At 39.8% G+C, this 60,948-nt stretch overlaps 6 protein-coding genes and 1 pseudogene across 6 annotated transcripts; 2 read left to right on the forward strand and 5 right to left on the reverse strand.

The window, feature by feature from the left end:
* The first annotated feature begins 11,421 nt into the window (after positions 1–11,421).
* Positions 11,422–14,572, forward strand: cdkn2a/b (cyclin-dependent kinase inhibitor 2A/B (p15, inhibits CDK4)). Its single transcript, XM_034087336.1, has 2 exons — positions 11,422–11,812; positions 13,777–14,572. The coding sequence occupies exons 1-2, from the start codon at positions 11,468–11,470 to the stop codon at positions 14,038–14,040; spliced, it is 609 nt and encodes a 202-aa protein (XP_033943227.1). The 5' UTR covers positions 11,422–11,467; the 3' UTR covers positions 14,041–14,572.
* A 1,016-nt stretch (positions 14,573–15,588) lies between these two features.
* Positions 15,589–28,414, reverse strand: mtap (methylthioadenosine phosphorylase). The gene is made up of 8 exons (XM_034087330.2): positions 28,289–28,414; positions 27,118–27,204; positions 26,732–26,790; positions 26,412–26,579; positions 21,269–21,371; positions 19,711–19,950; positions 17,317–17,439; positions 15,589–16,462 (listed from the first exon to the last, which is right to left on the reverse strand). Exons 1-8 carry the CDS (start codon positions 28,310–28,312, stop codon positions 16,424–16,426), a joined length of 843 nt encoding a protein of 280 aa, XP_033943221.1. The 5' UTR covers positions 28,313–28,414; the 3' UTR covers positions 15,589–16,423.
* Positions 28,415–29,536: 1,122 nt separating this feature from the next.
* On the reverse strand, positions 29,537–33,750 carry toporsa (topoisomerase I binding, arginine/serine-rich a). Its single transcript, XM_034087346.2, has 2 exons — positions 33,613–33,750; positions 29,537–32,504 (listed from the first exon to the last, which is right to left on the reverse strand). Exon 2 carries the CDS (start codon positions 32,499–32,501, stop codon positions 30,150–30,152), a length of 2,352 nt encoding a protein of 783 aa, XP_033943237.1. The 5' UTR covers positions 32,502–32,504; positions 33,613–33,750; the 3' UTR covers positions 29,537–30,149.
* A 267-nt stretch (positions 33,751–34,017) lies between these two features.
* xrcc3 (X-ray repair complementing defective repair in Chinese hamster cells 3) lies at positions 34,018–36,431 on the forward strand. Its single transcript, XM_034094136.2, has one exon. It carries the CDS (start codon positions 34,513–34,515, stop codon positions 35,533–35,535), a length of 1,023 nt encoding a protein of 340 aa, XP_033950027.1. The 5' UTR covers positions 34,018–34,512; the 3' UTR covers positions 35,536–36,431.
* A 93-nt stretch (positions 36,432–36,524) lies between these two features.
* On the reverse strand, positions 36,525–38,837 carry ndufb6 (NADH:ubiquinone oxidoreductase subunit B). The gene is made up of 4 exons (XM_034092982.2): positions 38,552–38,837; positions 37,303–37,395; positions 36,868–36,912; positions 36,525–36,656 (listed from the first exon to the last, which is right to left on the reverse strand). Exons 1-4 carry the CDS (start codon positions 38,729–38,731, stop codon positions 36,591–36,593), a joined length of 384 nt encoding a protein of 127 aa, XP_033948873.1. The 5' UTR covers positions 38,732–38,837; the 3' UTR covers positions 36,525–36,590.
* A 1,536-nt stretch (positions 38,838–40,373) lies between these two features.
* Positions 40,374–44,175, reverse strand: LOC117452897 (perforin-1-like; annotated as a pseudogene).
* Positions 44,176–48,330: 4,155 nt separating this feature from the next.
* Positions 48,331–60,396, reverse strand: LOC117454905 (perforin-1-like). The gene is made up of 10 exons (XM_034094174.1): positions 60,311–60,396; positions 57,551–57,833; positions 57,397–57,476; positions 57,190–57,235; positions 55,320–55,462; positions 55,096–55,234; positions 54,686–54,766; positions 53,168–53,664; positions 52,327–52,420; positions 48,331–48,810 (listed from the first exon to the last, which is right to left on the reverse strand). Exons 2-10 carry the CDS (start codon positions 57,812–57,814, stop codon positions 48,598–48,600), a joined length of 1,557 nt encoding a protein of 518 aa, XP_033950065.1. The 5' UTR covers positions 57,815–57,833; positions 60,311–60,396; the 3' UTR covers positions 48,331–48,597.
* Between the last annotated feature and the right edge of the window lie 552 nt (positions 60,397–60,948).

The raw sequence follows: 60,948 nt of genomic DNA on the forward strand, positions 1-60,948 counted from the left end.
AAACCATTTAAATTATATCAGACACTGGTTGATTTTCAAGAAGCCAATTCAAGGTCTCATATGTCTGCTATAGGTCCTGTTTGTGCAGAGTGTGTGTGTGTGTGTGTGTGTGTGTGTGTGTGTGTGTGTGTGTGTGTGCGCGTGCGTGCGTGCGTGCGTGCGTGCGTGCGTGTGTGTGTACACATTACATGTCACTTGTTAGACGCCTTTATCCAAAGCGACTCCAAAGCAATCCCCACAGGAGCAATTTGGGGTGAAGTGTCCCACAGACACAACGACATGCTGACTGCAGTGGGGTTTGAACCTGTGACCCCCTGATCCGAACACCAACGCACAACCCACTGCACCACACGCCTTCCTGTGTATTTTGAGGTGTGTAATTATAAAATAATAGCATAGTGAATAACTGAATTTCCCTCTTGGATTAATAAATGGGATTTTATGAGGCCACTCTATTAGATACATGTATTTCCATTTATTTCAAATGTGTAAAACAATAATAAAACATTTAACATGAGAATTATTATACAATAAAAAATTAATCAGTGTCAAATTGATATACAAAAATATTACTGATATCAGAGTTCCCGTTAGCCGGTAATTACCGGACTATGACCGGTAAAATATGCTGAAGACCGGCAAATGTAAATCTCTCCGGTAAAAATGTCCGGTCAAAATAATTGCTAGTTTACACAAATTGCCCCGCATAAGCGTATAATAGTGCACCGCACTTGCGCTTCAGATGAGGAGGTGAGGCCTCCTCATAACGGCATGAACCCGTATGGCACAATCCAACTCAGACTGGCTTACCTGTACTTCAATCAAGAGGCAAATGCCATAGTAAGGATGGAAGATAGACTAACTGTAAAAAAGAAAAAAAAATTAAATGTTTTTTTTTTTCTTCTTTTTTTTCCAATGCCATGCGATCTACTCCACACTACCCTTGCGATCGGCGTATTGGGCACCCCTGCTGTACACTTTTGAATAGTTCGTCTACTATAATTAGTTTGTTTAGTATTGAATCAATTTGTTTTAAAGCTCAATAAATAACAAAGACGACCTTTGACCGGCACTTTTCTAATTTTGTGCGAAAGATTTAAACTTTAACGGACATTTTGACTATTCTAACGGGGACTCTGACTGATATACTGTGATCCTAATACAGCTATTTGATGATTGAGGATTGAAACACAGCTTTGCAAATATAAATTAGTAAGGAAAATGTTCAATAGTCAACTCAGCAGAGTGTTATCGGCTCTACTGCATGTTGGGAACGATGAGTAAAGAGGGAGGAATTTGAGACTAACTGCACATTGAGACGGGATGAATGGATCAGTTATGTCGGTATTAATCAAAGTAACCTGAAGTATCAAACCACACCCTCTCTCCGGCTGGCTGTTATCCCTCAGGGAAAAAGTGTTCCGACAGGACTTCAAAGCCAGAAATACCAACTTAACCAAGTCTTTATCAGTAATACAGTTCCTGAATTAACCTGAGTCGTGGTTTGAGATGAGCCTTTGATGTTATTTGCAGTCTGTAAATAGCGGAGGAAGGGCTATGAAGGTTTTATCTGGAAGTCAAATTGAAAAGAGCACGTCATTGAAATGTTGTGCAATTTAACCTAAGCATGAAAATCACTGATACAGCAAAAAAACAATTTGTACTTAACTAAAAAGGAGGGAGTCTCTCTGTTTGTCTGTCCTTGATTTCAACTAGTAGACTTAATAAAATGAACAGAGACTTGATGACGTCACCCATAGGTTTCTGAAGTGCCGTTGTAAAGCCACCTAACATCCGGCTAATCCAAAAAGACGCCTGTTACGACAACAAGCTGTCACTCAAAGCAGCCATTAATTATGCACAATTTTAAGCCTTACTGCAATTCAAGTGGTTGTTTTTTTTAAATGCCCCCATGGTAAAGATGTCAAGGTGTAATTAGGGGGGGGGAAATCATTTTTACCAGGTGTTAATATTGTTTAATGGATGTAAATGTGGTTTCTGCTCTGAAGTTTGGCATTGTAACATGGGGGGGGGGGGGGTTAGCTTTGACTTGTTTTGGAGCCAGCCTGAAGTGGAGGAACTGTAGGTTTTGGATCTCCAGCATGAGCATCATTTTCCATCCCCAGGATTATGCCGCTTACATTGACAACAAGTGCCATTTGTAAAATATAGGAGCTTCACTAATAACATTAGTGTTTTTGTTGACGTAACTTATGTCCTAGAACAAACCATGAACATATCTTAAGCTTGTAGTAACCACAGACCTCATTTGAGGCATTAAACTGAAACACTCACTCATGAAAGGGTTCATTTGCAAAAGTGCTAAAATGCGAACTCATTTCTGCACTCACGGAGCGTCCACACTACAGCTCCAAAAACAGCTTGGAGCTGGGCGTGTCTGTAGCTTGGGGATTTTATTCAAGCAACACGACCAACAACCAATCACATGAATCTCCCGCCCCCGACATACAGAGCAAAAACCCCCGGGGATTTTATGCGAGCAATATATATATAAACTCCCCAAACAGGCGAAAACCTACCAGTTTCCCCCACTGTCTCTGCCACCTCCCTCCATGCCTGGTTCCTCCGGTTTGTATCCCGGTAGGTGAAGAGGGTCTGGTCATAAAGAACCGGGTGATTCGCTACGGCGATAGTTAGTTTCTCCTCCGACTTTTTTTGAAATATAGAAATGAACGGCGGGATATCTCTCCCAGCTTAGACGCGGTTTGATTGGCTACGGCTTCAGCTGTCAGATTTTGGGAAACGGGATTTGATTGGCTGGCGCTGGCTACTCCGGCGTCTCAGGCGACAGAAGTTGAACATTGTTCAACTTCTGTCGCCTGAGACGCCTGAGACGCCTCGCTCTGCTACCCACAATTCAGTTCGGCGAAAAAGCGCGGCTACGTGACGTCACCCCATGTGAATGGGCAGATTGGAGCAGATTGGAGCTTTCGACACTGTCGACGCTGTAGTGTAGACGGGCCGTAAGTGCTAAAATGCGAACTCATTTCGGGACTCATTTCTGCACTAACCTATTAACTGCTGTTGTTGCTACAGTATGTTGCTCGCTCTAGCACAATCAAGAACAGAGCAAAAAGACAGGCCGGGGCACTACTAGAAATACTTTTTATTAATTTAATCAACAACTTTGGACACTTCTTTTTCACAAGGAGGCCTAGCGTGTTGCCTTTGAAGTTATTTAGATACACCGTTCTTGGGAAAGCTACTAGCAGCCATATCAGTCCTTTCTTCCATCGGGCACTGCACTTGTTTATCGTTTTAACTCTCTAGAAAGTGTCACAAGTGGACACAAGTGACATCAGGCAATAAAATCTAGAACAATGTCAAAGGCTAGTGCGTAAGAAGGACCAACCCTCTACTCATCACAGCATTGTGAAATACCACATGTCAGCATAGCAATGAGAGGCTATCAATAGAAGAGCAATGGCTTAAAGAGAGCAAGCCCTGTGTGCTGATAACACTGACAGGGGGACAACCAACGTATCAAGTATAGTTTATATGTGTTAACATAAGGAAGATCTGAAGAGTTAGACATATAACATTTTAACTACTATACTATTTGATATAATGACCTAGTTTGCTTCTTTTTCTAAAGGGACAGGCCAACTCTTTGATGTGGAAAAGACAGAGGGAGTAAACAGAATTGGAAAATATGTGCATGTCACAGAGCTGAAAGTGCCTTATTGGTGCACATCTTGCATTTTGAACTCGATTTAGTGGCAACGCATGGGATAAAATTAATGATTACATCTGTGTGAATCTGCAGAGTGCCAAGTGTGAAATTCATTAGAGCAGTCAGTGCCCATTTAGCAATCAAAAGGGCAGACAATAAAACCATTTAAAACGAGCAATAAAAGGGGAATTCAAATGAACAATGAAGCAAGAGGTGATTTCACTCGCCTTGAATCCGAGGTATTCCCCTTCTCAGCAGTGGGCGAAGTGTCAATGGTAATACAAACAAACAACTGAGCCACGAATCAGAGTAAAATGTCCCTTCATTCATTCCAATAAGCCACGTGTTGTAATGCCAAGCAACAGACGCCGAGGTATGCAGCTCAGAGGAGGTTCGGTGAGAAACACCATAAAGATCTGACAGATTAAAACGATGACCACTTTTCCTCAAACCAGGCTGCTACATTTGGTGATGAAGAGGAGGACTTTCTTCCTGGAGCATTTCATCTGACCAAAAGAACGCTCCATATGCACTGATGTCATGAAGTCGAGCCCTGCAAAGAGAAACCGCCCTGTAGGACCCGTTTGAAGATGGCCTTGGTTGTTATTTAAAGCAAGCTTTGATTATCCCCTCCAAAGTGTTTTCACTGAATAAAACTGCGATCTGTTTATTCTTCAAACTCTTTAAACAGGACATAAAAGACAAAACGTCTGTAATCATTCACAGTGGACTTTTCTCACCAAACACACACCAGCATGTGCAGACACATGCGCACACCAAGGGGACTTCCAGACCGACACACACCTCCGCCCACTATCCATCGCTACAGGCTGTGAACCCCGAGACAAACACACATTCCACACAGGTCCGCTCACATTTACACACACACTCTCAGAATGAAGCCACTGTCACACTCCATTACTACCGGCTATAATATACTTTATGATCAAATGCTCCTAAAGCTGCAGCTGCATCATAAAACGATTGTTACATCGAGTCAACGCGCTGCTGATGTGCTAGGTAGTCATGTGATCATTCATCATGTGTGGTTTATCTTTGCCCTTTCACACACTCGCAGAAGTGCGTTCCCTTTATGCTTCTTTATACTGCCACTTCACTTTTTACCCAACCTCATTTATTTGACAGCTACAAATACTTAGCAGAATATAATTGTAACATTGGTTCAACAAATACAAAATTAAAACGACTCTAGTATCAAAACTATCCAGCATACAAACATCGAGAGTAGAAAATCGCAACCAGGCACAACTGTAATGTTTAGATAATGAGTAAGTCATTATAATCCAAAAAGAAAACAGAGCGATTCTGCTGCATAAAGAAAAACATATAATCAAAAACAATTAAATCAGAACTTTCATAGAGTATTTCCACATTATGACGACTACCTTTTACTGCGTCCACTAGTGCTAAAGCCTAACTAGGTTCATTCCTATTGTATTGACCTGATCACATTGAGTTAACGGTGTTCTGATTGCCCCTGAAGCTGGCATCACTAGACACCAGTCATACAGAGATTATAATCAGGAACTCGTGTTTCCACTATGAAGAATAATCAAGCAATCAAAACACCATAAAGTAACCATATGGCTAACCACAAGACTTGCTGTGTGTGTCATGCTAAAAAACAGGACTCAGATTTGCAGAGCTTGTTGGATGTGCACTTGACAGCAGACTGATATTTTCATCCCTGTGTTTCAAGACTAAACATCCTCAACCAAAGCACCACTGATTCAAGTCGGTGACAAACACTATTTTACTAGGATAACGGATTAGCAAGAAAACCCTATGACAAAATCAGAAGTCAGTCCTGTCGCACTGCTGTGAAACTGAGGGGCACACATGCTTAACAAGTGTATGGGACATGTTTGTCTCAAATCTTTTCATCCCCGACTAAACGTCCTCAACCGAAGCACCACACCAGCAAATTCCTTACACAGGCTCGTGTGTGTGTGTGTGTGTGTGTGTGTGTGTGTGTGTGTGTGTGTGTGTGTGTGTGTGTGTGTGTGTGTGTGTGTGTGTGTGTGTGTGTGTGTGTGTGTGTGTGTGTGTGTGTGTGTGTGTGTGTGTGTGTGTGTGTGTGTGTGTGTGTGTGTGTGTGTGTGGTGAAAAGGGAGCCACACTCATTACAGTCCGCATAACTCTCCATGGTATCCGGTTCATAAGGGGTCAGTTCAGTCTCGAAAATAAAGGTCCTGTTTGTGCAGTGTGTGTGTGTGTGTGTGTGTGTGTGTGTGTGTGTGTGTGTGTGTGTGTGTGTGTGTGTGTGTGTGTGTGTGTGTGTGTGTGTGTGTGTGTGTGTGTGTGTGTGTGTGTGTGTGTGTGTGTGTGTGTGTGTGTGTGTGTGTGTGTGTGTGTGTGTGTGTGTGTGTGTGTGTGTGTGTGTGTGTGTGTGTGTCCTCCATCGTGGCCACATGTAATTATTAGAAGTCACACTCAAATGAAGATTGCTTACACACAGCAGTGGTTAAGCAGGTTAACCAGAGAAGAAGCATGACATAGTTTCACTATGAGTTGTTAGAGGTTTCAATTATCCAGAATTACTCAAATATAGCAGCTAATGTTTATAGACACACAATAGCTGCTGACTCCATTAGAGGCAGACAGGGATTCTTCAATGGGTCTGTGACGGGCCTCCATCAACACATGTTGACACAAACCAACTGATAACAGCAACCTGTTAAAAAACTATTGTCATCTGCTCAGCAAAAAGTGACCCAATTTATTTTTGTTAAAGTTTCAGTTTGTAACAAATGACAGAACAGCTGCTGTTTCTTATTTCCTGTTCACCGAGTCTGGATTACTAAATTAGCAAAACATCCAGCTGACGTCCCAGAACTATGTTATGTGTATGAACTGTTTTTAAATCATTCAAATTAAGCTCCATTTGTGAATATGCACCAAATCACAGCCAACATGACTGCTTTATTACCTGAGGTGCAACCATCAACAGAAGTAAAGGAGGGCAAAGGTAAACAAAAAATCCAAATAAATATCATACTGTGCATAAATACTCAATTTGAATGACCCCAAAATTGTGTAAATGCCACACGATTTAAGACAATGGGGGGAACATTTGCAAACGGTTAACATTTCTAGGGACTATCCAAAGTCATCCATTTGGCCTCTGACCAAATATGACTGAATTGGCTTTGTTTAAAGTCTAAATTGTCACTGATAGTCCTACTATCTAATTTACAAAGGTGATACCAAAACAATAACAAAGGCAACTTGAATACTTCCCTTATGGGTCGATATTACTAACAAGTCATGAGCACAGGCTTGACAGCAGACTCAGTAAACAGTATGACGAATGATAACAGTATGATGAATGATAGCAGAAACGTAAATAAACTCCATTAAGATGGCCAACATATTCAATCAAGATATAGGCAATGTCATGCCTCAATAATGATATGGTGAAACAGGATGTTTTCTCGTAATACAATGGATAAATAGTCTATAGAAAACCAAATGATGAAGCCTATGCCCTTTAAACTCATGTATGATTATGACTGAGCATTTTCTAATTTTGAGGACCTCAGTGTAAAACATAAAAGCTTTAGGTTAAGAAACAATAATTTTTCTCTTGTCCCCGCTTCTTGGTGACCAACTCGCATGTCAAATATAACATTTAGAATAGGGATTTTATTTACTTTTTTTGGTATTATTCTATTGATATATGTCTCTTGTAATGGTAAAACCAATTTGTTAAATCATAAACATATTTTAGATAACAGTAATTTTGCACAGAAGGTGTGTCCCTCAACATGCATTCAACCCTGTTACCCAAACCTTTTTAGATTGGCACAGGAAGTGAAAAAACTGTAAATCAGAAGACACAGTGGAAGTGACATCAGCAAGCCATGTGCTAGTCCCATGGGTAGACCAAAACTAAATCCTCTTTTATTACTTCCCTTATGGGTCGATATTACTAACAAGTCATGAGCACAGGTTTGACAGTAGACTCAGTAAACAGTATGACGAATGATAGCAGAAACGTAAATAAACTCCATTAAGATGGCCAACATATTCAATCAAGATATAGGCAATGTCATGCCTCAATAATGATATGGTGAAACAGGATGTTTTCTCGTAACACAATGGATAAATAGTCTATAGAAAACCAAATGATGAAGCCTATGCCCTTTAAACTCATGTATGATTATGACTGAGCATTTTCTAATTTTGAGGACCTCAGTGTAAAACATAAAAGCTTTAGGTTAAGAAACAATAAATGAACATAGGCCTTCCCTATATATCACGATAGATACGCGGCCGCGGCGGGTCATTCCAGAATTAGAGGACATGTCATGTCCCCCATATAAAAAAATCTAATAATCCATGCCCAAAATGCTAAAACATGCACTTGCTGTGTTGAACATACTTGTAGAGACAAAATGTATATAAAGTTGTAGAAAAAGTAGTTTCAAAATATTATTTAAATTATCAAAAAGCTCTCGAACATCCCCTAAAATGGCATTTTTCTCTTGTCCCCGCTTCTTGGTGACCAACTCGCATGTCAAATATAACATTTAGAATAGGGATTTTATTTACTTTTTTTGGTATTATTCTATTGATAAATGTCTCTTGTAATGGTAAAATCAATTTGTTAAATCATAAACATATTTTAGATAACAGTAATTTTGCACAGAAGGTGTGTCCCTCAACATGCATTCAACCCCGTTACCCAAACCTTTTTAGATTGGCACAGGAAGTGAAAAAACTGTAAATCAGAAGACACAGTGGAAGTGACATCAGCAAGCCATGTGCTAGTCCCATGGGTAGACCAAAACTAAATCCTCTCTTTTATTTTTACAATCTTTTCAGTCTTAAAAGAGTGTGGCACTCTGACCCACTCAACCCTGTTACTGATATTATCAGAATAAAGCATATTCATTTAAAAGTTATCTTTCTTGCATTAGATATCCAAGTTTGTCCTTGCCTTGAAAGTAGCATTACATGCTACATCTAGCAATACTTCCTGAGGTTAAAAACTCAAATTAGCATTGATTTTCAACCCTGTTACTATAACTAGAGTAACAGGGGTAATTCTTCATTGGAAAATATTAATGTGATGCCTAGCTGGGCAAATCACTTTTTTGATGGTTTATTATCTGTTTTTCCTAAATACATAAAAAAAATCACCTTTCACCATCTCATGTCCACATCACATGCAAGCAGATACATTTAACGGTTGTCCTGACTAACAAATAAATGACACATCAATCTCAAGAGTTGTGATATGAACAGGGTAAGAATAAGACTATTTTACCTTGGGTGACGTTGCCAGGTTGAATATGGAGATGATTTCATCGTAATCCAGCCGATAAAACGAGCGTTTATCCATGATGGCGGGTGACGCGTTATAATCCAGTGTGTTGTAAACAGTCTCTCAACACAGCAATAAATCATTGGAAGATTGGTAATGACCCTCAGGAGGGAAACATTTCTTGTGCAACCTTCCAGTACATCCATAATGGAAGAACAGGTGGAATTCCTTGATTTTAAACTGAGCATTTTGTATAGGTCACTCATTTCATTTGTTGGAAGAAAAGCAGAGTTGTTGCGGGCTTCATGGTGGCAGTTCCTTCCTACTCCAGCTGTTAGCTTTATTGAGGCTTGTTTCGAGCACTTTTTTCCCTCCAGTAACCGTCGTTTCTTTAGACAACTTGCAGTTGTTATTTGCTCTGAAGTGTTTGAAATATAGCTTAGTAGCTGACATTTTTATTTTGTGCCCCAAACTCTGAATAAACTCCGAATTTTGAAACGGCGCACCGCACATGGCCACACCGTGTAGCGCAATCAAACTTTCCAGACGCATTGGTCAAAGGTTACCCCCGCCCACAATGAATTTCCAGACATTTGATTGGCCATAATAGAGTCGACGTCACTAGAACACTTTTTTACCCCAACTTTATTGAACAATTATTCCAATGCATCAGAAAAAGATGCATAAACATCAGTGTTCATTATAATAATAAAAAAATGTGTAAATTATGAAAACAGAGAAGAATAAAAACAAAACACAAGCGGTCATTCAGATGTGTGATATTAACAGTTTGTAGATTGTTTTATTAGAGAGGCACAAAAGTACTTTTGTTCCTATATTGACATTAACAAATATAATTAACGACTGCATGATGTGACAACCCTGTGGTTGTCCACCAGTTGGTGCTGCTGTAACCTGTGTTTCTTGTAATCAGCAGTGATGGGACCCACCTGTGGCACTTGCTTCCAGTAGATAAGAGGGCTGCAGAACAGGCTCTCGCTCTCTCTCAGCTGCCCTCGGTGCAGCAGGACACCGCTCCTCTGGTCTGTTTTATTGTTGGTTGTAACCACTGTGTTGGATAAAATAAATTATTGTTTTGGGCAACTCCGGTGTGGGACTGTTGTCCTTATGTTGCAAACAGAGCCAGCTTGTAACAATGAAAATATGTTGTGGTAACTCTAGTGTAAATCCAAAAACATTTCCCAATTTTTAACAGAGAATTCTGCATCTGACATGCTGACGAGAAAACCTAATTTATTCCACTGATATTCAAGACTTTTCAGATTATAGGCTATCAATTACAACAAACTACAGTTGTACACAAAAACAAACTGAGATAAAAAAAACAAATACCTTCAGGAAGGCCCTGGTAGTGCATGTGATGCTAAAGTCATTGAAGGACAATTGCAAGAACAGGTAAAACAACACGCCTCTATCATCATTTTTTGTTTGATTAGCTATCCTGTTAAGCCTTTGATCCCATTGGCTAACCGTCACTTTATTGACTTTACAAACACATCAGTTACAGATGATAAAACCATCACATCCCAAGGTTCACTTCTCTTCTGGAGGTGTCCATCATATTACTGTAGATCATCTGCTAATGCCTATATGCAATAGAGCTGGAGATAATTATTTCCAGGACTTCTTATTGATGTTGCATTCAAGAAAGTGAGGGGAAATTTAAATATACAGATCCAAGAAAACTCATGAGAACTGATTGTTTATTAAAATTATGTTTCCAGGGTTAAGCTGGGCAAAATCATAAAACCAAATCACTTAAATCTTATACTTAATTAGCTATACCATATTGTAGAAAAAATGTGTATACAAATATTAGCATTGAAATATGTATTTGAATACAACAATTTAGACTCATAATGGACTTATGAAGTATTCATCACTTTCGTATAGCTGGTAAAGGCAGAGCTCATTTGAATGTGTGGCTCAATATAATAATACATTGTAGAAGTTACGAGAAAGTTAAGACAAACATCATCTAGTCTTTAACCGCACAGACAATTATGTCCTTAGAGTTCCCTACAATTTCATCTTTATTTAATATTTTGTATTTGCAGAGTAACTAAAACTATCTTCTAAATGAAGTGTAAAGTAAACTATTATCCTTTTACATGCAGTGGAGTAAGTATAAAGTAGCATACAATGGAAGAGCCCTATACCTATAAATTCAAGTTATTCAAAATGTTACTTAATTACAGAATGCTTTACAGATTTACAGAGTAAATGTTTACCTTTTTAGTTAATACCCACCACTGAAGACGATTTGGTTTTGCAGAATGCGTCACACTTGTGTCTGGACCTCTGGACGATTGGATTTCCAGATAATAGCTCCGAGATGTTTGAATGTTTTTAAATAGCTTACAGCGCCCCCTACAGGCAGTTTTTGCACCAGAAAGTGACGTCACCCATTCAGCTGCAGCAGGCAAGTCGAGGCAAACACCGGCTGGATCTCTGGACAGGCGATGCACGACACACACACACACACACACACCCACACACACGCACACACACCGACATACACCGAGACAACCTGCGGGGTGGACACACACATAATCCGGGGGACCTCCACACATCAAGTCCTATTCACCCGTCCAGTGCATTATACCGGTGTGTTTTGGAACCGGTATTTGTCAGAACCAGCAAGTGACAGATCCACGGACGGTGTCGCTGCAGGTTTCAGGACAATGACTCTGGAGGATGAGCTGACGAAAGCCGCAGCGAACGGGAATACCGCAACTGTGGAGAATCTGCTGCGGGCAGGAGCGCAGGTTAACGGGGTGAACAGCTTGGGATACACCGCTCTGCAGGTCAGTGCACCGGAGCCGCGGCATCCCCCGATACAAGACAATATTCGCACTTAGAAATATTCATGAATTGAGTTGACCTCGGTGACGTATTTATAGCACCAACTTCTTTAACAAGGCTATTTGACGTTGTTTGTTAATGGCATATTTGACAAAGCAACGCACCTAAAAGTGACGCGCAGTTGCGAGTTTTAATGATGAAACTGTTTATTTATTGAGGAAATACACATAGGCTATTAATTATCAAGCTTGTATTTTTAATCAAGCTATATAAAACGAAACTAGAAGTTAGTGTGGAGCCTTTTAATGGTTGCACGATTTACAATTTTGAATTTCGTAACTGTTGTTTTTATTGCAGTGCGTAGTTTACGATTAGCTTGGTCTGGATCTTTACGGCTCAGTTTAAAGAATAAGAAATTCCCTTCTTCAAAGTGCCTTTACACTCTAAAAACAGCTGGGTTTAAATCTACCAGAATTGGGTATAATATATATATATATATTATATATACATAATATATATACATATATAATATAGTAAATACACTAGTTCTTCATAACTCCCTCCCAAACTCCTAAAACAGTAAACCTCATGTGGGATTTAGGGCCCAGTTTTTAATCTCTGAAGCATGTTACCACAACACATGAGCAGTATTAACATCATAACACCTGACATTGAAAACCAGCATAATAGTAGCATTGTTTTTCTAGCCTTAAGTCTAAAGCTCTTAACATTCAGACTAAGTGCATTCGTGTTGTAACTTGAGATCAGGATATCATTCATTGTAAACATTACAGAAAAAGGAAATTGTTTTTAGGATATAACTAAAAGGCAGCGTCTCAAATCAGCAGCAACAGATTTTATTTTGCATTTTGTTGTATTGGGCTGTTAAACTATCTGTTTATACATTCATTTCGGGCTCTTAAGGCGAGGTCGTTTTAATTGGGTGAAGAATGGTTGCTCTGCATAAAAGCGTGGCAATGAAAATCCTAACCTGGGTTCCTCCAAAACGGAAGCATAAAAGACACAAGTGGAAGTAAAATGCAGGAATAAAAAGCATAACATAGTAAAAATATTTATTTATTTTATCTGTAAAATGTATAGCCTTAATATGTGGGAAACAAAATATATTGAATGCTCTAATGATATAAATAGTTGGTTAAAAAAAAGAAGAAGTGTTCCTGTCGTGTTCGTTTCTTCCCCTTACCCTGTCAGATTTGACCGGTGTGTTTTAACTTCTCTTATGAACACAACAAACATGAATTATCATCAAAAATGTTGTAACACCACAATGTCTCAGACTGGTTCACATCTACGGTGAATATACAAAGTATAGACACTGGAAATGTATTCCAAAATGTGTGTCTCTCTTTGACGGGAACACCAGGTTTTACAAATGTGACTAAACCACTCAAAACCCAATGAAAGGGATGATCAGTCATTATTCAAATACTGTGGAGGATATCATAAGGCCTTGAGGCAATCAAATGTAAAACACAATAATTGATAGCCAAACACGACAGGACGGTTACTGAGCATACATTACAATACACGTACTGCAGGAAGCCTGTACTGTATGCCGAAACAGGCCAGTTTCATCCCACAGGCCATAAGACTGTTTAACTCCTGAACTTCTGAAAGAACATCCACAACATTCATCTGTTTGCAACATAGCCTATATATATCTCAATATTCCAATTACTTGTATAGACTATTCTGCACTATTTCTATTATATTTTATTTACACTATTATCTGTTTTATTGTGTTGCATTGTTTGAGGAGCCTGTGACCTAAGCATTTAATTGTCATTTAATACACTGTAGCTATGTACACATGACAATCAAAGCCTTGCATCTTGAAATGTGGAATAAGAAGATTGTTTATATCAGAGAAATGTATTTAAAAAATAAATAAAATGGCTGTAATCAATCCAAACTAGAATCTAACTCGGGGTATATTCTTCTGAAGGTGATGATGATGGGCAGCTCCTCGGTGGCTCAGCTGCTGCTGCGGCACGGAGCGGATCCGGCGGTGAGGGACCGGAGCACCGGGAGCTCCCCGCTGCACGACGCGGCCCGGACCGGGTTTGTGGACACGGTGCGGCTGCTGGTGAAGAACCGGGCTGATCCGCAGGCCCGGGACAATAAAGACAACCGACCCGTCGACCTGGCCCGGCAGCACGGACACACGGAGGTGGAGGATTATCTGCAGTCTCTACCGGACACCGAGTGACGCTGGACGTTAATGAAGGGATACTGGGGCATAGAGGGCCTTCTGTCTGAAACATAGGATGTTTTGCTGTAAAACGTTTTTTTGTATTTATTTATCGGATGTTTTGTAGGTATTGCATTTTTAACGAAATCTTTGTCAATATGAGGCTGTCATGACAAATCAGTAAAATATGGTTATTGGCCATAATGTCTAATAATAGCTACACAAATTGGTTCAGATTTATTCTGCTTTGTATAATAGAAATATTCCTAATATATAACTGTATAAGGTGAACAGTCTTCCTATAATATGTTCATGACATTGTATTTTTAAATTAAGATTAGTGTTAATTTTTCGTCTAAAACGATGAGATCATTTGAATATGTCAACTATTTAACCAAAGCCATTCAAAATGTATTTGCACACCCAACATTAGTGTAACTAAAGCACTATTATGTTTGTTCTGCAGACTCGGAGTGCCACTTCCTGTTTTTACAAATGATATGCAGACCTCGCATTGTATGCACTTTAATAAAATGTCATTTTAAGTGTGTTCATGGTGCAGATTAGAAGCAGCACTAATATGGTAATGTCTCTTGTCTAAAGGATGGATTACAACAACAACAAAAGGTACTAACGAATGAATAACCACAAAAAACGATTATTATATTTTTAATATTCAGTTTCAAATTGGCTAGCTGACTTTCCTTAGATTGTATTCTTCTTAACATAGTTTTAGGAATATTGTCAGAGGGATCATCGCGAAGGCTTTTCCTGACACTGCTTGGTAAATATTAGGCGCATGATTGTTTGTCCTCAGGTGACCTCACAGTTTAACTTGCTAAAAACATCACTGATGAGAGTTCATTAATGTACCTTTAATGGAAAGTTTAAGACGTGATGATTACCAGAAGATAGTCAACTTAAAGCAGCTTGGACTTCTGTAATAACGTCTACAATGATTTCCTAATAAAATAAAATATAGTTGCACACCCAATGGATTGCCATTACGGTCTAATGCATTTATACTTGCAGAAAGAACAAGGAACAGGAGGGTAAACATTACAAATGCACAAACAGGAATAATGTCAGGCAGTAAATAAAGTTCAAAGCATCATTCAACCTATAGATATTAACTTTAACATCCAGGGCAATCAGCTTGTATCTTTACAATACATGTTGTTCATTACGTCAAACAGGAGGCTGGAAGGGACCGGAAATTCCAATCTGAACTCTCTCTTCAGGAGGATATTAATGCACAATTACATCGTATTTTAAATGTATTTTTCCCATTCATATTGACCTTTGTTAGCCAAGACTAAAAGTATTTCACCCTGTATTCCAATTCATGTAGTTTGAACATGTGATTTAAAAAACTGTAAAACGTCAATGCAAATGGTAAGATGCTCCAAGTGAATAGTTCACTTCTCTGTAGTTTTTATTGACCGGTTTTGTGCTGAATAACAAAGAGTAAAAACAAAAGTTAGTAGCCGTCTTTAGATACTGTGCCGCGTGATGACATTTAGGAGCAGCCAATGCAGATTAGAGAAGAAAAAAATAGGACACGGAAACATTTGTAAACTTTTAAAAATTGCCAATTTCATTACATGCTTATTCCTATAGGTCAAAGTCACTCAGTGTAAAAAATGAAGAGTTTTAAAACCCAGTTTATTTATGATAACTGGAAAACAGTTTGCATGTACAGTGCAGATCTTAGCTATACATGTTTTGTCTATATTTATATTGGATGCTGCAGGTCTTTCATTCACAAGCTTCATGAAGAGCAAACACAAATCAAAGTATACTCAACAAAATATTAACAAATTAAAATGTGCCCCTAAAAAAATATATATTCCTAGTATTAGTAACAAGACAAAGTTTTGCTCAAAGTGTATTCAGGGATTTAAATATAGGACTGGACTACAATAGGTTCAAAGTAGACTTTAAAATGAGTGGTAACCAAGGCAACAAAGTGCTAAAGTTGCAACGCATTAAAGCAATAGCAATAAAGACACCAACGGTTTACATGCAAATATATAATTGTGTTAATATTTGTGTACCTTCACCACCAAAAATATAAATCCACAAAGATTGTATATCTAGAATAATCTTTAGAAGACTTTAAATGTTTCCCGTACCTTAACATGATGTAGGACTGACCACAGAGTGACGACACTGATGCTTGTTCCGGAGAAAAAGGGTGGCCTGTGATTGAGCATGAGGTGGGGGGGTTTTACTGGAGAGTGTATTTGAACTCAAGGAAAAACAATAAAACTCTAGCTGAAGACAGAGCACATGCAATAGTTATGTGAGGCACTTTCTTGTGATTCACTGATGACAAACGGCAGGCCGAGTTGAGTCGGTGGAGGGGTGGGTGGGGTCCGGGATCCTGTTTTCTGCACGTTCAGTGTTTGGGTAACATCACTGAAGACTGAGCCATTGTCTGTAAGAGAAAGAGAGAAACAGCCTCGTTTCCACACACATCTCACGATGAACAGAAACTATCATTACATTTCAATCCGGTGTGCTTCAGGTTCGTCTGAGGTAACAGCAAAAAGGAAAAACAGCAGACAATTCGATTTGTTTAAAGCTTCAATAAAAACAGATGTTTCTATTATCTTTACCGCCAATTAAAAATCAAATCTTTTATCATTAGGGAGCTTTTTAGAAGTGTCGAGTGTGAATAATGCAAAAAACAAAAGATCACTAACAATGTGTTGGAACGCTAGTCAATAAAAGCGAGAGTTACGTGGGAAGGAACTTTGGGATTGTAGTCTTTGCAGACCATGTACATGCACACAAACCTATGCAACACTACAGGAAAGGGAAAACCCCTAAAGCAGAATAGGGTCTCTTTAAATGATCCGTTTTAAAAATGTGCACCGGTAACCACACATTTATTATTTTGATTACCGCATAGTTTGAGTTAAGACTAATATAGTCGGGTGTATGTACCTTTTATGCTCAATGTTTTAAACACAGATTTCAATATGAAGTCAAACCAGATGGACTTCATTGTGTTAAACCCTATGAAAAGCTGCAACACAGCACCATGGCAGTGTCTGAGTCATCGCACTCGTGTGGCCCTACGACTTCTTGACAATGACCACCTTCATGACGGTCTACTGTTTTCAGAGATTCTGCTCTTTCGAAACACAGTGAAAAACGTGGCTCTGTGATAGGCAGTATAAATGTGATGTCCTTTGGAGATAGTCTGGTCAAATGTCAACAGACCCTATTTCACAACCGCTCGAAAGACATACAAAACGGGAATGAATCATAAAGTTGACAACTTACTTTCAAAGTCTTAATTGTGTGCGCCCAGTCCATCTGACTGATCTGGGGTATGGCAGTGAGCAGGATGCTGCTGGCCTTGTTGGCGTTCTCCTTCATCGTCTTCAGGACGTTGTCGACACAGACCTGTGACGAGGGAGGAAAAACATCCGGCGATAAGAATCACTGACAGACATGCAAAGTCACTTCTTTTAAATGTCAATCACTTTATACTTCCAGGTTAAAATGTACTTTGACATTAGCAATGACGGTAAAATGGAACCATCGCATTGTAAATAACCTGTATGGCAGCCATGCAGGATGGAAGAAAGACACTGATAAAATTACATGTTGTTACCATTTGAAAATATCCAATTTTAATTTTTTTAAATCTGCAAATAATTACATTTTAGATGTAAACCCGATTACAATCAACCTTATGTAAATATCTTTATGGCACTGTCGTAATGCTTTAAATTAAGGCAAGGCAATGGAGAAGATCCGTATATTGTTTGTCTGGCAGCCAGCTGTGCCCTTTACTCCAATGAAGTGTTACATGGGTTTCATTTTGTAATTTAGTGTTGAGCCATTTTACCTGACATTCTAAGACACTGGCAATCATCACATTGTTCACCTGACTAACATTGAGACAAGAAGAGGGAAATGCATTTGAAAATGTTGCAATAAGTCTGCTATTTTGTATCTTCTGTAATGACGTAAGGAAACTGAGGCCTCAGTGAAATGTTCACGCTGAAATACAGAAAGGTCCGCATGAAAAGAAGCCATACGATCAGCATTGCTCATCAATACAGTGTACAGTACATTAGGTCACAACATCACTTCTGTTTCCTGCTGGTGTTTTCTCCTGCGACCTCGATTAACCCCCTCTTTAGTGCTTTGTGTTCATATCACAGTCAATGACAAGGCTCATGACTTTGTGGAGGAAGACAGTGCAGCTGATGACTCAGAGTGACTCAACCTCCTCTGGCAGGGCTTCCACCGGAGGCTGGAAGGCAAGCAGACTGAGGCAGGAGGTGGTAGGAGGCTAGGAAGGAGCGGAGAGGGAGGGATGGGGGGGGCGGAAGGATGTGTGGCGAGCGTTCGGCAACCGGAGGGGGAAGAGGTCAGCTGCAGGAACTCGGAAGTGGAGTTGTGAGTTTGGTTTGGATCTGTGTCAAATAAGCCCGAAATCGCCCACACGCCGTATATCAGCCGCACTATCAGAGTCTGACAGAGGGGGGGGGGGGCAACCAGGAGCCAAAAGAAGCCGCACATACTGCAGTCGGCCTACAGAGCACAGATGGTGTCGAGATTCCATCAAACCCATACAATTACCCACCATCTGGTCTGAGAGTCAAATGTTTTTCTTTATGATGCAACATGTTAGCGATTTACTAACTTTAGTCTTCCTCCCTACGATTGAACCGTCTTCAAACAGCACCCAATGTTTGCATTTTCCGTTTCCTTTTCAAATATCACGGGGAGGTAATGTTGACTTTCAATGACATTTTCCATTCTGTTGGACAATGATTGTACCCGAACAATATTTGACTATTCATATACTTTAACCTCAATGCTCTGCAGCAAAAGCTGAAGAGAGGCTAAAGCACCCGAACGCTGCGTTTCCTGCTCCAAGAAGACATGGATCACTGCGCTTTACAGTAAATAAGGACCTTTTTGTCACATGGCAGCACAACTGAGAACATCTTCCAGTCGCAGGAAGTAAGGGAAAAAACAAGCGAGTGATTGTATTTCATTAAAGCGCCAGTGATTCATATTCAGTAACACATCACCAAGGCTTAACAGATGGAATAATCAGGCCTGCGAGAGCAACCACCGCGGCTCATAGTAAGAAGACTGAAAAGGGTTTTGGTTTGGGATCATCTTTCTTTATAGATGTGAATGTCCCTTTGTCGTCTTTTCCACATGTCTCTGTGAGAGAAAGGACTCTACAGTAACAATCACTTTTCTAGCTCACGGTTAACACGGGAGCATTGGATAAAGTTCACCAAAGATTATTTTAATTAACCGTTTGGCATCTGTTTGACTAGAATACACATAGATACCTTTACTATAATAGAAGTATACGATTAAATCCTCTTTTTATCGACACACGTATACACAGTACAGCACACCGTCAAATGGAGACTCATTTAAACCCATCCTAGTATAAGGAGCAGTTTTTTGCAAATGCATATACAACTCTTTGTTCTTTTATTATTATTATACATTTTCATGTGTTTCTGTCGTGGTTGTAATTGTCTAGGAGTTGCAACGAACACAAAGGAGTTTCCAAAAAGCATAAACTAACTAAGCTCGAGTCCCACTCTGCTAATGCTGACTCAAACAAGGCGTAAACAAGAACAAACACACATAGTAAAACAGGTCTGCGCTCCTAGCATCCAGCACGCCACTCACCGCCTCCTCGTGCTCCTTCCAACAGTCGTAGTCCGTTGCCATGGCGATGCTGGCATAGCACAAGCCCGCCTCCTTGGCCAGGACGACCTCGGGCACCGTGGTCATGTTGATGACGTCGGCGCCCCACTGGCGAAACATGAGGCTCTCGGCCCGCGAGGAGAAGCGCGGCCCCTCGATGCTCAGCATGGTCCCTCCGACGTGGCATTTGACCCCCAGGCTCCGGGCCACCTCCACCAGAACCTGCAGCAAACAGAGAGGTAGTTGTGATGGACGCTTCTGAAGCAATGGAGACTCAGAGAGACACAGGGAGAGCTGGAACTTTGATGGCAAACACTGATGGCTTATTTGGAGCTTCGGCCGGAGAATTCACAAGACATGTGCTGAAGATCTCTGCACTTTGGAGCCGTGAAGAACACCAGATGTATCTAATGTGGGAACTGCTGACGTGGTGTGAATAGCTGTTCATCTCATTCTACAACCTGAAGTGTTAGAAGAATACAAACAATACAACTATGCTGTGTTGCATCTGTTTCTCCAGGTGATGTTTTAGTCTACCAAGATAAGCAGATAAATATTAGGAAATGTGTGACTACGTTTCAACAACATTTCACGTCTTTGTTGTTTTAAAAATGATTTTGCAAAAAACCTTCAGAAACCGCAGGCTGGAAGAATAAAAAGTGACGGAACAGAGTTTGCTATGCCTTAAAAAGTCAAAGAAAACATTCGAAACAATGAATGAGTCAGAGTCAGAATGACCGGAATCTTGACCTCTAATCAAAGTTAAAATGGTGCATCCTGAAATTAGGATATGAGCAGGGGTTAAATTGTGCGGGGGCTGTCCGGAGCTCAGCCCCCGCACATAGGACGATGCTCTGACGTCATCACCCTCACACATTTGTCATACATTTACAAAAAACGATACACATGTTAAAACGTTTCTTGTTCTTAATATAGACTTTATTTAGGGTCGATATGTGTTGACTTTACTTTAGAATAGCAGATCTCTGTGACCGGATATAGTGTTTCGGCTTAGTGAACGTGTCTCTGCTCAGGAGCTGCAGCACCGCCGCGGCTCCTCCCTGTAAAGAGTCTGCAGCGGTGCCAAACCACCCGGCCCGTCTTGTAACACGGAGCTCGTTTCCTAAACCACGCTGAAAAAAAGCTGAGTTATGATCGGTCATAATTAAATAGTTTACGGTGAGATTTACCCGCATACTTTTGGCCATACTCGCGCAGCCCTAAATGAACTGAGTTTGCCACACAAATGGTCTTTAGCAAGTGTGCAGAGCGATGTTGATTTAAAATAGCAATTTGAAGGTTGGGTATTTCTAAAAAAGAATGTGTGAATATATTAATAATTTAAGATGTAAATTACTTTACTGTTTTCAAATTGTTATGTAAGGAGAAAAAATTGTAAATATTAAATTTGAAGTTAAAAATGTATTAGAAAGTTAAATATCAGATTTTATGTTAAAATAATAATGGAGAATAATCATACAATAGTTGAGGAAGTAACATGTGTGAAACGGGATAAATGTGCAGGTATTGACGAGCTCACCTCTCTGGTTCGGTTGCAGAAAGGCTCGGCCATGGGGATGTGACTAACTCCTGGAGGGCTGCTCGGCTGCCCGTCATACAGAGTCTGAGCTCTCTTGGTTGTCCTGGAAACAAGAGCAGGAAGTACTGACAGTTAGTATCCTGGCAACACACGGAAGTTCCAGATGCCTTAGTTAGGTTTTGTTAAAAAAATAACCAAATCTATGTAAATATTTGATTTGTTTTGTAATTATGAAAATGGATTCTAATGTAAAAGTAAATAATAGAATATGACACTTTTTCAGATTCTAACTGTTTGCGATCAGGTTAGCAATTCACTTTTTAAATGAAAAAATTTAAAGTAGAAAGTTTAACAACAACAACAACAAAAACAGACAATAGAAAACATTAAAATCAAAAAGCAAATCTGTTATGTTTAATTAACAGGGTCTATGCAGAAATCCTGAAGAAATAAAATGTAATACCTTTTTTAAGACCCTTTCCATACATTTTAAGACCTCATCGCCACTTCCAGTTCTAACCGGTTACATTGGCGACACACTTCACCTCACATTGACTATATACAGTATTGATTGTCCTTCCTCCTTATCTTCCAACCGTTTGGACGCAAACTTGCATTTCCCCATAAGGATGTTGCTTAGCAACCGGCGCAAACGGACCTTCGCGCGCCATCAAGCAGTGAGCGTGCGATGTCCTATTCAGATGACGTCAAACCCAACTGGATGCCATAAATAAACTACACAGAATCACACCTACGCCATGATTACATTCAGGCACACTGTAGAACACAACCTCTTTGGACCATTTATATACTTATTGAAAACAAGCTACATAATGTAATACCTTGGAAAATGCCGTTTAATACTTTTTTTCACCTTAATTTTCGCTAAATTGATTTATCAACTTCTAACTTTTTAAGACCTCGCGGACACCCTGATTAAGGAAACAGTGTCAACATGAACACTAATAACATCAAGCAGCCAAGTTATTTGTTTGTGTCAATCATTATCTAAACAGCATTGTATTGCTTCTCACACATAACACATGTTATTGTGTCTTTGTTCTATTAATGTGTGTCTATGGCGATCCTCCAAGGCAAGGCAAGTTTGTTTATATAGCACCTTTCAACACAAGGCAATTCAAAGTGCTTTACAAAAAACGAAAGACATTAAGAAAATGGCATTTAAAATCAGTCATTAAAAAGAAAAGATAATAAAAGAAACATTAAAAGAAAAAATACATGGATAAAAGTTACAGTGCAGTTTAAGATGTGAATAGTTCAATTAAAAGCAGGGGCAAAAAGAAAAGTCTTTAGTCTGGATTTAAAAGTAGTCAGAGTTGCAGCGGAGTTTGTTCCAGATATGTGGAGCTCCTAAGGAAAGCTTGCCACAGGACTTGTATAACCGGAATAACGATAAACATCCTGAATGTGTGTGTTTGAAAAAGCAGAGCGTTCTGGCTAGTTAGGATGAATTATGTCCCGCATTAAACTATTCAATATTTGATGAACAGTCCCTTCACAGCTATTCAGGAGTATCAACACATCAGCAGCCGGCGCCGGCCTCTTTTACAACGCCAACAACGGCCACCGCTGATTCAGCGAGTTTCCTCCTGGCAGAGTGCCAGCCTGCAGCTCTTTCTAGAGCCTGAGTCACTCTGCTCAGCGACATGAGAACATCTGTGTCCCTGTATACGCTCAGCTTTGTTTTGTTCTGAAATGGGATGCACGATGTAGAACAATATAATGATAAAGCAATTCTGATACGACAAAAAATAAAATGGAAAGGCAAAGATCATTTTTGAGAGATTATTTACAGTATCATGATTTTTTTATAAAAGTATTTGCACCAAACAAGGATATTTTTTATTAAATATGTAGATGGCAATACTTCATTCGGGATGATAGTAACATTATAATAATAGCGTGCGGTGACAATCCCCAGCCTGTAACGTTATACAGCGTTTCTACAATAGCCACAATACTAAAAACCGAGTAGTGTCCTCATTAGTTAAAGGCTTTAATAAAAAGGTGAGTTTTAAGGAGTGAGTTTTGCGTTCCTGATAAACGATCGAGTCATTGTGCAGCCATAGTTCTGAATACTATTTAAATGTTAACTTAAATACATGTAGAGATCATTATGTGAGTGGGTAATAACAACACAAACAATCTCTAGGTGGTGCCGAGTCATAGTATAACTGGATATTCCTCTATTTCCACAGGGACTGCCAAGTCACACCACAATTATTTCAGACATCTAAAATATGAACGTGCCCATCGATGGAAATCTTTTAAGTTGATGCCCAACCCAATCTGTTGCTCATGACTCTGGCATTGGAAGTCAATAGTTAAATAGCCAGCTGCACCCTGGTGATCACCAGTAGCAGCAGTGTGTGGGACACGCTCAGCCGAACACACTCAGCCGAACACGCTCAGCCGAACACAATGCCTGTTGATGCTACAGAAATTAAGTTATCCTGGCATTTCCTTAGCAATGTCATTTCAGGATCATTGTTGCACTGAATGGCTCCCACAGCCTTTAATTATGAAATATTTAAAATATTCTTAAAATGCAAAAAGGATATACAATGGATTACTAAGCATCACATATACACACTGCAACACAGTAACATTAGTAGAGAGTATCCTTGCACCCATGTTGAATTAAATGTGTTTGTGTTGACGAGCTACTTCTAAGTTATGTGTTTTAGTTTATCGTTATAACTCGCATACATTCGCTAAATTCTACAAATGAGATGGTGACATGAAAATGTGTTTGATGTCAAATCAAAACAAGATAAGTGAAGTCAAGGGTCCAACTTGTGAGACAGTGATGTTTGAGCGAGCAGCACTACAAGAGGGCATGGCTAGCAGTGGACACAGAAAACAAGTTGATACAAGAAAGGCCTTTTCAAACTTGCCGTCACATGCTGCCTGCAGGACAAGTCTGAACAAGTCCCAACAAACACAACTTCCTCATTTCTGATACATGGTCTGTGCCTAATGTTGGCAGAGGAGCTATTCACTAATGGAAAGCAAAGCCACAGGCGGTCGTACGCGAGGGAACACACTGACACCACTGTGGGTGACTCCATTCAGCCAGCTGTGTGGCGACTCATTGTAACTGAAGTCTTCCCACTGACACAGCACCTCTCACCGCACACATAGCGTTATTTCATGGGAGTCATTTAAGTCTGCTAACAGAGAGACTCTCACACTCCCACAGGGTAATGCTACACATTAAGTATAGATGTAAATGCCTGGAGGTCAGACACTGTGGAGATAGTATGCTTTCCCGTGTCAATGAAAAAGAAAGACATTCGCAGGAAGAATGAGCGAGGGGTTTTAGTGACCGAAAAACTGAAATATTAAAGCGTGTTAATTTTGTTGCAACTCAAGTCTTCGAAAATATGAATAGCGGGAGTTAACACAGTTTTAATTAAAGAGGCATTAGTCAACCTGTTTAACAATAGCAGCACTGTCAAAGCAAACTATAATCATTTCCAAAGGTCAACTTGAAGAAAGTGTGTAATCACGTGAAGAAGATCTCACACAGTCGTATCCACTATAACGTGGCAGTGGCTACAGGCTCAGTGAATTGAATGACAGAGCTGAAGGGTGAAGTTCTCAGAGAAAGTGATACACAAAATGAAACATGACAGACAGGAAGTAGCCGTGATCTCTGCCATATCTCTGTAACATGTATCGGTGTCAAATGTTTCCAGAGAACAAAACAGAGACAGCATTTTGTTTATTCTCACTGAAGCCCTGAGCAAATTAAGACACTTAGAAATCCAACAAAACATCAGGCAAAAGTAATAATCCTTCCCACTGAGCATAAAAGTGAACAAATATTGGTTTGAAAGATGCAAACCTAAGTCAAGTCCTTCCCTGTTTGTTACTCAGCGATCTGGACAATCCTGTCACAAGATGTGTGGGAGTCATTACAGAATGACATTTAAGTGTATTCATATGTATTTAAGTATTGTACTTGCGACTGTGGCTGCGAGGGAGTGCGGTCGTCTTTCAACCAGAAGGTTGTGGGTTCGATCCCAGCCCGTGTGCAGTCAACATGTCGGTGAATCCTTGGGCAAGATACTTAACCCTAAGTTTCTCCCGATGGCATGGCCAACGGTGTGTGAATGTGTGTGCATGTTAGTTCCTAGAGTAACATACACTGCTCTGCATGAATGGGTGTGAATGGGTGAACGACATGTAGTATGTAAAGCGCTTTGAGGGGTCTTAAAGACTGGATAAAGCGCTATATAAGTACAGACCATTTACTTGCAGGCCGCACTATGAGGAGCCCTGAGTTTAAGTAAGGACAAGGGAAAAAGATCAACCTTTGAGAGAAGGCTAAAGAAGAGCTATGTGATTTTGAACGCAGCCCTGGTATTCTTCACTCACCAGGAAAAATATGCTACTTTTTTTTGGTCAGCCTTCAAATAGAGGTCTTGCAACGACTTCATGTTCTCACTGGGGCTGCACGATTTGGGGGAAATAACGAGATGCGATTGTTTTGACTGATATTGCAATTACAATACAATTCCCATGGGAGGGATTGATATTTTTTTACATCATTATTCTAATTATCATTGACCAATATATTAAAAACGATCATGGTGTAAGGATCAGTTAAAAATGATAAAACTATTTCTTTTATTGCAATAGTCAATTTGGCTGTTTTGGTCAAATGTAGATGAATTGTGCAACAGTCTGTAGGGACTTGGGTCACATGTTCACGTCCCAATCGGTGCTGCCCACTGCTCCGAGTACTAGGATGGGTTAAATGCAGACGTCCAATTTCGCTGTGTGCTGTACTACGTGCATGTACATGTGTGGCAAAATTCTTCTTCCTCTCCAACCCTAGTTATCACTTTGTACTGCTTCATATAAGGATTTCACGACTGACAAATGGCTTTTCAACGATTCTAATCGGGACCATATTTCATGTTCTGTCTGATTAACATCAGTGGAAAAAAGAATAACATAGCTAAACATATCTTTAACATTACTAACACAAAATACGAAAAATACAATTTAAATGCTCTGACATAATACTGTTTTTAATTCCTCCTGAGAGTATGTGGAAAGAATAAATAAATATCTGAACCCTAACATGTTGTTGTGTTCAGACCCCACTCACCTGTCGATGAACTGATCGATGAGGACAATGTCTCCGGGATGGATCTCTTCCCGGAGCGATCCGCAGGCCGTGGTGACGAGCAGATGAGTGCAGCCCTCCTCTCTCAGAGCCCAGATGTTGGCCTGGTAGTTCACATTGGACGGCATTATGGTGTGTTGTCTCCCATGCCTACAAAATGAGGGAAAAGTAGCATTTAAGATATTCATTGTTTATCCAATTTGGGTGAATATATGCAGTAAAAATTGATATCCACTAGATGGAGCTTATAGAGAGCATTTCATAATTCACTTTTTAAAGTAGAGTAAAACATCCTTTCTCACCTTGCAAGGAGCACACACTCCACATTCTTTATCCTCCCCAGTATTAAAGCATCAGAGGGCTGTTCAAGGAAAGAAGAACAATCCAATTAATCAAATTGATTTTAAGGTGATATTTGTCATTTATACTACGTTTTTTTATACTGGCTTAACTAATTATATTGTTGTCAAATTGAATCCAACTGCTTCCTGTTTAATTTTTCTTTATATGTTTATTATTTTTTGTTCTTTGACGTGACTTTTATTGTATATTTAATTAAATGTATTGTGTTGAATCAGCTATGAAAACACTACTGTAATAAATAATTTACAAACATATGCAAGTAGAGCGTATTGGTGACACTGCTCTCCATGATGGAAAAAGCGTTGGACCACAAAACACAACTCACCTTCCCGTAAGGTGTGTCAACGTATCGCTCAGTCCTTCCCTCCAGGATATCAGGATCATCAAGGCCGGAACCACCAATTATCCCAATCTTAACAGAAATAACAAAGTCGTCAATAAACATTGTAATTATTAGCCAAACACTTCCTTTTGTGTGCCAATATAAAACACAATAGGTATAACTTTTGTGTGTTTGATGTACAGTGTAGAGAATTGCAGCAAGAGCTAAACACAACAAATATATATAAAAATAAGGTTTTGAAAACAAAGTAAGCACATATTCAAATAAGTCTCAATACAAAGTGAAAACCTGAAATCCAGGATGATAAGATGTGGTTTAGTTCCCCTAAGGGAGTAGGATCTCTGTTTGTATACACAAAGCATGAACAATTACTCAAGTGTCTCTTATTTGCATTAAAGTAAAGTACTTGAGTAAAACATTAAGATACACCTTTACTGATCCCCAGTGGGGAAAGTGTAAAAGTTCCTGCAGCACCAAAAGGACAGACATGAATACAGATAGGTAGAAAGAAAAAATGAAATACCAATGTGACCATTGTGTGATTTATACAAGCAGTCAACTGGAAACCGTCTCAGTCTCAATGTAGCTAATAAAAACACAACAATTGTTATGCATACTACCTATTTCACATATTCTGCCATTAACCCCCTACACATAGGTCCTTTCGTATAACAAAATACAGTGCAAGAGGCCATGCAACATTAACAATAGGCTATAGTATTATGTGGTACACACTTTTGTATGCACGTGTTTCTATCACTTTTTTGTGAAATGTGTGAAAGCCTTGTTGTCTCTTGCATATATGTATTTGTTTAATGCAGCTGTCTGGGTGCACTCCTCCTGACCACGTGCCACACAAATACACCTGAGATGGTTCAACGTTAGCATGTATGTTAGCTTGTGTCATTTAGCCATTTCCGTTTAGTTTATGGATTGCATATTATAACTACAATTGGCTAATAGAGTACGATGCTAACAGCTCGGTAACGTTATAACATTGTTCCGCATTCCCACATTTGTAGCGGCAGCACATCATGAAGCCACGTTTAGCTGACGTTAGCTACATGTATTCATTGATTTCCCTCTGCCAGTGTGTTTATAACATACACAGTTATGTACACCTAAGACCCGACCTTAAATATACGGTTTTTACCTTTATGGACACTGTGGAAGCCATGACGACAATGTTCTTGCCTGCTAAAGTCAATATGAAGAAATTGGGAGGATGAAGACTGTTACAGAATTCAAACCGCTACATCCGTCAGAGACCAACCGACAGTTCGCGTCCTGTTGACCTTCAAAATAAGAGAATGGCGATTTCAGATGAGATGAATTTTGCTTGGGGCTATTTTTTTAGAAATATTTCAATTCTGACTTGCTTGCCATTTATTCAGATGTACACTTAGCATTAAGCAAGCTGTATGTTTCCTTTCATTTGACTATAAAACTCAAAACCAGTGAATATGTAAACATTCCCCATTAGCTTATATTTTCACTTTACCTTTCATCAATTTTTTATTTATCTTTCAAAACAGTTTTCCTCTCAGTTTACATATATATTTATCCTTAGGCTTAAACATGAACTACATTCCTATTACCATTCAGTTTGATTTGTAATAGCCAGATAGACATGCACACACTAAGTGCTTTTATGCGAAGAAAAAATGTAAAAAAGGTAAACAAAACTCACCATCTCATTTAACTTATTAGAGGTTTAGACACAAATTGAATGTATTGTACAAATATAGCCTTGTTTCCCAGTCTGAATTAAATATAAAATGTGTTTTTGCTGTGGTCCTGAGTCCTGGATGTCGAGTCGTGGCTGAACCTGTCACTGCGGTCCTGCATGACTCTCCTCATACTACTTCCCGATGGCTCCCACAGGATTGTTGATATCCTCGTGGATTCATCTTCTTATAACAGACACATGCATTTCCTAACATTCGGTCTATATGCTGTCAAATGTATTATCTCTTCGATTTACACACGGCATCTATTGCACGTCTGTCCGTCCTGCGAGAGGGATCCCTCCTCTGCTGCTCTCCCTGAGGTTTCTCCCATGTTCCCTTTAAACTGTGGGTTTTCTCTGGAAGTTTCTCCTTGTACGATGTGAGGGTCTAAGGACAGAGGGTGTCGTATTGTCATACTGATATTCTGTACAAACTGTGAAGACCACTGAGATAAATGTAACATTTGTGATATTGGGCTATATAAATAAACATTAATTGATTGATTGTATTAAATTAGCATCATTTGAAAATGTTATTAGACCAACAAATCAAAAGTTTTGCATCTCACCACTTTACATTGAAGAGGACAACCACTTTGGATGCTTATGCTGTGGTAGGTAAATAACATTAAAATCAGAAAAACAGAAAACCAACAGCAAACACATTTGCTCATTACAATTTATTTTAAATAAACGTTCAATGCGAAAAAGCCTACAATTCGAACACCATATGCAGATAATAAGAACTGCTCTATTTTCAGCAGGTTGAAATAGTTTTCTCTCATGAATATAGCTGACTTGTAAAGAAAAAAAAATCACTGTAACCGATGATTTTCCCTGAGAGCACCGTAGAAATTTAAATACACCTGTTAAAGAAAATTAAGTTCCCAATAAGGATTGACAACTCCAAATAAAACTCCATTCTGCCTTGTACATAGTGGCACTTTGCACGTGAAAATAACATTGTTTTAGTCTTTCATGAAAGCCGGTGTCCAACGAAGAAGAAAACACTTGCAATGTCATTTAAAGGGGTACATGTTTTCACCGCCCGTTTCTCAATGTCGAGTAAACCTGCTGCAGAGCAACTATTTCAAGTATACTACGTCATCCAGTGGCGCCGAAGGACTGTTTAAATGCATGTTAAATGCCCAGCATTCTGCGCCACTTTACTTGAACTAGTGGCTCTGCAGCATGTGTACTCGACATTGAGAAACCGCCACCGTATCCAAAGGTTTCGTGACCTTTGAAATATTTAGTTTTGATGTATAATACTCTTTCCATATAACTACTCAATAGAGTCCGGAGGGGCGGGGTCAACTGGATCGTCCATGGGGTTGTCCTTAGTGCTGCTGTCCTGGGGGATATTATCATTGGCCACCGTATCGCTGTCACTGTCACTGTCAATGGTGATGACAGCGGGCGAGTGCTTCCCTGTGCGTTCACTGCTCCTGTGCCTTTTACTTTTCTTCTTGTGTTTCTTCTTTTTCTTATGGTGACGCTTGCTTCGCTCCTGAGAGTTATCCTCGTTGACGAGCTCCACACTGAGGCTCCTGCTTGTCTTTCCTGTCGACCCGTCTTTGGATTTTGTACGACTCTTCTCTTTGTCCCTTTTCTTTTCTTTCCTTGGCAACGAGGGGGAGTCACCTTCTCCAATCGAGTTGGAAAGTTCGGTTTTGCTTGCTGCTGCGTCTTCCAAATGTCTCGTTTTGTATTTCCTCTTTCCACCTGGCTTGTTGTTGTGTGATCTCTTTTTCGTCGAAGGGGAGCTACTGCTGGAATAAGTCCTGGAAGGAGAATGCCTCCTTTCACGTCTCCGCGAGTCCCTGCTAGGGCTCCTGGAGCAAGAGTGCCGATTTGAGTAAGACCGCTTCTCTGTGTGATGCAGATTATGAGATGATTTATAGCGGTGATCAATGTCTGTCTTTTTATAATTTCTCTCAGATTTTGAGTCGCCTCTGCCACTGGGAGAATATCCCTTTTCTCTAGATCTGCTCCTGGTAAAGTGTGTGCGCTCTGCACTTCTTGAGCGCCTCTTTCTCCTGTGCTCGATGTCCTTTGACACGCGACTCTCCCTGGATCTGCTGTCATATCTTCCATCAGTGTCTTTTCTGTCTGACTTGCTGGATGTCTTGTATTTGCTAGATGCCGAAGAGCCACATCTTTCTTTTGAAACCAACTGATGATAGTGGTCTGTTTCAACATTTTCTAACTGTCCAGCCGTGCTTGGATCACTGCTCGGTGAAGGTATAGGACTGAGGCTGGAGAAGCGGATGTGTTGAGGTAGAAGAGGCACTGCTTTAACATCTTCGTCAGCAGACTCATCAGAGTCAGAGGAGAGCTGGACCAGCTCAGGAGTCCTTTCTGCTGTTGGCTTGACAACATTAACAATGATACAGTCACCACTGATATCAAATATACACTCCTCATTGGTAACCTCACCATGAGTCGCCGCTGTTTGGCTGTGAGGACTCATTTGCAGTGGGGACGCCCCTAACCCACGTGTGTCCTCCTCTAAACTGCTGTCTGAGTCTGAGTCGAGGACCAAGAGACACTCCGCCCTGCTCCGCTCTGCTGTCGTAGAATAAGACGGCCCCGGCGTCTCATCATCCCATATGGAGTGCCTCAGAGTAGACGTGGAGTCTCCTGGGGGGTCAAACTCCGTCAAGTCTTCCTCATCCTCTGAGATAGCTATTACAGATGAATTGGAGCTGCCGTCTTCATTTGAGGAAGAGGCTGGGCAGTCGTAGGCAGCATGCTGGTCATAGGCCTCCATATTAAAGGGGGACTTTGCAAAGCTCATGAACTCATGGATAAAGTGCTCTGTGCGCGCCTGGAGGAACGGCCTGAGCTCTTCCAGAATAGCTCCATCCTCCATGTCATAACGTGTAATGCGCGACATGATGATGTGTTGCACTATGTTGACCAAAGAGCCGTGGCCCCCATACAGCACAACAAGTTCTCTTTTCAGCCAGGGGATCAGTCTATGCAGGCACGCAGGATTTGTTCGGAAGAATTCAGCCGAGGTTTCTCTGGAGCGACCACCATCGTGAACATTACGAACCCTCACTCCCTGTCGGTACAATTCCCTCCTGAAGTTTACCATTTCCAGCTCTCGGACAGTGTTCACTGCCCTGCCTTCAGTTGCGGCTCTCCTCTTCGCTGCCAACCTCTTCATCATCCGCCGGATGTAGCGCTCCTGCTCCTGTTGGGGAGGGTTAGCTGAAGCTTCAAACATTACACCGTTGTCTGGAGGTGGAGAGGTTCTTCCCCGCATCTGCCGATGGACTCCTGTAAGAGTGGTGCGGTATCTAAACCGCACTCCCCCAAAAGACCCAAATGAGCCACTCTCTACCGGTTGAAGGTCATACTTCTTAAAATCTTGCTCTGATTTTATACTGTGGTAAATTGAATTAAAAGACTGTTTGCATAAAGGGCACTCGGCTTTGTTTTTGGACCACTCATGGATGCAGCGGAAACAGAATTTGTGAAGGCAGATATCCAGGTAAGAAATGTTGTTAAATATGTCCAAACAGATGGGACACTTGGAGTCCGGAGACACATCTGCAGACATTGCTTCAGAGATTTTCCTTCTTCTCTTCTTCTGGCTCTGCTGCAGGGCAATCTTGATTGCCGACATGATCTGACATGATAAAAAAAAGGTACATTATTATAAAATGCAGAATTTGCACAGTTACTGAACAATAATGGTAAGATAGCCATAGGGCACCTTACTGTTCTAATAAGGTGCTGCAGTTAAGTCTTAAATAAGACACATTACCCAGTAAATCCTATTTAACGTTCCTTATTAAGTTAACATGATATACCCTAAAAAGAACACAAGAGTTGAGCTAGTTAGCTCAGATATACACTATACATCCGATTCAACCATATTATGATCAGCTGATGTATACATATAACATATATTTCAGTCTTCATATAATGACCAACACATCATCAACAAATACTTCTTTTTTTTAAGACTATATTATAAGATTCACAATGTAGTTTTTCGTTATTCTGACAAATTATCTAAGCTTGTTATAACAAAACACATGACTTTCCCTCTCCATAATGCATATAGACATATTAAACCTTACATCCATTTAAGAACACCACACTTCCCAACACATATACTAATCTATAAATACATGTTGATTTAAAAAATGCTTTAATAATATTAGAACTGTCCTGTAATGAGACGATAAAGCAGAAATGAATGACGCACATGGGTGCTTCACTCAATGGATAGTGTAACATGCTTACTGTGTGACAGTCCGTGATATGTAACTAATGTAAAAGTCCTATTTTTATATCGGATCTATTCGTGGTTTACACATTACAAGAATACTCGTCCGAGCCTCATCTTAATTGACTTTTCACTAAGAAGAACATGTCGTAATAAACCCAAAATTAAATAAGCACTCGTTGCTGTACTTCTTTTGGTTTTCACTTAGCCTAGCAGGTTAGGCTAGCACCGTGCCCGCTCACACAAGTGAGTAATGTTACAGTTAGAAACACGTCAGATTTAAGTGTCGGTATTGTCTCCACAACCCTGATCTTTAAATAAACTATTCTGTCAGGGATATATTGGTGCTGCTACTCAACGAGACTGCGAGATATAGCCTAAGAACTGATGATTAGCAAGCTAGCTGAGTTAGCTAGGACTTTATAGCTAAGTAGCATTAGCTTGATAGGCTAAGATCTGAACGGCTAGTTATGAGCTTCGAAAAAAGTTGTTCAATATTTACTATTGGCTTCCTCGGACACGTATGTGGTTGACGACTGATTATCCTTCACAGTCTCGTAGAAATGTAAGACTAATTTCTTCATAGCAGTCATAAGGGAGCAACTCTTAACCAGACCAGCAGCCAGGCTTCATAACACCATAGCTTACAGTACTTTTTAAAATTCAATAAAACAAGCCACTTCCGCCCTTCAAAATAAAAGTGACACAAATAATTATGCAACTTTGTTCTACTACAGAACTACTTAAAATGATTATGACAATGATCGAAATAACTCTTTATATATATTTTCTCACATTTCACCAGAAATTACATTAATTTGGAGAATATAAGAGAAAAATAAATTCCTGTTGGTTGATAACTTGAAATGTACATATCGTTTTTGAACGATATAATTCACTGAACTAATAATAAAAGTGCCATATTTGCATTTCGAGAACTAAAAACATCAACCACATAAAGCCCACATCCGGCCAACAGTTAACAAAATAAGAGCCAAAGGCCCCGGATGAGACGGGTACAAATACAAATACAGTCAAGAAAGAGAACACGTTAAAGACAGAAATCAGGAAGCAACCGAATCTCCAAGATACATTAGACATTTGATCAGAGAGACTATTATATTATGAAAGACATACTGAGTTAATTAAGATAATTTATTGTATTTGATGGGATGCTGGTTCCCCTCCAAAACAGTAGGTGGCGGTAATGCACCGTTAACGCTGGTTTCCACCCGCCATTACATCGTAAAAGAAGAAGAAGAAGAAGGAGAAGAAGACCCGGGGTTTTTGAATCAGGTTTGTGTAAAATTGTCCCGGACCGAAGCAAAACACACAAACAAACGAACCAACATACAAACACACAGGTATTTATTTGAGAGTGGAGTCCCGGGATGTCCTCATCATGGACTGGGACCAGCTGGAGCTCCACCCGAGGATCATCTCTGCGGTGCGGAGATGTGCTCTCTCTGTCCGGGCGGTGCTGTGTCTTTCTGCCCCGGACCTGCAGCGGCTCTCCGGTCTGTCCCGCTCCGACACCCAGCAGCTGCTCACCGCCGCCGCCACAGCCTGTCGCCGCCACGCGCCCCTCCCTGCGCTCCTGAGCCGCGGGTTACAGTCCAGCCTCAGACTCAGCGTGGGCTGCCCCATCCTGGACGAGCTGCTGAGGGGGGGGCTACTCGCAGAGGGGGTCACCGAGCTGTCCGGAGAGAGCGGAGCGGGGAAGACTCAGCTGGCTCTGCAGGTCTGTCTGTCTGTGCAGTACCCCACACAGTACGGAGGTCTGAACGCAGGAGCCGTGTTTATCAGCACCGAGGACTCTTTCCCGGTCCGGCGGCTGCAGCAGCTGATCCGGGGTCAGTCCTGTCTGCGCAGCGACGTCCCTCCCTCGCTCATCAGCAGCCTGAACTTCAGTGACCGGGTCTACATCGAGCACGCCGCAGACCTGGCCTCTCTGCAGGAGTGTGTGTCCCGCCGCGTGCCCCTGCTGCTGGCTCGCGGACTGGTGCGTCTCGTGGTCGTGGACTCGGTCGCTGCGCTGTTCAGGTCGGACTTCCTGGCTTCTGATTGGCTGGAGAGGAACAGACAGCTGCTCACCTTCTCCGCCGCTCTGCACCACCTGAGCCGGGAGTACAGCACCCCTGTGCTCTGCATCAACCAGGTAACGGATGTTTTCAGCAGTTCGGACAGTTTGGTCCCATCGTCCAGCACGGGGACCCCCACCGTGGCCCCCGCCCTCGGATTGGCCTGGGCTAATCAGGTGATGGTCCGGCTGATGATGTGGCGTCTCCAGGGAACGGTCTCCCGTGGCAACCAGAGCAGCGCCCCGCGCAGGCTGCAGGTGGTGTTCGCTCCTCACCTGGCCCGCGGGGGCCGGGGGGCCGGCGTGTGGAGGGAGGGGGTCCGGGGCCTCACAGAAACCGCATGAAATTATTCATAAAAATATAAATACAAGATTCCCCCGATACACCTGTACACACACACAGTCACACACACACACACACACAGTCACACACACACACACACACACACACACACACACACACACACACACACACACACACACACACACACACACACACACACACACACCTGTACAGACAAACACAAAAGTGTAACAGCCATTGCTGCCTTGTTTTTATGTTACATATTACTCACCTCTTTGCTGCACGCTTGTGGTCGAACTACAGAAAAACAGGTTTACAGAGACCTTGAGTAGCCATGCTATGAGAATATTACTAAAGAGACCCAGATGGTGTAGTGAAAGTTAAATGTTTGAGGCTATGGGAGTCTATAAATTACATAATGTTCAAAGAAATCTCCAAGAGATTAAGAAAGAGCAACTATTACTCAGTAATCCAATACCATCTGTGCAGACATTGGTTAGGTTTTCTCTTTGAATGACAACAATTTTTTTGAACCATGTTTTTCATTTTGCATATAATTTATTCCATATGATATATTCTTTTATGTAATTAAACGTTTCTAAAGTTTTGAATATTTGATTTCTACATGATACCACATACTATACATACAGTATAATCTTCTTTATATGTATACATATTATTTCTGATGGTTCTTCTCAGTTTAGCTAATGGCAGTATAAAACACTATTGGAGTCATTTCAGACCAGAAGAAACATTTCCCTACATTTTAATGTCAAATACATTTGACAGTTAGCATTGTACATAACACGCTTGTAATCTGGAATTCCAGTGTATCTACAATGGATACTGTACCAGAGTTGGTGTCATTTTATCCTACGTTATCAGAACATTACGGATTACACTAAGGTTGAGTTAACATTTGACATTAAGCAATTGTATTTTCTTTAAACAAATGTGATCTGGCAGCAAACTATTTTTTAAAGTAGTACTACATTCTCTCACTTGTGGAAGCATTAAAAACGTTCAGGACTGAATTTATTATTTTATTGGCATATACACAGTTTTTACAACAGGACATTAAAGAAATATTTCAACTTCAGTGATGACCATCGAACTCGGGGAGTTCTGGAACAACTTCACCCGTCTCCAGGATGGTGTCACCCTTAACACAAAAACAGGGACAGAAAACAATTAGCATCATAGCACTGTTTGCATGTAAACAATCAGATCTAACTCTCTCTGGTAAATCAGGCGTGTATGCATGCAGATGTACATCCTAATCACATACACTATAATTATATTAATTATACAATTTCGGTGATTAGAGGAACACAAAAGATACAATTGTATGATTTTAAATGAGTCATACTTACAGGGAACAGCCTGGGTTTCAACTCCACAATACCATATGGCCTTTCCTGCGGGGGACAGAGACATTGTTTTAGTACTCTTCCGACACCTGCATGTATAAGTATGTGTTGTATAGTGGCCATGTTTGTCAATAAAAAAAGACATGGAATAAAGCAAATGTAAAAGTAGTACTGTTTTATGCAAGTTACCATGTATGCTACCTTAAGAGTAGTGAAACAGTCTACCATCAGTAATAGAATGGGAAGTTACTTTTTAAATGCAATAGGTTACAGGACACATTTTACAAGCTATTTTAAATAGTTTTTAAGTAATGTTGATTACCTGTAAATCAAATGTTTTAACCTGGACAACAAAAGTCTTAAAAACATAAAATCAACCCAGGCAGCTTTTACTACTTATTTGTTTACTAATATCACAGATAAAGCGTATCGACTCACAGCAATGTGGTATTTCACACAGTAGTGAACAACCCAAACAGGAATCAACAGTCGTGTGATGGCGAAAACTCCACCTGTGTATGCTTTGTAGGTCTGTAAGGAGATAGAGATGAGAGAAAAGTTATTACGCATAGACGAGACATACAGCAGTGTTGATTTCGTCTGCTCTAAACAGGTCACGCCTAAATAGTAATATCAAAACATACTGTGTTACAATTAAAAGTCCTGGATTTAAAATGTAACTACTTCATGGGCTTACGGAGAAAAGAAAATTAAAAAAGAAATATATTTTATTGTTGTGAATTATGTATTGATGCATTCACGTGGTAAGAAGGAGCTTATTAATTGTTTTACTAAATATATACTGTGAAGCGTGTCAATGTCCTTGAGGGAACAATATTTGTTTAATGCCCCATGTGTAGATAAATGTAGTACAAAGAGCACAAGGTATTATTTTCAAAATGATAACAAACCTGCCTGACTTTTATTTTATTCCTTCCTTACTATTTATATAGTATGAATATAAACAAATATATATTCATCTTTCTTAAAGAAATAATTAGTTTTGGTGAGCTATTTCACCACGTTAAAAAAGGTGCTACACTAACTAAATCTATTATTATTATGAAGTAAGTTGGGCAGAGGTTGAAGAAGTACTCAGATCTTATACTTAAGTAAAAGTAGAAGTACCAGAGTGTAGAAATACTATGTTACAAAGAAAAGTGCTGCATTCAAAATGTTATTCAAGTAATAGTACAAAAGTATTGGCATCAAAATACTAAAAGTACCAGAAGAAACTCGTTATTCAGATTGGCCCATTTTGAAATAATTTACATTGTTTTGATTATAATTATTCATGCATTAATATGTTTATCATAGCTGATGAAGGTGAAACTACTTTTGTATTATTCACTTACTTTTAAGTGTTGTTGATCATATTTTTTGTTATCATTCATTTATATCTGCAAAGTAACTTAAGGTACTACATGCATCTAGTACAAGTACACTATTTACCTCTGAATTAGTAGTGGAGTAGAAGTATAAGGAAACATAAAATACAAATACTCCAGTCTCTAAAAATTGTACTGACAGTAAACTTCGTTACCTTACCAATGCATTTAGCTTAGCACACAACCCGTTAGCAGGTTTAAATATAACTGATAACCTTAACATAAGGAGCCGTTGTTAGGCTGTATTTAAGGTTGTTTATCAGCTGTTTTTAACATTATGGCTGTGCATCAGGACTCACGTAAAGCCTCCACAGGCTCTTGGGCTCCAGGAATCCAGCCCAGAACTTAGCGACGGCTCCCGGAGGTTTGGCCTGAATCACGGGCTCTCTCGGGCTGAGCTCCTGGTCCTTCAACCACAGTTTCCGGAGCTTCCTCAGCTGATCCACCCGCAGCTTCTCGTCCGGTGTGTACCCAGACATTTTTGATTTGTTGGATATTCAACCTCAAGAGAACAGCAATGACACCATGGAGGACACTTCCCCTTCGAAGGCAAACACACCAACGAAGAAGAAGATGGAGCGGAAACGTGTCACGGATTGAAGAATGAGATTAATTTTAGTGCGACACCTGCTGACCCGGAGAGGAAAGGATACTATTATACATTGTCAACGCCAGCTAGCAATCTGGGGCCTTTATATTGAGCAACAACATTCCTCTTATAACATAATATATACAATTCAGCCTCTGCTTTTAAATGAGTGTTTTTAAATGCCATTTTATAATATGTTTCGCTCTTAATGTCTTTCATTTTTGTAAAGCATTTTGAATTGCCTTGTGTTGAAAGGTGCTATATAAATAAACTTCCCTTGCTTTGCCTCAATTTGAAAACAAAAGAGCTGAATTCGCAATTAATTTGATTATTTTAGCAAAATGTGTCTTACACAAATATCGCTTTTTCAAAAAAATCTCAAGTATTAGTATAGTAGCTTTTCTTAATGAAATGAAATGATACTAAAAAAGTATGAAATAGTGCAAAAGTAAAAGGCGCAACAATTGTACACATTTCTAAAGATCTTTGTTCCTGAATGACTTAATAATGAATAATTGTTCAATAAAGTAAAACAACTTTAAGGCGATAAATAATGAACAAAAATTAATGTGAACTCCAAACAGAATGATGTTATGAAGGCGCCCTGTAGAGTGCACCATAGTTAACCTATAATGCACTTTTGGAATGTATTTTTCACATGGGGATATTATTGCAGTAGTATGGTCCTTTTGGAGTTTGACTCATATAAAGGGGTTTATTGTAAATTATGTTTTGTGTTTTTTCAAGAACCTAAAGGCAGCGCTGTTGATATAAACAACTAAACAGATGTAACCCACCAACTCATGTCTCGTTTTCATAAATAAAGTGGAAATACACTTCACATGGGAGGTCAATTGGTGAGGGGTTTACTTTAAATTGATGACGTCCCTACAAAGATAACAAAGCATTCATCTTTGGTTAGAAACTGACGTTGTTAGTTTATATAATAGCTAAAAGTAGACATTTTAAGGGAGTTGCTCAGAGACAATAAGTTGCCATGTAAAATGGAGTAAACTGTTTGGCACAAAGCACAAGCTGCAGAAGTCAGACAGGATGAGTCAATCCTTTTTGAACAATCTTTATTGATACGAGGAGGACAGCACAAACAATGATCACTAACTATATATATCTTTATTTAAATGTGGCCCCACCACCAACATTCAAAATGGTATTAACAGGATAAAACAAAACGACTTTATCTCCCAAGTTGATTGAAAAGTATCTTCACACTAAACCAAAACAACATTTAAATTGAGAAACATATACAATAATGAACATTCATTTAAAAATCAAACCCTTACCTAAACATAGCCATACCTCTAATTAATATAGACAACAAATATGTAAGTATTTAAACTAGGGAACTGAATAGTATGTAACCCAAGTATATTTCATTGCATTTAAGGAAAGTAATCAACAGATTTAAAAAACAAACTTGATTTAAGACAAGCAAGCTAATTTGTCTATAGTGGAAACCTGTAATAACACTGATTCTGATTTAATGAAGCGTGCCATCCAGATTGCTTTCCTCATTATGGAGAGGGTTTGTAGCGGTCACACCTGTCTCCAGTCAGGTGACGGTCGCAGGTCAGACTGTAGACCACCTCAACGCCGCCTTTCTTGGCGTGGCAGGTGAATGTGTGAGTGCCTTGGCTCAGGGTCTTCACACATGACCCCAGACGGTCGTCCCTGCCCCTGTCTTCATCCCAGACCTCAATCTTCAGACCCAAATGTGTGTCCACCTTTGATGAGGAAAACATTTCAAAAAAGCAAAGGTTAAAACAACATCATGTAAAAAACATACTGACCGTTTGTTGACCAAATATGCAAGAAAGGTTCAATTTCTCAATATACTATACAGAACACAAATGTGCAGTTTATTTTTCATCACACTATAGATACAAAATGAAGGACTTCAGAAAAGTTAAGCAAACAAAATGATTACTAAAAAGATACAGCAGCCCCACTTTAACATTATATAAAGATAAATCTGCTTATATGGTTTTTACTTTGTCTGTTTTGATGACAAAGATAGTCAGATCCTTTAAGTTATACTCTAAAATTACATACAGTGAATATACTCCACTATAAAGAAAAGTCCTGCCTTCAACAACATATTCAAGCAAAAAGTATGCGTGTATAATAAGGAAAATGTACTTCAAAAGTCAACTTAGTACTGACATTTCCCAGAGAGTAGCGAGCGTTCCAGTGAGGGTTGTTTGAGCGTATTACACTAGTCGTGTGGTAAAAGGAACCGTACCACATTTTAGCGTACCTGTGAAAAGATGGAAATGTAAGTCAATTACTCTCAGTATTTGTGTCAATCTAAATTACAATTACTGGGACTTCTGTCTGAATCTTGCTCTCTACTTACGATTCAGTTCTGCCCAACCAATCTCCTTTCAGATTCCAGGCTCGGACGATGGTCACCACCAAGTTTCCCCTCCAGGTCTGTTTGGGACAGCAGTTGGAATCTAGGTTTGGGACGCTGCGGCACGTTGGTGGACTGACTGACTTCTTGATGCTGTTGTCTTTCAAGTAGTCCTCTATGGCGGCCTTCAATCCTTTCCTTCGTGATTTGTCCGACACCAGCTGGTACAGTGGTCTCAGGGAATACCAAACAATATCAGGGTGATCTTTGAGAGTGTTCAGCCAATTTAGGAAGCCCAGGGAGTTGTTATGGGTGAGAGAAAACTCACCGGTCCAACCCTTGCCTGGCATGACGTAGAACTAGCAGAAAGTTTGACTTTCCCCAGGCCTACATTTAGACCTGTTGATAAGCAAGAGTGCACCTAAATAAGGAAGAAAGAATGAACACTATTATACTATTGACCTCTCTAAAGGAAGGAAGGAAGGAAGGGGATATCAGATATTATTTGTAGGACATGGAGGATTTATGAATGTATTTCATTGGGTTTATGTGCTACACACACCTGGTTCGATGACATGCCATTCAAACTGGACAAGCAGATTCGTGAAGCCGTGACTCGCCTGACACGTCCCCCAAGCTTGACCTGAAATGATATGCAGTAGATTATTGTTAAGAATGAAAAATGTATTTGTGGAAAGTAGGAAAAATAAAAGTGTGCGTGTGTGTGTGTGTGTGTGTGTGTGTGTGTGTGTGTGTGTGTGTGTGTGTGTGTGTGTGTGTGTGTGTGTGTGTGTGTGTGTGTGTGTGTGTGTGTGTGTGTGTGTGTGTGTGTGTGTGTGTGTGTGTGTGTGTGTGTGTGTGTGTGTGTGTGTGTGTGTGTGTGTTCTTACCAGGCGGATATAATGTGTGCCGTAGATGCTTATGAGATGTCTGTACTGGGTCTTGGTGGAGAGGCAGTATGAACTTGACAAATTCGCTAAATCCTTGTTAAACTCAGTGCTGAGGGGAGGATTGCTCGACAAGCGGTAACTAAACACAAAAAGAAGACTGAGTTAATAAATGTTGGATGCAAAACTAAATGAAAAGGATTCTGTGTTGACGCTCTATACCTGTAATGGCGACAGGAGACCCGGTGGGTGCTGAAGGCGGAGCGGTCCTCTCGGATCCGGGCTGTAGCAAAGCTGTATGCGCTTGATCGTGTTCCCCCCACCTCCAGACTGGAGTTCCTAAAAGTTAGTCCAACCTGATTTAACAAACATGATTTAACATTAGTATTACGACGATATGTAGGCCCGCATTTCTTTCAACAAAAACTGTGACAATGTCCTACCTTCCAGTCCGAACTGTCCTGGGAGGTTAAAGGGCTGAGCAGGGAGCTATGGATGCATAAAATATGTTGAGTTCACTTATTGAAAATAAATAGCCAACAAAATAAAATTGGTGGATGTTAGGAGGTATTGAGTCAACTTTGAAATATGAAACAGGTTACAACTTGGGCATTTTAAGATCTGCTTGAATGTGTACTTCTGTAAATTGTAATACTTTTTATTGTAAATACTATGTGCATGTCTCTTTATATAATAGTGTCCTATTTTCTTTATCTATATACTTTGCTGTAACAATGTACATTTCCACTTTGTGGGACGAATAAAGGAATTCTGATTCTGATTAAGGCGTTAGCACTCGCAAACAATCTGGAAACCTTAATGCATAAAAAAAAAACTCACAACGTAAATTAACCAGATCCAAAGTTGTTTACCATAAGTAGAAAGCACATTTTTGAGTTGATTTAACCGATAATTTTTTATTAACTCGGATTATTTTGCAAATCAAGTAAGCACCAATTAAAAGTTTAAATATAACTCAACTCATTTCGGTGGTTTATTCATACGTGTGTCTTTGTAAATATGTAAACTCAAAAACATTTGCATTTTTTTAAATCATCTTAAAGGTCCCATGTCATGGCCATTTCTTCTGATCATAATTCCATCGTTGAGGTCTACTATAGATTTATATTGTGCAATTTTCCAATCTCACATTGGTTTCTCACAGCATCTCTGTATAGCATGTGTATTCACTCTCTGTCCTAAACGGCTTGTTGGAGCTCCTGCGTTACGTCACTATACCCGAAATACGTCACTATACCCAAGAAGTAAACAATGGAAAAAGAGAAATCTCCAACGAGGTGTTCTGGGGCAGCACAGACAGGTGTTTTCTGTGTTAGAGTTTTACTCTCTACAGGGTGTACCTTGAGGGGTTGTGACTCTGCAGACCGTTTACATGCAGAAAAACCTTCATAACACACAAGGGGACGGGTAATAACCAGAAAATCATGACATGGGACCTTTAAGAGAATAAGCATAATCAGTTGCCTTACTTTTTTGGAGTCCTGGTAACTTTTGTGGGTTTACAGTGTGATGAATCACAGACTATTATTGTGATTAACGCAGCCAAAAAAATATTCTTCTTGATTGACAAATCATTTAAATATATTATAATAATATCACTTTGTGTCACAGAATACCTGACAGAGTAGTGTACACTGCTGAAGAGAAACGTGTAGCAGCGGCTGAACGCTCGCCAGTCCACTACAGAGACCGGCAGCTGTGAGGTGAAACCAAGTAAACATGTCAACAATATATCACCGTTTTTTGCAGTATGTGTAAGTGTACTTTTGTGCTGGTGTTTCTTTAAATTACTTTCTGGAGTATGTTGCCTTGATTGGGGTTTCTGTAGAGTTTACAGGTGCCAGCGGGGGTCATGTAGGTCTTCATGTCCACCACGTAGGCTCCTTTTCGCCTCAGGGTCACCACATCGAAGCCCTCCCCCACCAGGTTATGTCCCGGGACGAAGGGGGCCGTCTGACACTGGCTCCTAGTCCCAGTCTGACAGGAGAGAACAGAGGAGGACAGAAAGAGCAGGACACTCAGGTGGAGGAGGGGTGGGGTTGGAAAGGAGAGCATGGCTGGAGAAAGAGAGAAGAAATTAAAATCTGTGAGACTTATTTCTGAAAGTATCAATGAAGCTGACAAGAACATTTGGGATAATTTCTGTTTGAACATCTTCATTCATTCAAACAGAAATTGTTTTGTAGAAAACTTTAATTAAATATGTTTTATTTTAAGTTGACAGAGGAATGCATATATTTAGTATTTTAAATCATCCTATCATGATGATGGTTTCTCAATAACAGAAAACATTAAGATGATGAAGTTAAAGCACTTTACAGTTTCTACTTAACTTGCGGTTTACCCTTTTCCCACGATGCGCTGGAGATGTGTCTACCCCTCAATTTATTTGAACAATTCTGTTAATTTTTTCCGGTTTTATTCCTAATACAAGTTCAATAAAGTTAGTGTTATGATGTGGTTAGCAGAAGTCAAACCTATGCAGCTGCCAGTGCAGGTGCAGTATTTCATTTAAGCTGAAATATAAAAACATTAACTTAATTGGTGATTAAGTCAATACAAATGTAGGCATCAGTAACTCAACATATAACAAAAAAAAGAGGTAATAGTGACATATTTCATATACATTTTACAGCTAGACTAAAAGAAACGGCCAAACATTTTTCAGTTCAAACAATTACAGTTGTATTTATTATTTAATAATGACATGAATAAAGAAATCAAAATTATAAAAAAGCTGTGAGGTAGCTGAAATATCAGACATAAATCTCAAAATATTGACAGACTTTCATCCAAAGCAAACTTACTTTTGTTAGAAAGACTTTTTAAATGTTAAATGTAAAGAAAACCAGATTACCTGAAATACTTCTGCAGCGGGAGATGGAGAAGAGGAGCGGGTGTCAGCCGGGGGGGGGGGGGGGGGGGGGGTGACACTGTGGAGTCTGCAGGTAGCGGCACTTTTATACAGAAGGTTACGTGAGAAATTCTGGAGACGGAAATATTATTCTTTGCCGATGGGAGTCTTTTGTGGACGTGCCAACATATACAAAACAGGACCAACCTCTTTGGGTGGATGGGGATAAAAAAAACATCTGGCTTTGCCAAGATTCTTTCTTGATGAGTATCCAAATCTATCTTGCCCTTTGGTGCGTTTGAATTTCAGATTTCGGGGGATCTGCATACATTACAATTTGGATTAAGGGTGTGTATTTTTTAAAGGGTTTTAAAGTTGTCAAATGAAGTTTTTTTTCTGGCATCACAAGGACAACTATTTAAGACAAGTAACAAGGAAACAGATATTTACCATAACATTACGATCACTGAAGAGAGACATGCTTAAAGGTCCCATGTCATGCTTGGAGCTCCAACTAGGTGTTTAGGACAGAGAGTGAATACACATACTATACAGAGATGCTGTATGAGAAAACCAATGTGATTTTGGAACATTGAACAATGTAAATCTATTCTAGTAGACCTCAACAATGGAATTATGATCAGTAGAAATGGCCATGACATGGGACCTTTAAGACTCTTTAACACAAATTTGACCTGAGATTTCACTCTGTATTTAATTTAAAGATTGACTGGTGCACAAAAGAGTGCTTCAGTCTAACTTGTTTAAATTGTGGGACCCTGTATCTCAGAGTTGTAATGTTGACAATTCATGCTTGAGGTCATGCTTGGGGTCAGAGATGAAGTTGAAGAGTAAGTTCAGTCAGGAAGACTGGCTATACATTCATTCCCTCCTCAGCTTCATATAATCAGCTCATGATGGGTGTCCATCTTTAACCAATTACATTTGACTACAATCTCCAGCAGCCAATCATCGTGCTGCAGTCAAACTTTAAAATGGTTCTCCTCTCTCCTGCAGTCAGCTGTGATTTTCAGGCCTTTTTCTCAAAGGGTTAAAGATCAAATGCAAAGCTTCCAAATATGCTACATTTTTATAGAAATGTTGTTTTTAAGACTGCCTATATATATATTTTTATTTAAATCGAGATAATACACCCGAAAAAAAGCTTTTTATTGATACAAAACTCGACCCAAAGCCGTCTGAATTTCTGACATGACATTCCCAGCAGCCTCCGCGCGCGTGACGTCACTGTTGCCAAACAGTCTCTGGACCTTATACCTTTATATATACAGTCTATGCTCTGGACCAAATATGACTCGGCAGTCTCGGTCACATGTTTTTCGAAAAGAAAACGGAATTAACATGGGTTATTGTTGTGCTTTTTGTTGTACGAACGGTGCGGGATCTGGGAGAGTTTTCCATGCATTTCCCAAAGACCAAATCATCCGCCAAAAATGGATTATTTTAGTGAATCGTGTTGGCTGGCAACCGACAAAATGGAGCAAGTTGTGTTCTGACCACTTCGCGTGTGATGCATACGACGTTGATCCTGCTATCATCAAGTCTGTTGGTGCAGAAGCATTAATAGTACATCGGAGGCTGAAACCCGGAGCCGTCCCCTCCATATTTCAGCACAAGAAACCACTGAAAGAACGAAAGAGCCGGGCGATGGAGAAACGCCAAAGAATTGAGGTAAACAACTTTTGATTAGATTTCAAAGCGCACGGAGCACAGCAGATAACGCAGATAACGGAATTGCAGTTTTATTAAGTTGTATTGCTTATAGAGGTGGGCACCGTTAGATTCTGTGTCTTAAACAATGTGTTTGATGTGGAGCTAGGATAAGTAATGAGGGAACTAGGAGTGATTTCGGTGCAGTAACAGGTTAGCATTTTTCGCTCGGGGCTAATTCACTGTTAGCATTGAAGTTTATCTGCAGCTCATTCATCGCTCCTCCACTCATAACGGAAAAGTGTGAACAATATGCATTATGATAGGGATTAAATCCACTATTATTCCTCCTGGCCCAATTCAAAATGCTCCCCCGCTGGTGGTAGCACATCGTACGTTGTGACTGCTGCTACAACAGAACCGAGAGAGGAGGGAGCTAAGGTCAGTGCTAGTGCTAACTTGACAGCTAACGTTAACTTGGGGGCTGAAGAGCTATGTGCATCGTGGCGTCTCTCCAGGCAGTGAGAGGGTTGTGTTGTGCTATAGCTGTATTATTAATATTAATATTGTTCATGGTTGGTGCCGCTGCTGCTCTTATCGCGTGTGTTCGGCTCTGTGTATGCTACAGCCATAATAGGCTATAGCCTATGTGAAACAATATAGCCTGTTGGTGGTCCGTGGATTATTTATAATCAAGTTGATCGAAGTTTGCGTAGCCCATACATGCTCGGGAAATCTGTTGACATGAACTTGATCCATCGGGACGTTTCATGTAAATGTAGACCTGTGGCACCACCCCGTCTGCAACAGATTTTCTCTTTATAATAGGCCTATGTCTGTGCTGTTGCTATTAATGCACGGATCAACATTTACCCCCCCCCCACACAAAAAAATCCCGGCTCCCCCGGAGACCGTGGTATAGTTCGCACACTGCTCCAGATATTGGGTGGCCTCCGACTCAGAATCAGACATGATAGACGAAACTAAGTTGTACTATCGGCGGGAGCCGCTGTGAGCGATAAGCCAGGGTGTGTTTGTTTGTCAACTCTGACGTCACACGACGCCATCTTGCGGAGGAGCGGCTGAGAAAATAAATCGTCGGACTTGGTGTTTGGGGTTGAACAAAATAAATATTTCGCATTGCCAGACGCATATTATCTCCGATTTTAATACTGCAATATCTTAGATAGTGTTGTAGCTATATGATTTCGATTTTACTGGCAATTATAAAAAAACCTTTGCATTTGATCTTTAAGCTACAATTTAGTGGAGCAGTTTTGACTTTAAAGGGGTGAACAAACAACTGCAAGTCCATCTTCTATTTTGTCTGTTTCTAATTTGCAACCAAATAAATATTTGACCCATGGTAGCCTACGTTTGAATCTGTGATTTTGAGGGAAATGCACAGACATCAAACCTTCAGAAGAGGTGTGGGACGTTAGTGCAGTCAAGGTGATAAGCATAAGCAAGGACTACGTCGACAACATTTGGGTCTATAAATAAACCCCAATGTACATTCCAGGTGTTCCAGAGTGTCACATGAATTACAATAAATCCCATCATAAAAGAACTATGTTTGCTTGACAGGGTGAACATGGGTGTGAATTTTAATGAATGTTTCTAAACAAACAAAACAGATGCCAGAAAACTCATTCATTCGTTTCAGTCCACCTTTCATTTAATATGAAATATTTTGAAAACAATTCAGCATTCTTTGTTGAAAAGTCAGACATGTTGATTCCTAATCCAAACTCTTTTGATTAGAATGATGCACTTCTTCCATTGTATACAAATATTATTATTATCAGCCTTTTTTCTTTTAGTCTCCATTTTAATTTTGACACAATGACATTCATTTTGACTTTAAAATGGATGACTAAATGTGATTTCAGTTTGAATTTAAAGGGTAAACAAGCAGAATTTCTGAATAGTGAATCCCCATACATCCTTCCTCACTTTGGAGACGGTTTGTAGCGGTTGCACCTGTCTCCGGTCAGGTGAGGGTCGCAGGTCAGGGTGTACTGGAACTCGAAGCTGCCTTTTTTGGCCGGACAGGAGTGCCTGTGTGTCCCCTGTCTCAGGTACACCACACGTGATCCCAGATGGTCGTCAAATTTGAAATCCTTGTCCCAGACCTCGACCCTCAAACCCCCATGTGTGTCCACCTTCACAAAAAAAAAAGGAATGAATATATCGGTTATTGAACTAACATTTAAAGGTCACTTATTGTCTTTTATACATACACATGTCTCCCCTCTGTGTAAACAGATTCTGAAAGTTTCAGGAAAAAAGATTCTCTCTTTTTGTTCTGATCCATTTATATAAAACCTGTCTGAAAATGAGCTGATCAGATTTTGGCCACTTTATGATGTCATAACGATTTTTTTGCTTGTGTAACAACTAACTCAGGCAGAAAACACCCAATGTAATCACTCTGATACCCCCACAAATATAAAAAGAAAAGAAAAAGGAGTAATGCTACAGTGGGCCAATGTTGTTTACAGTAAACATACTCTGTTACAAGAATAATTTATAGGCAAGGCAAAGCAAGGCAAGGGAAGGCAAGGCAAGTTTATTTATATAGCACCTTTCAACACAAGGCAATTCAAAGTGCTTTGCAAAAAACGAAAGACATTAAGAAAATGGCATTTAAAATCAGTCCTTAAAAAGAAAAGATAATAAAATAAACATTAAAAGAAAAAATACATGGATAAAAGTTACAGTGCAGTTTAAGATATGAATAGTTCAATTAAAAGCAGCGGCAAAAAGAAAAGTCTTTAGTCTGGATTTAAAAGTAGTCAGAGTTGCAGCGGACCTGCAGGTTTCTGGGAGTTTGTTCCAGATATTTGGAGCATAATAACTGAACGCTGCTTCTCCATGTTTAGTTATGACTCTGGGGACAGAAAGCTGACCAGTCCCTGAAGACCTGAGAGATCTGGATGGTTCATCATTTAGCAGGAGGTCAGAAATGTATTTTGGGCCTAAACCATTCAGTGCTTTATAAACCAGCAGCAGTATTTTGAAATCTATTCTTTGACACCCAGGAAGCCAGTGTAAAGACTTCAGAACAGGAGTGATGTGATCCACTTTCTTAGTGTCAGTGAGGACTCGAGCAGCGGCGTTCTGAATCAGCTGCAGCTTTCTAATAGATGTTTTAGTGAGACCTGCAAAGACACCATTACAGTAGTCCAGTCTACTGAAGATAAAAGCATGGACAAGTTTTTTCAAATCCTGCTGTGACATTAGTCTTTTAATCCTAGATATATTCTTTAGGTGATAGTAGGCTGATTTAGTAACTGTTTTAATGTGACTGTTGAAACTCAGGTCAGAGTCCATGACTACACCTAGATTGAAGCTCAGCGCTAACTTTTAAACGTTCTGCCTTGGCTCCAAAAACCATTACCTCAGTTTTATCTTTGTTTAATTGGAGAAAGTTCTGAAACATCCAGTCATTGATTTGTTCAATGCACTTACTCAGTGTTTGAATTGGAGCATAGTCTCCTGGTGAAATTGTTACGTAAATTTGTGTGTCATCCGCTATGGTAACTTATTTTGTTGTTTTTCATCATCTGAGCCAGTGGTAGCATGTAGATGTTAAAGAGAAGTGGCCCCAAGATGGAGCCTTGAGGTACCCCACATGTCATATTTGTCAACTCAGATGTGTATTTACCTATAGAAACAAAGTTGTTTCTGTCCTTTAAGTAGGATTCAAACCAATTTAGAACTGTTTCCGAAAGTCCCACCCAGTTTTCCAGTCGGTCGAGTAATATGTTGTGGTCAACAGTGTCAAACGCAGCCCTGAGATCTAATAATACTAACATTGAAGTTTATAATTAACTTCTTGATTACAATTAGTGATGCATTGTTATGTTCCAAGTGTAATGTTGCAACTAGTAAAGGATTAGCTAATGTCTTTATATGCTGCTGGGTAGTTCATCTATTATCATTAGGTTTAAAAGTTATAAATAATAGTAATTAGTTGTGTATGTATAAAACAGATCCAGAGGTTGCAGATGCTAACAGCTACAACAACTCACTAACAGATCAAACCTTGGTGTAGGAGCCAAAATGCTTGTTTTGCCATTGCTTATTATTTCTATTATCTTAATTTCAGTTTACACCACGTTTTATTCTTATTGGTTATTACTTCCGGCAATCGTCACATGAATGGGGGTTATTGGTATTTAGTCACCTGTGGGATGCCGGTTTCGTGTATAACGAAGAGGAGAGTTTTGAATTGCTCCAACACTTTCTGTTGACCGTGTGGTCCGGACTTGGATATTGTTTGTTGTGTCTTTATTAACCCTCCTATTGTCTTTGATTCCCCCCCTTACTTTGGTGTTCACGGTCAAATTTGATTAATGTGATTAAAATAGCCCAATTGCTTTTACAATAAATAAACATTGAATGTGTTTAATTGAATAGTAAATAGTACACTTTTATTTATTTGTGCTGTCTTTGTATCCATGTGTGTGGGTATGTACACACATGTATGTATATGTGAGTATAGGGGTACATGTATTACTGTTACTATTCTTTATTCCCTTATCTATTTATTTTTCTTTTAATATTATCTTCTACATCACTTTACTTTTACCTATACATGTATCTACTTATTTAGTAGTTATTTAATTTACTAGCTAGGACCGGGAGGGAGGGAAAGGGGGAACAAAAAAATAAATATTGTGTGTGTGGTCTAGCATTACTATACTTGTGGGGACCTACATCTGTTTACATAGTCACGTGTGGGGACTGGCTTCCCTTATGGGGACAAATTGGAGGTCCCCATGAGGGGGATCATTAATGTTAGGGTGAAGACTTGGTTAGGTTTAGGGTTAGGGTTAGGCATGTGTTGGTTATGGTTAAGGTTAGGATAAGTCTCCAGGAAATGCATGTCAATGTAATGTCCCCTGTGTGTGTGTGTGTGTGTGTGTGTGTGTGTGTGTGTGTGTGTGTGTGTGTGTGTGTGTGTGTGTGTGTGTGTGTGTGTGTGTGTGTGTGTGATGTGATCTGATCTGATCTGATCTGATCTGATCTGATCTGATCGGTTACTAATTCCTTTTCTTTATGGCGGCCTGGAACACCATGGGTGTTACAAAGTTGACTAAATCATCCAAAATTCAATGAAAGTGGTGATCAGCAATCTTATATGTTCAAATATCTGCTGTGAAGGATATCATAAAGCCTTAAAGCAATCAAATGTAAAGCAAAAAAGTTATGATTGATGAAAGTAGTAAATCGGTCAGATTTGACCCGAAGACAACAGGAGGGTTAAACACCATGAATTTTAACTACAGTACGGACTCTCGTATCGAACACGTCACAACGAAGAGCAAGTTTTAGCCTCTCAGCTTGGTTTTGTATAAAATCTTCAATAAACATCAAACTAAACTGCATCCAACAACTGGAAGATCACCTGTTTTTGATCCCTCTCACCTCTCACCTGTGTAACAATGCCAACCGGAATATAGGACATTGGAACACCTGACATTTATATTTGGTATTAATAACCAAAATCTGCAAGTAGCTATAGGAACATCTGCTGTAAAATAATTGCCAAAATGTAATGGAAGAAGAAGTATTTGTGTATTTGTACAGCACTTAGGAGAAGAAACATAGAGTTCTTTATCGTAAATGTAGTTCGATACATTTCACCACTGGTAATGAGCAGATTTACCGACCTTGCCCAGGTTATAATAAGAGTTCCAGCTGGGGTTGTTTGACCGGATCATGCGAGTCCTGTAGTGGAAGGATCCGTAGGTCATTTTAGCATAGCTGTGAGACAACAAATGAAAAAGCACCAGGGGAATTAATACCACTGTTCACAGGAATATAAAACAACATCGCGAAATAACATACATCCTCTGATAAAAAAACTCCAAGGATCCAAGGAATGCATCTCAAAGAATATAGAAAACTTAATTACAAACCCACTTTTATTGTTTAGTTATAAAGTTCAAATAGCTAATTGAAGATTCAAGTAAATGGCGCCCTCCATTGAGATTGATCCTCTTACGTCTTTTCAGTTTCCTCTTTTTTGTATCCTGATTACAAAATCCCATTATCAGAGGTGGAGTACAAATACTTTGTTACTGTACTTAAGTACATTTTTCTGGTATAAGTACTTTTTACTTTTACTTCTTACATCTTTAACACAAATACCTGTACTTTCTACTTCTATTATTATTTAGAGTCATTGCGTGCCTATTGATTTTTAACACGATCCGCATATCCATCATGTCCTGGTCTTCTCTAAAGAAGAGGGACCTTCTTATAATGGGCAGAGATGGCAAAAGTACACATATCCTTTACTCAAGTAGAAGTACAGATACTCGTGTTTAAAAATATTCTGGTAAAAGTACTGACTAAACTTCTTTACTCAAGTAAAAGTAAAGAAGTATGAGCTTTGAAATGTCCTTCAGTAAAAAGTGCCCATAACTAGCAGCTGTTTTAAAGAGTACCTGACCTCCCTTTATATTAATATAACAATAATGTCATTGTTGGCTAATGAATGCTCCTCACCTCTCCGTCTTGCCGGTCAGATCCCCTTTCAGGTTCCAGGCTCGGATGATGGTCACCTCCAGCTTTCCCCTCGAGGCCTTTTGAGGACAGCAGTTGGGGGCCAGGTTAGGTGTGCCCCCCGCACAGTTGGTTACTATGGAGGACTTTTTCACAGCATTGTCCTCGAAATACTGCTCTATGGCAGCCTTCATCCCCGCCCTCTGGGTCTCCAGGGGCATCAGCTCGTACATCGGCCTCAGGGAGTATGAGACCGCGTCCGGGTGCTTCTTGAGGGAGTTCAGCCAGTTCACGTAGCCCAGGGAGTCGTTACGGGAGAGAGAAAAGTCCCCCAACCAACCGGAGCCTCCCATCACCTCTGTGTAGTGTTGGTGGAGGCCGTAGTTGAATGAGGTGGAGACGTCCTTGTTCTCGAGCACGTTGCTGCACGATTTATGGCTGGCTGATAAACTGACCTTCCCCAGACCCACAGAGACTCCTACTGAGAGGCAGGAGTGGACCTGAAGGACAGGAGGGGCACAAAGATGGGATTTATAGTGGGTGAAGGGATGTAATTAAGCACATTTACTTAACTACTGTAGTTAAGATCATTTTTTAACTACTTCTACTTGAATACTTCAATGTTATGCTCCTTTTTTCTTCTACTTCGCTATATTTTGGAGGCGAATAATTTTCTTCTGCTCCACTAATTTACTTGACAACTCAATTGCTAGCTACTTTGTCTTTGAGTTATACATACATAACAAATTAAACATAATAATGGATTATTAGAAGTTAAACTACATATTGATGTTTTGAGCATATACAATCATGACCACTTTTACCAACTGCACCATTAAAGTATATAATGCATCACTGGTTATAAATCACTAATATGAAGTATATTACATTACATGTTACTTGTTAGACGCTTTTATCCAAAGCGACTTACATACTCAGTACTGTGGGCAATCTCCACAGGAGCAATTTGGGGTGAAGTGTCTCAGGGACACAACAACATGCTGACTGCAGTGGGGTTTGAACCTGTGCTCCCCTGAGCCGAACACCAATGCAATAGTCCACTGCGCCACAGCATCCCTTATATTTTTGATGCTATTACTTTTGTACTTTCACCTAAGTATGATTATGAATAGAATATTTACCTAAATGAATATTGCTGCATATTGCTTTCACCACTGTTTAAAGTTAATTGTCAATGGACTGCATTTACCAGGATTGTTGCCTTTTTAGTGGGACTCTTGAATGTTAATTGTATTGCATATCTACGGCGGCTGACAGGTGCAAAACCTGCTAAAGTGCTATGACGGCCCAAAACACTTCCATTAGGACACACACGCGGCAGATTCAAAGAAAAAACCCACAAATGTGCCAAAATACAAAACACATGCAAATGAAGAAACATCTCCATTGTCTGCACCTGTCGGCCACCATACATTGCCTCACACTAACACACATTCATACTCCAATAGTGGCAGTGATTTGTTTCTGTGCAGACTGTAAAGACATGTGTGTTTTTTGTACCTCATTTGAGGTGAGTCCGTTCAGAGTGGACAAACAGGTCCGTGAAGCTGTGACTCGCCTGAGTCGCCCCCCGAGGTAAACCTGAATGTAGCACAATGTTGTGGAGACAAAAAAACATGGTTTTATAAAATGTTCCCTTTATTATTTACGCACAAAACAGAAAGATAACGACACCAAGTCAAATTCCTCGTACGTGTAAACCTACCTGGTAATAAACCTGTTTCTGATTGAAGTGTGTGTGTGTGTGTGTGTGTGTGTGTGTGTGTGTGTGTGTGTGTGTGTGTGTGTGTGTGTGTGTGTGTGTGTGTGTGTGTGTGTGTGTGTGTGTGTGTGTGTGTGTGTGTGTGTGTGTGTGTGTGTGTGTGTGTGTGTGTGTGTGTGTGTGTGTGTGTGTGTGTGTGTGTGTTTACCTGGCGGATGTAGTGAGTGCCATAGGTGTGTATGAGATCACTGAACTGAGTCCTGGTGTAGGAGTTGTAGGAACTCGGCAGCCTCTCCAAGTCTTTACTGAACTCAGAGCTGAGGGGCGGTCTGAGGGACACACGGTAACTACACACAAAGACACAGATTAGTTCATTTTCTTGACAAACTTTAATCCAAACTCCTGGGTGTTTCAGGAGTGTTCACAGCGTACCCATAGTGGCTGCAGGTGATCCTGTGGGTGCTGAAGGAGTAGCGGTCCTCTCTGGTTATTTCTGAAGAGAACTTATACGCTGAGGACTTGGTTCCTCCCACATCCAGCCCCGCAGTCACAAACTTGTCGACATTAAGGCCAACCTGAAACATGAAATAAAAGCTGCTTTATGTCAACCTATAATCATCAGCATGATATACAGTAATGTATTGAAGTCGTTTTTAGGGTTGCAATATTCCGGGAATTTTCAAAGATGGAAACTTTTCAATTAACGGGAATTTATGGGAATAAACTGGGTATTTTCTAAATTGAAGGTTGGCCCTTCATAGGGAACTTAAATGAAGCTTAGCGCAAGTTCAATAAGGAAGACCTAACACGAGTCAATTACACGTCACTCGATGGCTCCCTTCCCCCCTCATTAAATATGAGGGCGTCACCCCTCAGCAGCCAATAGCTGCACATGCTAAATTCCTTAAATGCCTGCTCTTCCTCCCTGTCAGTTGTCATTTGCAGATGACCGCAACCCGCCTCCACCCCTCTCGCCTCCAGTCTCCTCCAGGACAAAGCTAAACCTTCCTTCTTCAGACCGGTCTCACCTACTCAGCACCACCACCAGTGTCTAGACCCCGGGGATTTCATCGGAGCGGTGCTTTCCCTCCTAAATGATTATCCTGCAAACCGGGGCCTAATCGCCAAACACCATTACATTCTCCTGTTGTATTATCATGGCAATCATTTCATTCATATGACGTGTAAACAATAAATATGTAATTCTTACATCACGTCTCTCCGGTTTGAAATATAGTATATTTTATCATAATCTTGACTAAAACAAACAGATGCCATTCAAGTACACTTGAATATCCATGCCATAGCACACTGCTTACTGCATGGCTATTGAGACCACACAAAGGTTCGCAACAGGCTCACAAATGTGAGAGTGGAAACACTGGTTGGCATTCGGGCAAACCTAAGGCTCTCTGAGCCGGACACAGAGCCATCCTCAACAGGCTGGACAGTGACACTGCAGAGGAAGAGGAAGAGGTGGATGTTGATGAGGCCCAGGAAGAGCCCGTTGACTGACAGGGTTTAGCCAAAATGCAGAGGATTGCTTGAAGGAAGATTTTAATGAGTAATGGGACTGTTTGGAGGGAGAGGGGCTCTTTTCATTTAACATTTTGAATTGGACTTTGTGGGGATTTTTGGATGGGGGGTGCATTTTTGTTCATTTTTTAATGAGTGGGGATGAGTAATATTTAACTCAACATTCCTGTTTTCGTTCTTCAATGAAACAAATAATTGTTCAATAAAATAATTAAAACTTGTTCTGTTCTACTAAAAATGAAAAAAGAATGAAAGAAAATCTGTTAAAATCTCATGTTAAATTTAGTTTAATTTTGCATCGAATATTTCAAAATTCCCCAGCTTAACTTCTCATGGAAACTTTCCGGAAATGTTCAATACATTATTAGTTACTACTACTGGAAGTATCACAGCTGATTCAAAATTATATGAACCATAAAACACATTTAATACAATGTATGTCATACTGTGTATATGTATCGTATATGGGCAGCAATGTACTTTAACCATATCATTGTTGTTGTAAGATAAAAATAATATAAGATATACTTTATTGATCTTAATTCGGGAAAACATTTTGTTATATGGCAATATGTGTTTTTTCCCCAAAACATGTGTCTCTTTTCCCCTCAATAAAGTGACACATTTCAGTTGTTAAATAAGAGGGAAAAAAGATATACAGTATATACACATATACACATTTACATGCAAACTAAATATATTATGTTAATGTCAGTTAACATTAAGTTGATGTCCTTGTAATTATCAGATGTGAGAAGTTTTCTACCTTCCAGTCGTTACTGTCCTGTGAGGTGTACATCTCAACCAGTGAGCTGTGGACACAATTTAGAATTAGATTTGAATGCTTATTCATTTTAAAGGTCAGTTTCATTCAGGTCAGATCTGTAAAGTCTAAAAAAATACTCAGTTAAAGTGAAAACTTCAAATGAAGAAATTGTACTTAATTACATTCTACCAATGAGTGCTTTGATACCTGACGTCGGTGTATGAGCTGCTGTAGAGCTCAGTGTTACACCGGCTGAACGCTCGCCAGTCCACTGCAGAGACCGGCAGCTGAAACAGAAAATGCACCATGTTTATTATTCAGTATTGCAACTGTAAATGCTCCTTATTGTTTACTCTATTACTTTCTGCAGCTGGTGGCCCTGAAGGGGGTTGGAGCAGAGCATACAGGTGCCAGCGGGGGTCATGTAGGTCTTCACGTCGATCATGTAGGCTCCTTTACGCTGCAGGGTGACCACATCGAAGCCTTCCCCCACCAGGTTATGTCCCGGGACGAAGGGAGCGGTTTGGCACTGCCTGTAGTTCCCAACGCCGCAGGAGAGGACAGAGGACGACAGAAAGAGCAGGACACTCAGGTGGAGGAGGGGGGGGGAGGAAAAGGAGAGCATGGCTGGAGTCAAAGAGAACCTGAATTAAAAGAAAGACAAAGAGAGAATCAGAATAACTTTATTCGTCCCACAGAGGGGACATTTACATTTGTTACAGCAGAAAATAACCAAAGACAGCTTAATGTTTCCTAAGAAGCATGCATGCACACATATTTGTATAACACAATTTACAAAATAGTACACATCCTGTAACAGTTTTGAAGATGTAGCAGCCAGGTATATATTGCACAGTTATTAACGGCATATATATATATATATATATATATATATATTGCACATCATTTGTATTTCACAACAAGGGGTGTTATAGCATAGTTTGTGTTGTTGTGTGTGTGGGGGTCTAGTAGGGGCTCCATAGTTTCTCTTGGAATAAAATCACACTGTACGAGTCCTCACTAACACTAAAAGAGTGGATCACATCAGTCCGGTTCTGAAATCTCTACATTGGCTTCCAGTCGGCCAAAGAATTGATTTTAAAGTACTATTTCTAGTTATTAAATCATTACATGGTTTAGGACCAAAGTATATTGTTGAACTCCTACATAATTACGAGCCATCAAGGTGCCTCAGGTCTTCTGGGACGGGTCTGCTATCGGTTCCGAGAGGAACAACAAAACATGGAGAGGTAGCATTTAGCTGTTACGCCCGACACTCTGGAACAAACTACCCAAATCGTGCACGTCCGCAGAAACGCTTACTATTTTTAAATCGAGACTAAAAACATATCTCTTTGCCGCTGCTTTTAATTGAGATGATCATATTCGAACTACAGCATGCCTTTTAAACATGTATTGTATACCTGTGATGTTTCTTTTTATTATTTTATTATCTTTGCTTTGTAATGCCTGTTGTAAAATGCCATTATATAATGTGTTTTTACTGTATTTATTCCTAAAAAGTCTTTTAATTTGTTTTGTAAAGCACTTTGAATTGTCGCGTACAGAAAAGTGCTATATAAATACACTTGCCTTGTCTTGTACATTTTACATTTATATATTCAGTGAATATTTAATATTCCATCCGTCACATACTTATGTAAATATAATACCTTGCTTTATATCTTGTTATTGTTAATTTGTAAATTCAACATGTATATTTTCTACTTTCTTGTTTATTTCTTGTCTTTTAATTTTTATTGTATAATGCCAAGTCTTTTTATGCTGCTGCTGCAGCAGTTCTATAAGATAGTACTTTATTGATCCCAATTTGGGAAGTGTTTGTGCTGCACAAACACTTCCCAAATTGGGATCAATAAAGTATCTTATCTTATCTTATCTAGAATAGAAAAGAGACATTGCTATGTGAGCGTTTGTCAGCAGGAAACAGATGTATTAACTCTCTATCCGCAACGTCTTCAAACCCCTCGGTCCAATTGACACATTTAACAATCATTTATTTTAGTCGCGGTGGGACATTGTGAGCCAATGCCTGTCCAAAAGAGCCTTGGCGCCCCCTACAAATGCTCGCCTCATCTTACTACATCTGAATAATGCCCTTTAAAAAGCAGGAAACACTGCACCACTGACTGAAGAGCAGGTTTCGTAGAGAATGGGGCAATCATTTTAACAGCAGTGGTTCCATCTGTGTTCCTTAAAGGTGGGGTAGATAATTCAGCAAGTGTCTCATATTAGAAGTTTGAATCGTCTTCGTATTGTTCTGGGTGAATTAAAGTGTTTCCCATATTTTGATCACATCCTTTGCTTTAAGGCTACCACACACTGGACACAATGTGGGCTCTAAAATAAAACACCTAGAAGATGTGGGCAAAATCACTTGTATTATTGACTATATATTACAAAATTGAAATAACAATTCTTCAGTCTAATTCATGTTAACTATGTGATGCAATATTATTGTATCACTGTGTTAATATCCTGAGCGACCACATCGCTGACTTTGATTTATATGTTTAATAATGAAGATTCTGATGTCTTGCTTCGGGTATGATTTTAGGAACTTTAACTGAGTAACAAATATTACTCCATAAGCCAATGCACCTGTTACCTAACAGCCCTTAGAAGGACAGAGCAAATTGACACACAAATAAAAAGCAAATTACATTTCCAGTATCCGTTTCCAGAAAAACTGCAACTGCAAAAAAAGCCCACTGATATGTGTTTCTTTTCCTTATTTTGTACATCATTTCATTTCATGTTTCTGTGTTGTTGTTGTTGTTGTTGTTGTTGTTTGTTTTGTTTCTTTCCGTTAACTGTCAAGTGGGAACTAACTATTTCTTGTAGTAAGTTTTTGTGTTTCTCTTATTATCCTACGATACTGTTTGGCTGTGAATAAGAAATATGGAAGGACAGACCTTTTTTTTTAGATTGAGGAAGGTCATATAAGATTATTTTCTTCTCCCTGCTCCTTTTTGGTCAATGGTGTGTTTACAGAGACATGTTTCAGAAACAATTATTATACATTAAGTTGTGCATACCATGAATGAAATTAAATTAAATTGCCAAAACCTTTCACACACAACATAAATAAATGTTCTACCTGTTCCACAAAGAGAGTTGATGCTGTGTCTCCTATTCCAGTCTTCACAATCTGACCAGGAAATCGAGGATGAAGTTTTTTTATCTTCTACCGCTCTCTTCTGAAGAAATGAAGGGAACAAAGGGAGTATCAAATCTGAGGAGATAATTGAACAGTAAAAGCTGATTATTGATGGCCTTCACATTCAGGTTTAAGGTTTATAAGTCGAACACATTTTAGACTTGTTTTAATTGGCAATTCTAAATGAGGCTTTCTTTTAGTCAATTCTGTCTTTTTCATTAATGTCATGTCATGTAACCTGACTTTAAAGAGCAGAAACTCTCCGAGTCAGATCGTAAAGTGGTCCAGCAGACCAGGGCCGTATTCACCATATACATTGGGGGACACACACCCCCCCCCCAATATTCAGATACACTCAAAATGTCCCCCCCCCCAATAAATAGCAACACAAAAAAAAGTTTAAATGTTTTGATTTTTAAAATAAAAATAAAATTGCTATTCTATAACTTCTTTATTTTGGTTATTTGTATACTTGAAAATCTATATTTTCTGTTATTGTGAACTTCACCAAAATGATATTTCTTTTCATATGTAAATTGGTTCCGGGGGTGTATTTCCCTGTTGCACGTCTGCGTCCA

The sequence above is a fragment of the Pseudochaenichthys georgianus genome, chromosome 1, assembly GCF_902827115.2.
Source record: "Pseudochaenichthys georgianus chromosome 1, fPseGeo1.2, whole genome shotgun sequence".
Classification (NCBI taxonomy): domain Eukaryota; kingdom Metazoa; phylum Chordata; class Actinopteri; order Perciformes; family Channichthyidae; genus Pseudochaenichthys; species Pseudochaenichthys georgianus.

Excerpts from the sequence above, each read along its gene's own strand:
- cdkn2a/b (XM_034087336.1), top strand. The coding sequence starts at position 11,468 with ATGCACGACACACACACACACACACACACCCACACACACGCACACACA. Across the intron at positions 11,813-13,776 it reads TGGGATACACCGCTCTGCAG|GTGATGATGATGGGCAGCTC; the intron begins GTCAGTGCACCG and ends ATTCTTCTGAAG.
- mtap (XM_034087330.2), bottom strand. The coding sequence starts at position 28,312 with ATGGCTTCCACAGTGTCCATAAAG. Across the intron at positions 26,791-27,117 it reads TTGACACACCTTACGGGAAG|CCCTCTGATGCTTTAATACT; the intron begins GTGAGTTGTGTT and ends TTCCTTGAACAG. Across the intron at positions 17,440-19,710 it reads GGAAGGAGCACGAGGAGGCG|GTCTGTGTCGACAACGTCCT; the intron begins GTGAGTGGCGTG and ends CCCTCGTCACAG.
- toporsa (XM_034087346.2), bottom strand. The coding sequence starts at position 32,501 with ATGTCGGCAATCAAGATTGCCCTGCAGCAGAGCCAGAAGAAGAGAAGA.
- xrcc3 (XM_034094136.2), top strand. The coding sequence starts at position 34,513 with ATGGACTGGGACCAGCTGGAGCTCCACCCGAGGATCATCTCTGCGGTG.
- ndufb6 (XM_034092982.2), bottom strand. The coding sequence starts at position 38,731 with ATGTCTGGGTACACACCGGACGAGAAGCTGCGGGTGGATCAGCTGAGG. Across the intron at positions 36,913-37,302 it reads GTGTGAAATACCACATTGCT|GAAAGGCCATATGGTATTGT; the intron begins GTGAGTCGATAC and ends TGTCCCCCGCAG. Across the intron at positions 36,657-36,867 it reads TGAAACCCAGGCTGTTCCCT|GGTGACACCATCCTGGAGAC; the intron begins GTAAGTATGACT and ends TTTTGTGTTAAG.
- LOC117454905 (XM_034094174.1), bottom strand. The coding sequence starts at position 57,814 with ATGCTCTCCTTTTCCTCCCCCCCCCTCCTCCACCTGAGTGTCCTGCTC. Across the intron at positions 57,477-57,550 it reads AGGGCCACCAGCTGCAGAAA|CTGCCGGTCTCTGCAGTGGA; the intron begins GTAATAGAGTAA and ends TTTCTGTTTCAG. Across the intron at positions 52,421-53,167 it reads CTGACCGGCAAGACGGAGAG|CTATGCTAAAATGACCTACG; the intron begins GTGAGGAGCATT and ends GTTGTCTCACAG.